The sequence below is a fragment of the Schistocerca piceifrons genome, chromosome X (genome assembly GCF_021461385.2).
Source record: "Schistocerca piceifrons isolate TAMUIC-IGC-003096 chromosome X, iqSchPice1.1, whole genome shotgun sequence".
Classification (NCBI taxonomy): Eukaryota; Metazoa; Arthropoda; class Insecta; order Orthoptera; family Acrididae; genus Schistocerca; species Schistocerca piceifrons.
Genome location: NC_060149.1, coordinates 945,569,553 through 945,641,641, shown reverse-complemented (window position 1 = coordinate 945,641,641; position 72,089 = coordinate 945,569,553).

Genomic DNA, 72,089 nt, shown 5'->3' with positions numbered 1-72,089 from the left:
GGACTGACACTCTCACTTCCTTTGAATTGAACCTCTCCTGAAAGTCCAGTTTTAGATTCCGATGCTTCACTTCAGGTATACTGTATCCCTTGGACCTTCTTATTGACGATGAAACACAGAAATTGCTTCCGAATTTAATACAAAAGGCACAATGCCGACTTAAGTACAAGAGGACTGACACTCTCATTTTCTATGATTTGAACCTCTCCTGTGGGTCCAGTTTTAGATTCCGATGCTTCACTTCAGGTTTACTGTATCCCTTGGACCTTCTTATTGACGGTGAAACATGGAGTTTGCGTCGGAATTTAAAACAAAAGGCACAATGCCGACTTAGGTACAAGAGGACTCACACTCTCACTTTCCATTATTTGAACCTCTCCTGTGAGTCCAGTTTGAGATTCCGATGCTTCACTTCAGGTTTACTGTATCCCTTGGACCTTCTTATTGACGATGAAAGACAGAGTTTGCATTCGAATTTAATACAAAAGGCACCATGCTGACTTAGGTACAAGAGGACTGACACCCGAACTTTCTATGATTTGAACCTCTCCTGTGAGTCGAGTTTTAGATTCCGATGCTTCACTTGAGTTTTACTGTACCCCTTGGACCTTCTTATTGACGATGAATCACAGAGTTTGCTTCCGAATTTTATACAAAAGGCACAATGCCGACTTAAGTACAAGATGACTGACACTCTAACATTCTATGATTTGAACCTCTCCTGTGAGTCCAGTTTTAGATTCCGATGCTTCACTTCAGGTTAACTGTATACCTTGCACTTTCTTATTGACGATGAAACACAGAAATTGCATCGGAATTTAATACAAAAGGCACAATGTCGACTTAAGTACAAGAGAACTGACACTCTCACTTTCTATGATTTGAACCTCTCCTGTGAGTCCAGATTTAGATTCCGATGCTTCATTTCAGGTTTACTGTATCCTTAGGAACTTCTTGTTGACGATGAACCACAGAGTTTGATTTGGAATTTAATACAAAAGGCACAATGCCGACTTAAATACAAGTGGACAGGCACTCTAACTTTCTACAGTTTGAACCTCTCCTGTGAGTCCAGTTTTAGATTCCGATGCTTCACTTCAGGTTTACTGTATACCTTGCACCTTCTTATAGACGATGAAACACAGAATTTGCATCTGTATTCAATGCAAAAGGCACCATGCCGACTTAAGTACAAGAGGACTGACACTCTAACTTTCTATGTTTTGAACCTCTCCTGTGAGTCCAGTTATAGATTCCGATGCTTAAATTAAGGTTTACTGTATCCCGTGGACCTTCTTATTGACGATGAAACACAGAAATTGCATCCGAATTTAATACAAAAGGCACAATGCCGACTTAAGTACAAGAGGACTGACACTCTATCTTTCTACGATTTGAACCGCTCCTGTGAGTCCAGTTTTAGATTCCGATGCTTCACTTCAGGTTTACTGTATCCCTTGGATCTTCGTATTGACGATGAAACACAGAAATTACATCCGAATTAATACAAAAGGCACAATGCCGACTTAAGTACAAGAGGACTGACACTCTCACTTTCTATGATTTGAATCTCTCCTGTGAGTCCAGTTTTAGACTCCGATGCTTCACTTCAGGTTTACTGTATACCTTGCACCTTCTTATTGACGATGTAACACAGCAATAGCATCGGAATTTAATACAAAAGGCACAAGGTCGACCTAAGTACGAAAGAACTGACTCTCTCATTTTCTATGATTTGCATCTCTCCTTTGAGTCCAGTTTTAGATTTCGATGCTTCACTTCAGGTTTACTGTATCCCATAGAACATCTTATTGACGATGAAACACAGAGTTTGCATTGGAATTTAATACAAAAGGCACAATGCCCAGTTAAGTACAAGAGGACTGACTCTCTCACTCTCTATGATTTGAACCTCTCCTGTCATTCCAGTTTTAGATTCCGATGCTTCACTTCAGGTTTACTGTATACCTTGGACCTTCTCATTGACGATGAAACACAGAAATTGCGTCGGAATTAAACTCATATAGCATAATGCCGAGTTAAGTACTAGAGGACTGACACTCTAACTTTCTATGATTTGAAACTCTCCTGTGAGTCCAGTTTTAGATTCCGATGCTTCACTTCAGGTTTACTGTATACCTTGGACCTTCTTAATGACGATGAAACACATAAATTGCATCCGAATTTAATAAAAATGGCACAATGCCGACTTAAGTACAAGAGGACTGACACTCTCACTTTCTGTGAATTGAACCTCTCCTGTGAGTCCAGTTTTAGATTCCGATGCTTCACTTCAGGTTTACTGTATCCCTTGCACCTTCTTATTGACGATGAAACACAGAAATTGCATCGGAATTATATACAAAAGGCACAATGCCGACTTAAGTAAAAGAGGACTGACACTCTCACTTTCTGTGATTTGAACCTCTCCTGTGGGTCCAGTTTTAGATTCCGATGCCTCACTTCAGGTTTACTGTATCCCTTGGACCTTCTTATTGACGGTGAAACATGGAGTTTGCATCGGAATTTAAAACAAAAGGCACAATGCCGACTTAGGTACAAGAGGACTCACACTCTCACTTTCTATTATTTGAACCTCTCCTGTGAGTCCAGTTTTAGATTCCGATGCTTCACTTCAGGTTTACTGTATCCCTTGGACCTTCTTATTGACGATGGAAGACAGAGTTTGATTTGGAATTTAATACAAAAGGCACAATGCCGACATAAGTACAAGAGGACTGACACTCTCACTTTCTATGATTTGAACCTCTCCTGTGGGTCCAGTTTTAGATTCCGATGCCTCACTTCAGGTTTACTGTATCCCTTGGACCTTCTCATTGACGGTGAAACATGGAGTTTGCATCGGAATTTAAAACAAAAGGCACAATGCCGACTTAGGTACAAGAGGACTCACACTCTCACTTTCTATTATTTGAACCTCTCCTGTGACTCCAGTTTTAGATTCCGATGCTTCACTTCAGGTTTACTGTATCCCTTGGACCTTCTTATTGACGATGAAAGACAGAGTTTGATTTGGAATTTAATACAAAAGGCACAATGCCGACATAAGTACTAGTGGACAGACACTCTAACTTTGTACGATTTGAACCTCTCCTGTGAGTCTGGTTTTAGATTCCGATGCTTCACTTCAGGTTTACTGTATACCTTGCACCTTCTTATTGACGATGAAACACAGAAATTGCATCTGTATTTGATGCAAAAGGCACCATGCCGACTTAAGTACAAGAGGACTGACACTCTCACTTTCTATGATTTGAACCTCTCCTGTGAGTTTAATTTTAGATTCCGATGCTTCACTTCATGTTTACTGTACCCATTGGACCTTCGTATTGACGATGAAACACAGAAATAGCATCCGAATTTAAAACAAAAGGGAAAATGCCGACTTAAGTACGAGAGGACTGACACTCTCACTTTCTATGATTTGAACCTCTCCTGTGGGTCCAGTTTTAGATTCCGATGCTTCACTTCAGGTTTACTGTATCCCTTGGACCTTCTTATTGACGATGAAACACAGAAATTGCATCCGAATTAAATACAAAAGGCACAATGCCGACTTAAGTACAAGAGGACTGACACTCTCACTTTCTGTGATTTGAACCTCTCCTGTGGGTCCAGTTTTAGATTCCGATGCTTCACTTCAGGTTTACTGTATACCTTGCACCTTCTTATTGACGATGAAAGACAGAGTTTGCATACGAATTTAATACAAAAGGCACCATGCTGACTTAAGTGCAAGAGGACTGACACCCGAACTTTCTATGATTTGAACCTCTCCTGTGAGTCCAGGTTTAGATTCCGATGCTTCATTTCAGGTTTACTGTATCCCTCGGAACTTCTTATTGACGATGAAACACAGAGTTTGATTTGGAATTTAATACAAAAGGCACAATGCCGACATAAGTACAAGTGGACAGACACTCTAACTTTGTACGAGTTGAACCTCTCCTGTGAGTCTGGTTTTAGATTCCGATGCTTCACTTCAGGTTTACTGTATACCTTGCACCTTCTTATTGACGATGTAACACAGCAATAGCATCGGAATTTAATACAAAAGGCACAAGGTCGACTTAAGTACGAAAGAACTGACACTCTCACTTTCTATGATTTGAACCTCTCCTGTGAGTCCAGATTTAGATTCCGATGCTTCATTTCAGGTTTACTGTATCCTTAGGAACTTCTTGTTGACGATGAACCACAGAGTTTGATTTGGAAGTTAATACAAAAGGCACAATGCCGACTTAAATACAAGTGGACAGGCACTCTAACTTTCTACAATTTGAACCTCTCCTGTGAGTCCAGTTTTAGATTCCGATGCTTCACTTCAGGTTTACTGTATACCTTGCACCTTCTTATAGACGATGAAACACAGAATTTGCATCTGTATTTAATGCAAAAGGCACCATGCCGACTTAAGTACAAGAGGACTGACACTCTAACTTTCTATGTTTTGAACCTCTCCTGTGAGTCCAGTTATAGATTCCGATGCTTAAATTAAGGTTTACTGTATCCCGTGGACCTTCTTATTGACGATGAAACACAGAAATTGCATCCGAATTTAATACAAAAGGCACAATGCCGACTTAAGTACAAGAGGACTGACACTCTATCTTTCTACGATTTGAACCGCTCCTGTGAGTCCAGTTTTAGATTCCGATGCTTCACTTCAGGTTTACTGTATCCCTTGGATCTTCGTATTGACGATGAAACACAGAAATTACATCCGAATTTAATACAAAAGGCACAATGCCGACTTAAGTACAAGAGGACTGACACTCTCACTTTCTATGATTTGAATCTCTCCTGTGAGTCCAGTTTTAGACTCCGATGCTTCACTTCAGGTTTACTGTATACCTTGCACCTTCTTATTGACGATGTAACACAGCAATAGCATCGGAATTTAATACAAAAGGCACAAGGTCGACTTAAGTACGAAAGAACTGACTCTCTCACTTTCTATGATTTGCATCTCTCCTTTGGGTCCAGTTTTAGATTTCGATGCTTCACTTCAGGTTTACTGTATCCCATAGAACATCTTATTGACGATGAAACACAGAGTTTGCATTGGAATTTAATACAAAAGGCACAATGCCCAGTTAAGTACAAGAGGACTGACTCTCTCACTCTCTATGATTTGAACCTCTCCTGTCATTCCAGTTTTAGATTCCGATGCTTCACTTCAGGTTTACTGTATACCTTGGACCTTCTCATTGACGATGAAACACAGAAATTGCGTCCGAATTAAACTCATATAGCATAATGCCGAGTTAAGTACTAGAGGACTGACACTCTCACTTTCTATGATTTGAATCTCTCCTGTGAGTCCAGTTTTAGATTCCGATGCTTCACTTCAGGTTTACTGTATACCTTGGACCTTCTTAATGACGATGAAACACATAAATTGCATCCGAATTTAATAAAAATGGCACAATGCCGACTTAAGTACAAGAGGACTGACACTCTCACTTTCTGTGAATTGAACCTCTCCTGTGAGTCCAGTTTTAGATTCCGATGCTTCACTTCAGGTTTACTGTATCCCTTGCACCTTCTTATTGACGATGAAACACAGAAATTGCATCGGAATTATATACAAAAGGCACAATGCCGACTTAAGTAAAAGAGGACTGACACTCTCACTTTCTGTGATTTGAACCTCTCCTGTGGGTCCAGTTTTAGATTCCGATGCCTCACTTCAGGTTTACTGTATCCCTTGGACCTTCTTATTGACGGTGAAACATGGAGTTTGCATCGGAATTTAAAACAAAAGGCACAATGCCGACTTAGGTACAAGAGGACTCACACTCTCACTTTCTATTATTTGAACCTCTCCTGTGAGTCCAGTTTTAGATTCCGATGCTTCACTTCAGGTTTACTGTATCCCTTGGACCTTCTTATTGACGATGAAAGACAGAGTTTGATTTGGAATTTAATACAAAAGGCACAATGCCGACATAAGTACAAGAGGACTGACACTCTCACTTTCTATGATTTGAACCTCTCCTGTGGGTCCAGTTTTAGATTCCGATGCCTCACTTCAGGTTTACTGTATCCCTTGGACCTTCTCATTGACGGTGAAACATGGAGTTTGCATCGGAATTTAAAACAAAAGGCACAATGCCGACTTAGGTACAAGAGGACTCACACTCTCACTTTCTATTATTTGAACCTCTCCTGTGAGTCCAGTTTTAGATTCCGATGCTTCACTTCAGGTTTACTGTATCCCTTGGACCTTCTTATTGACGATGAAACACAGAAATAGCATCCGAATTTAAAACAAAAGGGACAATGCCGACTTAAGTACGAGAGGACTGACACTCTCACTTTCTATGATTTGAACCTCTCCTGTGGGTCCAGTTTTAGATTCCGATGCTTCACTTCAGGTTTACTGTATCCCTTGGACCTTCTTATTGACGATGAAACACAGAAATTGCATCCGAATTAAATACAAAAGGCACAATGCCGACTTAAGTACAAGAGGACTGACACTCTCACTTTCTATGATTTGAACCTCTCCTGTGGGTCCAGTTTTAGATTCCGATGCTTCACTTCAGGTTTACTGTATACCTTGCACCTTCTTATTGACGATGAAGGACAGAGTTTGCATACGAATTTAATACAAAAGGCACCATGCTGACTTAAGTGCAAGAGGACTGACACCCGAACTTTCTATGATTTGAACCTCTCCTGTGAGTCCAGGTTTAGATTCCGATGCTTCATTTCAGGTTTACTGTATCCCTCGGAACTTCTTATTGACGATGAAACACAGAGTTTGATTTGGAATTTAATACAAAAGGCACAATGCCGACATAAGTACAAGTGGACAGACACTCTAACTTTGTACGAGTTGAACCTCTCCTGTGAGTCTGGTTTTAGATTCCGATGCTTCACTTCAGGTTTACTGTATACCTTGCACCTTCTTATTGACGATGAAACACAGAAATTGCATCTGTATTTGATGCAAAAGGCACCATGCCGACTTAAGTACGAGAGGACTGACACTCTCACTTTCTATGATTTGAACCTCTCCTGTGAGTTTAATTTTAGATTCCGATGCTTCACTTCATGTTTACTGTACCCCTTGGACCTTCGTGTCGACGATGAAACACAGAAATAGCATCCGAATTTAAAACAAAAGGCACAATGCCGACTTAAGTACGAGAGGACTGACACTCTCACTTTCTATGATTTGAACCTCTCCTGTGGGTCCAGTTTTAGATTCCGATGCTTCACTTCAGGTTTACTGTATCCCTTGGACCTTCTTATTGACGATGAAACACAGAAATTGCATCCGAATTAAATACAAAAGGCACAATGCCGACTTAAGTACAAGAGGACTGACACTCTCACTTTCTATGATTTGAACCTCTCCTGTGGGTCCAGTTTTAGATTCCGATGCTTCACTTCAGGTTTACTGTATACCTTGCACCTTCTTATTGACGATGAAAGACAGAGTTTGCATACGAATTTAATACAAAAGGCACCATGCTGACTTAAGTGCAAGAGGACTGACACCCGAACTTTCTATGATTTGAACCTCTCCTGTGAGTCCAGGTTTAGATTCCGATGCTTCATTTCAGGTTTACTGTATCCCTCGGAACTTCTTATTGACGATGAAACACAGAGTTTGATTTGGAATTTAATACAAAAGGCACAATGCCGACATAAGTACAAGTGGACAGACACTCTAACTTTGTACGAGTTGAACCTCTCCTGTGAGTCTGGTTTTAGATTCCGATGCTTCACTTCAGGTTTACTGTATACCTTGCACCTTCTTATTGACGATGAAACACAGAAATTGCATCTGTATTTGATGCAAAAGGCACCATGCCGACTTAAGTACGAGAGGACTGACACTCTCACTTTCTATGATTTGAACCTCTCCTGTGAGTTTAATTTTAGATTCCGATGCTTCACTTCATGTTTACTGTACCCCTTGGACCTTCGTGTCGACGATGAAACACAGAAATAGCATCCGAATTTAAAACAAAAGGCACAATGCCGACTTAAGTACGAGAGGACTGACACTCTCACTTTCTATGATTTGAACCTCTCCTGTGGGTCCAGTTTTAGATTCCGATGCTTCACTTCAGGTTTACTGTATCCCTTGGACCTTCTTATTGACGGTGAAACATGGAGTTTGCATCGGAATTTAAAACAAAAGGCACAATGCCGACTTAAGTACAAGAGCACTGACACTCTCACTTTCTATGATTTGAATCTCTCCTGTGAGTCCAGTTTTAGATTCCGATGCTTCACTTCAGGTTTACTGTATACCTTGCACCTTCTTATTGACGATGTAACACAGAAATAGCAACGGAATTTAATAGAAAAGGCACAAGGTCGACTTAAGTACGAAAGAAATGACACTCTCACTTTCTATGATTTGAACCTCTCCTGTGAGTCCAGTTTTAGATTTCGATGCTTCACTTCAGGTTTACTGTATCCCTTAGAAAATCTTATTGACGATGAAACACAGAGTTTGCATTGGAATTTAATACAAAAGGCACAATGCCGAGTTAAGTACAAGAGGACTGACTCTCTCACTTTCTATGATTTGAACCTCTCCTGTGAATCTAGTTTTAGATTCCGATGCTTCACTTCAGGTTTACTGTATACCTTGGACCTTCTTATTGACGATGAAACACAGAAATTGCGTCGGAATTAAATTCATATAGCACAATGCCGCGTTAAGTACTAGAGGACTGACACTCTAACTTTCTATGATTTGAACCTCTCCTGTGAGTCTAGTTTTAGATTCCGATGCTTCACTTCAGGTTTACTGTATACCTTGGACCTTCTTAATGACGATGAAACACAGAAATTGCATCCGAATTTAATAAAAAAGGCACAATGCCGACTTAAGTACAAGAGGACTGACACTCTCACTTTCTATGAATTGAACCTCTCCTGTGAGTCCAGTTTTAGATTCCGATGCTTCACTTCAGGCTTACTGTATCCCTTGCACCTTCTTATTGACGATGAAACACAGAAATTGCATCGGAATTTAATACAAAAGGCACAATGCCGACTTAAGTACAAGAGGACTGACACTCTCACATTCTATGGCTTGAACCTCTCCTGTGGGTCCAGTTTTAGATTCCGATGCTTCACTTCGGGTTTAATGTATCCCTTGGACCTTCTTATTGACGGTGAAACATGGAGTTTGCATCGGAATTTAAAACAAAAGGCACAATGCCGACTTAGGTACAAGAGGACTCAAACTCTCACTTTCTATTATTTGAACCTCTCCTGTGAGTCCAGTTTTAGATTCCGATGCTTCACTTCAGGTTTACTGTATCCCTTGGACCTTCTTATTGACGATGAAAGACAGAGTTTGCATACGAATTTAATACAAAAGGCACCATGCTGACTTAAGTGCAAGAGGACTGACACCCGAATTTTCTATGATTTGAACCTCTCCTGTGAGTCCAGTTTTAGATTCCGATGCTTCACTTCAGGTTTACTGTATCCCTTGCACCTTCTTATTGACGATGAAACACAGAAATTGCATCGGAATTTAATACAAAAGGCACAATGCCGACATAAGTACAAGAGGACTGACACTCTCACTTTCTATGATTTGAACCTCTCCTGTGGGTCCAGTTTTAGATTCCGATGCTTCACTTCAGGTTTACTGTATCCCTTGGACCTTCTTATTGACGGTGAAACATGGAGTTTGCATCGGAATTTAAAACAAAAGGCACAATGCCGACTTAAGTACAAGAGCACTGACACTCTCACTTTCTATGATTTGAATCTCTCCTGTGAGTCCAGTTTTAGATTCCGATGCTTCACTTCAGGTTTACTGTATACCTTGCACCTTCTTATTGACGATGTAACACGGAAATAGCAACGGAATTTAATAGAAAAGGCACAAGGTCGACTTAAGTACGAAAGAAATGACACTCTCACTTTCTATGATTTGAAGCTCTCCTGTGAGTCCAGTTTTAGATTTCGATGCTTCACTTCAGGTTTACTGTATCCCTTAGAAAATCTTATTGACGATGAAACACAGAGTTTGCATTGGAATTTAATACAAAAGGCACAATGCCGAGTTAAGTACAAGAGGACTGACTCTCTCACTTTCTATGATTTGAACCTCTCCTGTGAATCCAGTTTTAGATTCCGATGCTTCACTTCAGGTTTACTGTATACCTTGGACCTTCTTATTGACGATGAAACACAGAAATTGCGTCGGAATTAAATTCATATAGCACAATGCCGCGTTAAGTACTAGAGGACTGACACTCTAACTTTCTATGATTTGAACCTCTCCTGTGAGTCCAGTTTTAGATTCCGATGCTTCACTTCAGGTTTACTGTATACCTTGGACCTTCTTAATGACGATGAAACACAGAAATTGCATCCGAATTTAATAAAAAAGGCACAATGCCGACTTAAGTACAAGAGGACTGACACTCTCACTTTCTATGAATTGAACCTCTCCTGTGAGTCCAGTTTTAGATTCCGATGCTTCACTTCAGGCTTACTGTATCCCTTGCACCTTCTTATTGACGATGAAACACAGAAATTGCATCGGAATTTAATACAAAAGGCACAATGCCGACTTAAGTACAAGAGGACTGACACTCTCACAATCTATGGCTTGAACCTCTCCTGTGGGTCCAGTTTTAGATTCCGATGCTTCACTTCGGGTTTAATGTATCCCTTGGACCTTCTTATTGACGGTGAAACATGGAGTTTGCATCGGAATTTAAAACAAAAGGCTCAATGCCGACTTAGGTACAAGAGGACTCAAACTCTCACTTTCTATTATTTGAACCTCTCCTGTGAGTCCAGTTTTAGATTCCGATGCTTCACTTCAGGTTTACTGTATCCCTTGGACCTTCTTATTGACGATGAAAGACAGAGTTTGCATACGAATTTAATACAAAAGGCACCATGCTGACTTAAGTGCAAGAGGACTGACACCCGAACTTTCTATGATTTGAACCTCTCCTGTGAGTCCAGTTTTAGATTCCGATGCTTCACTTCAGGTTTACTGTATCCCTTGCACCTTCTTATTGACGATGAAACACAGAAATTGCATCGGAATTTAATACAAAACGCACAATGTCGATTTAAGTACAAGAGAACTGACACTCTTACTTTCTATGATTTGAACCTCTCCTGTGAGTCCAGATTTAGATTCCGATGCTTCTTTTCAGGTTTACTGTATCCCTCGGAACTTCTTATTGACGATGAAACACAGAGTTTGATTTTGAATTTAATACAAAAGGCACAATGCCGACATAAGTACAAGAGGACTGACACTCTCACTTTCTATGATTTGAATCTCTCCTGTGGGTCCAGTTTTAGATTCCGATGCCTCACTTCAGGTTTACTGTATCCCTTGGACCTTCTTATTGACGGTGAAACATGGAGTTTGCATCGGAATTTAAAACAAAAGGCACAATGCCGACTTAGGTACAAGAGGACACACACTCTCACTTTCTATTATTTGAACCTCTCCTGTGAGTCCAGTTTTAGATTCCGATGCTTCCCTTCAGGTTTACTGTATCCCTTGGACCTTCTTATTGACGATGAAAGACAGAGTTCGCATACGAATTTAATACAAAAGTCACCATGCTGACTTAAGTACAAGAGGACTGACACCCGAACTTTCTTTTATTTGAACCTCTCATGTGAGTCCAGGTTTAGATTCCGATGCTTCATTTCAGGTTTACTGTATCCCTCGGAACTTCTTATTGACGTTGAAACACAGAGTATGATTTGGAATTTAATACAAAAGGCACAATTCCGACATAAGTACAAGTGGACAGACACTCTAACTTTGTACGATTTGAACCTCTCCTGTGAGTCTGGTTTTAGATTCCGATGCTTCACTTCAGGTTTACTGTATACCTTGCACCTTCTTACTGACGATGAAACACAGAAATTGCATCTGTATTTGATGCCAAAGGCACAATGCCGACTTAAGTACAAGAGGACTGACACTCTCACTTTCTATGATTTGAACCTCTCCTGTGAGTTTAATTTTAGATTCCGATGCTTCACTTCATGTTTACTGTACCCCTTGGACCTTCGTATTGACGATGAAACACAGAAATAGCATCCGAATTTAAAACAAAAGGCACAATGCCGACTTAAGTACGAGAGGACTGAGACTCTCACTTTCTATGATTTGAACCTCTCCTGTGGGTCCAGTTTTAGATTCCGATGCTTCACTTCAGGTTTACTGTATCCCTTGGACCTTCTTATTGACGATGAAACACAGAAATTGCATCCGAATTTAATACAAAAGGCACAATGCCGACTTAAGTACAAGAGGACTGACACTCTAAATTTCTATGATTTGAACGTCTCCTTTGAGTCCAGTTTTAGATTCCGATTCTTCACTTCAGGTTTACTGTATCCTTTGGACCTTCTTAATGACGATGAAACACAGAAATTGCATCCGAATTTAATACTAAAGGCACAATGCCGACTTAAGTACAAGAGGACTGACACTCTCACTTTCTATGAATTGAACCTCTCCTGTGAGTCTACTTTTAGATTCCGATGCTTCACTTCAGGTTTACTGTATCCCTTGAACTTTCTTATTGACGATGAAACACAGAAATTGCATCGGAATTTGATACAAAATGCACAATGCCGACTTAAGTACAAGAGGACTGACGCTCTCACTTTCTATGATTTGAACCTCTCCTGTGGGTCCAGTTTTAGATTCCGATGCTTCACTTCAGGTTTACTGTATACCTTGCACCTTCTTATTGACGATGAAACACAGAAATTGCATCGGAATTTAATACAAAACGCACAATGTCGACTTAAGTACAAGAGAACTGACACTCTCACTTTCTATGATTTGAACCTCTCCTGTGAGTCCAGATTTAGATTCCGATGCTTCATTTTAGGTTTACTGTATCCCTAGGAACTTCTTATTGACGATGAACCACAGAGTTTGATATGGAACTTAATACAAAACGCACAATGCCGACTTAAGTACAAGTGGACAGACACTCTAACTTTCTACAATTTGAACCTCTCCTGTGAGTCCAGTTTTAGATTCCGATGCTTCACTTCAGGTTTACTGTATACCTTTCACCTTCTTATTGACGATGAAACACAGAATTTGCATCTGTATTTAATGCAAAAGGCACCATGCCGACTTAAGTACAAGAGGACTGACACTCTAAGTTTCTATGATTTGAACCTCTCCTGTGAGTCCAGTTATAGATTCCGATGCTTCAATTAAGGTTTACTGTATCCCGTGGACCTTCTTATTGACGATGAAACACAGAGTTTGCATCCGAATTTAATACAAAAGGCACAATGCCGACTTAAGTACAAGAGGACTGACACTCTAACTTTCTATGATTTGAACCGCTCCCGAGAGTCCAGTTTTAGATTCCGATGCTTCACTTCAGGTTTTCTGTATCCCTTGGATCTTCGTATTGACGATGAAACACAGAAATTACATCCGAATTTAATACAAAAGGCACAATGCCGACTTAAGTACAAGAGGACTGACACTCTCACTTTCTATGATTTGAATCTCTCCTGTGAGTCCAGTTTTAGATTCTGATGCTTCACTTCAGGTTTACTGTATACCTTGCACCTTCTTATTGACGATGTAACACAGAAATAGCATCGGAATTTAATACAAAAGGCACAAGGTCGACTTAAGTACGAAAGAACTGACACTCTCACTTTCTATAATTTGAACCTCTCCTGTGAGTCCAATTTTAGATTTCGATGCTTCACTTCAGGTTTACTGTATCCCTTAGAACATTTTATTGACGATGAAACACAGAGTTAGCATTGGAATTTAATACAAAAGGCACAATGCCGAGTTAAGTACAAGAGGACTGACTCTCTCACTTTCTATGATTTGAACCTCTCCTGTGATTCCAGTTTTAGATTCCGATGCTTCACTTCAGGTTTACTGTATACCTTGGTTCTTCTTATTGACGATGAAACACAGAAATTGCGTCTTAATTAAATTCATGTAGCACAATGCCGAGTTAAGTACTAGAGGACTGACACTCTAACTTTCTATGATTTGAACCTCTCCTGTGAGTCCAGTTTTAGATTCCGATGCTTCACTTCAGGTTTACTGTATACCTTGGACCTTCTTAATGACGATGAAACACAGAAATTGCATCCGAATTTAATAAAAAAGGCACAATGCCGACTTAAGTACAAGAGGACTGACACTCTCACTTTCTATGAATTGAACCTCTCCTGTGAGTCCAGTTTTAGATTCCGATGCTTCACTTCAGGTTTACTGTATCCCTTGCACCTTCTTATTGACGATAAAACACAGAAATAGTATCGGAATTTAATACAAAAGGCACAATGCCGACTTAAGTACAAGAGGACTGACACTCTCACTTTCTATGATTTGAACCTCTCCTGTGGCTCCAGTTTTAGATTCCGATGCTTCACTTCAGGTTTACTGTATCCCTTGGACCTTCTTATTGACGGTGAAACATGGAGTTTGCATCGGAATTTAAAACAAAAGGCACAATGCCGACTTAGGTACAAGAGGACTCACACTCTCAGTTTCTATTATTTGAACCTCTCCTGTGAGTCCTGTTTCAGATTCCGATGCTTCACATCAGGTTTACTGTATCCCTTGGACCTTCTTATTGACGATGAAAGACAGAGTTTGCATACGAATTTAATACAAGAGGCACCATGCTGACTTAAGTACAAGAGGACTGACACCCGTACATTCTATGATTTGAACCTCGCCTGTGAGTCCAGTTTTAGATTCCGATGCTTCACTTCAGGTTTACTGTATACCTTGCACCTTCTTATTGACGATGAAACACAGAAATTGCATCGGAATTTAATACAAAACGCACAATGTCGACTTAAGTACAAGAGAACTGACACTCTCACTTTCTATGATTTGAACCTCTCCTGTGAGTCCAGATTTAGATTCCGATGCTTTATTTCAGGTTTACTGTATCCCTCGGAACTTCTTATTGACGATGAAACACAGAGTTTGATTTGGAATTTAATACAAAAGGCACAGTGCCGACATAAGTACAAGTGGACAGACACTCTAACTTTGTACGATTTGAACCTCTCCTGTGAGTCCGGTTTTAGATTCCGATGCTTCACTTCAGGTATACTGTATACCTTGCGCCTTCTTATTGACGATGAAACACAGAAATTGCATCTGTATTTGATGCAAAAGGCACCATGCCGACTTAAGTACAAGAGGACTGACACTCTCACTTTCTATGATTTGAACCTCTCCTGTGAGTTTAATTTTAGATTCCGATGCTTCACTTCATGTTTACTGTACCCCTTGGACCTTCGTATTGACGATGAAACACAGAAATTGCATTCGAATTTAAAACAAAAGGCACAATGCCGACTTAAGTACGAGAGGACTGACACTCTCACTTTATATGATTTGAACCTCTCCTGTGAGTCCAGTTTTAGATTCCGATGCTTCACTTCAGGTTTACTGTATCCCTTGGACCTTCTTATTGACGATGAAACACAGAAATTGCATCCGAATTTAATACAAAAGGCACAATGCCGACTTAAGTACAAGAGGACTGACACTCTAACTTTCTATGATTTGAACCTCTCCTGTGAGTCCAGTTTTAGATTCCGATTTTTCACTTCAGGTTTACTGTATCCCTTGGACCTTCTTAATGACGATGAAACACAGAAATTGCATCCGAATTTAATACAAAAGGCACAATGCCGACTTAAGTACAAGAGGACTGACACTCTCACTTTCTATGAATTGAACCTCTCCTGTGAGTCCACTTTTAGATTCCGATGCTTCACTTCAGGTTTACTGTATCCCTTGCACTTTCTTATTGACGATGAAACACATAAATTGCATCGGAATTTAATACAAAAGTCACAATGCCGACTTAAGTACAAGAGGACTGACACTCTCACTTTCTATGATTTGAACCTCTCCTGTGGGTCCAGTTTTAGATTCCGATGCTTCACTTCAGGTTTACTGTATCCCTTGGACCTTCTTATTGACGGTGAAACATGGAGTTTGCATCGGAATTTAAAACAAAAGGCACAATGCCGACTTAGGTACAAGAGGACTCACACTCTCACTTTCTATTATTTGAAACTCTCCTGTGAATCCAGTCTTAGATTCCGATGCTTCGCTTCAGGTTTACTGTATCCCTTGGACCTTCTTATTGACGATGAAAGACAGAGTTTGCATACGAATTTAATGCAAAAGGCACCATGCTGACTTAAGTACAAGAGGACTGACACCCGAACTTTCTTTGATTTGAACCTCTCCTGTGAGTCCAGTTTTAGATTCCGATGCTTCACTTCAGGTTTACTGTATACCTTGCACCTTCTTATTGACGATGAAACACAGAAATTGCATCGGAATTTAATACAAAACGCACAATGTCGACTTAAGTACAAGAGAACTGACACTCTCACTTTCTATGATTTGAACCTCTCCTGTGAGTCCAGATTTAGATTCCGATGCTTCATTTCAGGTTTACTGCATCCCTCGGAACTTATTATTGACGATAAAACACAGAGTTTGATTTGGAATTTAATACAAAAGGCACAATGCCGACATAAGTACAAGTGGACAGACACTCTAACTTTGTACGATTTGAAACTCTCCTGTGAGTCCGGTTTTAGATTCCGATGCTTCACTTCAGGTTTACTGTATACCTTGCACCTTCTTATTGACGATGAAACACATAAATTGCATCTGTATTTGATGCAAAAGGCACCATGCCGACTTAAGTACAAGAGGACTGACACTCTCACTTTCTATGATTTGAACCTCTCTTGTGAGTTTAATTTTAGATTCTGATGCTTCACTTCATGTTTACTGTACCCCTTGGACCTTCGTATTGACGATGAAACACAGAAATTGCATTCGAATTTAAAACAAAAGGCACAATGCCGACTTAAGTACGAGAGGACTGACACTCTCACTTTCTATGATTTGAACCTCTCCTGTGAGTCCTGTTTTAGATTCCGATGCTTCACTTCAGGTTTACTGTATCCCTTGGACCTTCTTATTGACGATGAAACACAGAAATTGCATCCGAATTTAATACAAAAGGCACAATGCCGACTTAAGTACAAGAGGACTGACACTCTAACTTTCTATGATTTGAACCTCTCCTGTGAGTCCAGCTTTAGATTCCGATTCTTCACTTCAGGTTTACTGTATCCCTTGGACCTTCTTAATGACGATGTAACACAGAAATTGCATCCGAATTTAATACAAAAGGCACAATGCCGACTTAAGTACAAGAGGACTGACACTCTCACTTTCTATGAATTGAACCTCATCTGTGAGTCCACTTTTAGATTCCGATGCTTCACTTCAGGTTAACTGTATCCCTTGCACTTTCTTATTGACGATGAAACACAGAAATTGCATCGGAATTTAATACAAAAGGCACAATGCCGAATTAAGTACAAGAGGACTGACACTCTCACTTTCTATGATTTGAACCTCTCCTGTGAGTTTAATTTTAGATTCCGATGCTTCACTTCATGTTTACTGTACCCCTTGGACCTTCGTATTGACGATGAAACACAGAAATTGGATTCGAATTTAAAACAAAAGGCACAATGCCGACTTAAGTACGAGAGGACTGACACTCTCACTTTATATGATTTGAACCTCTCCTGTGAGTCCAGTTTTAGATTCCGATGCTTCACTTCAGGTTTACTGTATCCCTTGGACCTTCTTATTGACGATGAAACACAGAAATTGCATCCGAATTTAATACAAAAGGCACAATGCCGACTTAAGTACAAGAGGACTGACACTCAAACTTTCTATGATTTGAACCTCTCCTGTGAGTCCAGTTTTAGATTCCGATTTTTCACTTCAGGTTTACTGTATCCCTTGGACCTTCTTAATGACGATGAAACACAGAAATTGCATCCGAATTTAATACAAAAGGCACAATGCCGACTTAAGTACAAGAGGACTGACACTCTCACTTTCTATGAATTGAACCTCTCCTGTGAGTCCACTTTTAGATTCCGATGCTTCACTTCAGGTTTACTGTATCCCTTGCACTTTCTTATTGACGATGAAACACATAAATTGCATCGGAATTTAATACAAAAGTCAAAATGCCGACTTAAGTACAAGAGGACTGACACTCTCACTTTCTATGATTTGAACCTCTCCTGTGGGTCCAGTTTTAGATTCCGATGCTTCACTTCAGGTTTACTGTATCCCTTGGACCTTCTTATTGACGGTGAAACATGGAGTTTGCATCGGAATTTAAAACAAAAGGCACAATGCCGACTTAGGTACAAGAGGACTCACACTCTCACTTTCTATTATTTGAACCTCTCCTGTGAGTCCAGTCTTAGATTCCGATGCTTCACTTCAGGTTTACTGTATCCCTTGGACCTTCTTATTGACGATGAAAGACAGAGTTTGCATACGAATTTAATGCAAAAGGCACCATGCTGACTTAAGTACAAGAGGACTGACACCCGAACTTTCTATGATTTGAACCTCTCCTGTGAGTCCAGTTTTAGATTCCGATGCTTCACTTCAGGTTTACTGTATACCTTGCACCTTCTTATTGACGATGAAACACAGAAATTGCATCGGAATTTAATACAAAACGCACAATGTCGACTTAAGTACAAGAGAACTGACACTCTCACTTTCTATGATTTGAACCTCTCCTGTGAGTCCAGATTTAGATTCCGATGCTTCATTTCAGGTTTACTGCATCCCTCGGAACTTATTATTGACGATAAAACACAGAGTTTGATTTGGAATTTAATACAAAAGGCACAATGCCGACATAAGTACAAGTGGACAGACACTCTAACTTTGTACGATTTGAACCTCTCCTGTGAGTCCGGTTTTAGATTCCGATGCTTCACTTCAGGTTTACTGTATACCTTGCACCTTCTTATTGACGATGAAACACAGAAATTGCATCTGTATTTGATGCAAAAGGCACCATGCCGACTTAAGTACAAGAGGACTGACACTCTCACTTTCTATGATTTGAACCTCTCCTGTGAGTTTAATTTTAGATTCCGATGCTTCACTTCATGTTTACTGTACCCCTTGGACCTTCGTATTGACGATGAAACACAGAAATTGCATTCGAATTTAAAACAAAAGGCACAATGCCGACTTAAGTACGAGAGGACTGACACTCTCACTTTCTATGATTTCAACCTCTCCTGTGAGTCCAGTTTTAGATTCCGATGCTTCACTTCAGGTTTACTGTATCCCTTGGAACTTCTTATTGACGATGAAACACAGAAATTGCATCCGAATTTAATACAAAAGGCACAATGCCGACTTAAGTACAAGAGGACTGACACTCTAACTTTCTATGATTTGAAACTCTCCTGTGAGTCCAGTTTTAGATTCCGATTCTTCACTTCAGGTTTACTGTATCCCTTGGACCTTCTTAATGACGATGTAACACAGAAATTGCATCCGAATTTAATACAAAAGGCACAATGCCGACTTAAGTACAAGAGGACTGACACTCTCACTTTCTATGAATTGAACCTCATCTGTGAGTCCACTTTTAGATTCCGATGCTTCACTTCAGGTTTACTGTATCCCTTGCACTTTCTTATTGACGATGAAACACAGAAATTGCATCGGAATTTAATACAAAAGGCACAATGCCGAATTAAGTACAAGAGGACTGACACTCTCACTTTCTATGATTTGAACCTCTCCTGTGAGTCCCGTTTCAGATTCCGATGCTTCACTTCAGGTTTACTGTATCCCTTGGACCTTCTTATTGACGGTGAAACATGGAGTTTGCATCGGAATTTAAAACGAAAGGCACAATGCCGACTTAGGTACAAGAGGACTCACACTCTCACTTTCTATTATTTGAACCTCTCCTGTGAGTCCAGTTTTAGATTCCGATGCTTCACTTCAGGTTTACTGTATCCCTTGGACCTTCTTATTGACGATGAAAGACAGAGTTTCCATACGAATTTAATGCAAAAGGCACCATGCTGACTTAAGTACAAGAGGACTGACACCCGAACTTTCTATGATTTGAACCTCTCCTGTGAGTCCAGTTTTAGATTCCGATGCTTCACTTCAGGTTTACTGTATACCTTGCACCTTCTTATTGACGATGAAACACAGAAATTGCATCGGAATTTAATACAAAACGCACAATGTCGACTTAAGTACAAGAGGACTGACACTATCACTTTCTATGATTTGAACCTCTCCTGTGGGTCCAGTTCTAGATTCCGATGCTTCACTTCAGGTTTACTGTGTCCCTTGGACCTTCTTATTGACGGTGAAACATGGAGTTTGCGTCGGAATTTAAAACAAAAGGCACAATGCCGACTTAGGTACAAGAGGACTCACACTCTCACTTTCCATTATTTGAACCTCTCCTGTGAGTCCAATTTGAGATTCCGATGCTTCAATTAAGGTTTACTGTATCCCGTGGACCTCCTTATTGACGATGAAACACAGTTTTTGCATCCGAATTTAATACAAAAGGCACAATGCCGATTTAAGTACAAGAGGACTGACACCCTATCTTTCTATGATTTGAACCTCTCCTTGAGTCCAGTTTTAGATTCCGATTCTTCACTTCAGGTTTACTGTATGCTTTGGATCTTCGTAATGACGATGAAACACAGATATTACATCCCAATTTAATACAAAAGGCACAATGCCGACTTAAGTACAAGAGGACTGACACTCTCACTTTCTATGATTTGAATCTCTCCTGTGAGTCCAGTTTTAGATTCCGATGCTTCACTTCAGGTTTACTGTATACCTTGCACCTTCTTATTGACAATGTAACACAGAAATATCATCGGAATTTAATACAAAAGGCACAAGGTCGACTTAAGTACAAAAGAACTGACACTCTCACTTTCTATGATTTGAACCTCTCCTGTGAGTCCAGTTTAAATTTCGATGCTTCACTTCAGGTTTACTGTATCCCTTAGAACATCTTATTGACGATGAAACACAGAGTTTGCATTGGAATTTAATACAAAAGGCACAATGCCGAGTTAAGTACAAGAGGACTAACTCTCTCACTTTCTATGATTTGAACCTCTCCTGTGATTCCAGTTTTAGATTCCGATGCTTCACTTCAGGTTTACAGTATACTTTGGACCTTCTTATTGACGATGACACACAGAAATTGCGTCGGAATTAAATTCATATAGCACAATGCCGAGTTAAGTACTGGAGGACTGACACTCTAGCTTTCTATGATTTGAACCTCTCCTGTGAGTCCAGTTTTAGATTCCGATGCTTCACTTCAGGTTTACTGTATCCCTTGCACTTTCTTATTGACGATGAAACACAGAAATTGCATCGGAATTTAATACAAAAGGCACAATGCCGACTTAGGTACAAGAGGACTCACACTCTCACTTTCTATTATTTGAACCTCTCCTGTGAGTCCAGTATTAGATTCCGATGCTTCACTTCAGGTTTACTGTATCCCTTGGACCTTCTTATTGACGATGAAAGACAGAGTTTCCATACGAATTTAATGCAAAAGGCACCATGCTGACTTAAGTACAAGAGGACTGACACCCGAACTTTCTATGATTTGAACCTCTCCTGTGAGTCCAGTTTTAGATTCCGATGCTTCACTTCAGGTTTACTGTATACCTTGCACCTTCTTATTGACGATGAAACACAGAAATTCCATCGGAATTTAATACAAAACGCACAATGTCGACTTAAGTACAAGAGAACTGACACTCTCACTTTCTATGATTTGAACCTCTCCTGTGAGTTTAATTTTAGATTCCGATGCTTCACTTCATGTTTACTGTACCCCTTGGACCTTCGTATTGACGATGAAACAGAGAAATTGCATCGGAATTTAATACAACAGGCACAATGCCGACTTAAGTACAAGAGGACTGACACTCTAATTTTCTATGATTTGAACCTCTCCTGTGAGTCCAGTTATAGATTCCGATGCTTCAATTAAGGTTTACTGTATCCCTTGGACCTTCTTATTGACGATGAAACACAGAGTTTGCTTTAGAATTTAATACAAAAGGCACAATGCCGACTTAAGTACAAGAGGACTGACACTCTAACTTTCTATGATTTGAACCTCTCCTGTGAGTCCAGTTTTAGATTCCGATCCTTCACTTCAGGTTTACTGTATCATTTGGATCTTCTTATTGACGATGAAACACATAAATTACATCCGAATTTAACACAAAAGGCACAATGCCGACTTAAGTACAAGAGGACTGACACTCTCACTTCCTATGATTTGAATCTCTCCTGTGAGTCCAGTTTTAGATTCCGATGCTTCACTTCAGGTTTACTGTATACCTTGCACCTTCTTATTGACGATGAAACACAGAAATAGCATCGGAATTTAATACAAAAGGCACAAGGTCGACTTAAGTACAAGAGAACTGACACTCTCACTTTCTATGATTTTAACCTCTCCTGTGAGTCCAGTTTTAGATTTCAATGCTTCACTTCAGGTTTACTGTATCCCTTAGAACATCTTATTGACGATGAAACACAGAGTTTTCATTGGAAATTAATACAAAAGGCACAATGCCGAGTTAAGTACAAGAGGACTGACTCTTTCACTTTCTATGATTTGAACCTCTCCTGTGATTCCAGTTTTAGATTCCGATGCTTCACTTCAGGTTTACTGTATACCTTGGACCTTCTTATTGACGATGGAACACAGATATTGCTTCGGAATTAAATTCAAAAGGCACAATGCCGACTTAAGTACAAGAGGACTGACACTCTAACTTTCTATAATTGAACCTCTCCTGTGAGTCCAGTTTTAGATTCCGATGCTTCACTTCAGGTTTACTGTATCCCTTGCACCTTCTTATTGACGATGAAACACAGAAATAGCATCGGAAATTAATACAAAAGGCACAAGGTCGACTTACGTACAAGAGAACTGACACTCTCACTTTCTATGATTTGAACCTCTCCTGTGAGTCCAGTTTTAGATTCCGTTACTTTTCAGGTTAACTGTATCCCTTGGACCTTCTTATTGACGGTGAAACGCAGAAATTGCATAAGAATTTAATACATAAGGCACAATGAGGACTTAATTACAAGATGACTGACACTCTCACTTTCTATGATTTGAACCTCTCCTGTGAGTCCAGATTTAGATTCCGATGCTTCAATTCAGGTTTACTGTATCTCTCGGAACTTATTATTGACGATAAAACACAGAGTTTGATTTGGAATATAATACAAAAGGCACAATGCCGACATAAGTACAAGTGGACAGACACTCTGACTTTGTACGATTTGAACCTCTCCTGTGAGTCCGGTTTTAGATTCCGATGCTTCACTTCAGGTTTACTGAATACCTTGCACCTTCTTATTGACGATGAAACACAGAAATTGCATCTGTATTTGATGCAAAAGGCACCATGCCGACTTAAGTACAAGAGGACTGACACTCTCACTTTCTATGATTTGAACCTCTCCTGTGAGTTTAATTTTAGATTCCGATGCTTCACTTCATGTTTACTGTACCCCTTGGACCTTCGTATTGACGATGAAACACAGAAATTGCATTCGAATTTAAAACAAAAGGCACAATGCCGACTTAAGTACGAGAGGACTGACACTCTCATTTTCTATGATTTGAACCTCTCCTGTGAGTCCAGTTTTAGATTCCGATGCTTCACTTCAGGTTTACTGTATCCCTTGGACCTTCTTATTGACGATGACACACAGAAATTGCATCCGAATTTAATACAAAAGGCACAATGCCGACTTAAGTACAAGAGGACTTACACTCTAACTTTCTATGATTTGAACCTCTCCTGTGAGTCCAGTTTTAGATTCCGATTCTTCACTTCAGGTTTACTGTATCCCTTGGACCTTCTTAATGACGATGTAACACAGAAATTGCATCCGAATTTAATACAAAAGGCACAATGCCGACTTAAGTACAAGAGGACTGACACTCTCACTTTCTATGAATTGAACCTCTCCTGTGAGTCCACTTTTAGATTCCGATGCTTCACTTCAGGTTTACTGTATCCCTTGCACTTTCTTATTCACGATGAAACACAGAAATTGCATCGGAATTTAATACAAAAGGCACAATGCCGACTTAAGTACAAGAGGACTGACACTCTCACTTTCTATGATTTGAACCTCTCCTGTGAGTCCCGTTTTAGATTCCGATGCTTCACTTCAGGTTTACTGTATCCCTTGGACCTTCTTATTGACAGTGAAACATGGAGTTTGCATCGGAATTTAAAACAAAAAGCACAATGCCGACTTAGGTACAAGAGGACTCACACTCCCACTTTCTATTATTTGAACCTCTCCTGTGAGTCCAGTTTTAGATTCCGATGCTTCACTTCAGGTTTACTGTATCCCTTGGACCTTCTTATTGACGATGAAAGACAGAGTTTCCATACGAATTTAATGCAAAAGGCACCATGCTGACTTAAGTACAAGAGGACTGACACCCGAACTTTCTATGATTTGAACCTCTCCTGTGAGTCCAGTTTTAGATTCCGATGCTTCACTTCAGGTTTACTGTATACCTTGCACCTTCTTATTGACGATGAAACACAGAAATTGCATCGGAATTTAATACAAAACGCACAATGTCGACTTAAGTACAAGAGAACTGACACTCTCACTTTCTATGATTTGAACCTCTCCTGTGAGTCCAGATTTAGATTCCGATGCTTCATTTCAGGTTTACTGTATCCCTCGGAACTTCTTATTGACGATGAAACACAGAGTTTGATTTGGAATTTAATACAAAAGGCACAATACCGACATAAGTACAAGTGGACAGACACTCTAACTTTGTACGATTTGAACCTCTCCTGTGAGTCCGGTTTTAGATTCCGACGCTTCACTTCAGGTTTACTGTATACCTTGCACCTTCTTATTGACGATGAAACACAGAAATTGCATCTGTATTTGATGCAAAAGGCACCATGCCGACTTAAGTACAAGAGGACTGACACTCTCACTTTCTATGATTTGAACCTCTCCTGTGAGTCCAGTTTTAGATTCCGATGCTTCACTTCAGGTTTACTGTATCCCTTGGACCTTCTTATTGACGATGAAACACAGAAATTGCATCCGAATTTAATACAAAAGGCACAATGCCGACTTAAGTACAAGAGGACTGACACTCTCACTTTCTATGATTTGAACCTCTCCTGTGAGTCCAGTTTTAGATTCCGATGCTTCACTTCAGGTTTACTGTATCCCTTGCACTTTCTTATGGACGATGAAACACAGAAATTGCATCGGAATTTAATACAAAAGGCACAATGCCGACTTAAGTACAAGAGGACTGACACTCTCACTTTCCATGATTTGAACCTCTCCTGTGGGTCCAGTTTTAGATTCCGATGCTTCACTTCAGGTTTACTGTATCCCTTGGACCTTCTTATTGACGGTGAAACATGGAGTTTGCGTCGGAATTTAAAACAAAAGGCACAATGCCGACTTAGGTACAAGAGGACTCACACTCTCACTTGCCATTATTTGAACCTCTCCTGTGAGTCCAGTTTGAGATTCCGATGCTTCACTTCAGGTTTACTGTATACCTTGCACCTTCTTATTGACGATGAAACACAGAAATTGCATCTGTATTTAATGCAAAAGGCACCATGCCGACATAAGTACAAGAGGGCTGACACTCTAACTTTCTATGATTTGAACCTCTCCTGTGAGTCCACTTTTAGATTCCGATGCTTCAATTAAGGTTTACTGTATCCCATGGACCTTCTTATTGACGATGAAACACAGAGTTTGCATCCGAATTTAATACAAAAGGCACAATGCCGATTTAAGTACAAGAGGACTGACACCCTATCTTTCTATGATTTCAACCTCTCCTTGAGTCCAGTTTTAGATTCCGATTCTTCACTTCAGGTTTACTGTATCCCTTGGATCTTCGTATTGACGATGAAACACAGATATTACATCCCAATTTAATACAAAAGGCACAATGCCGACTTAAGTACAAGAGGACTGACACTCTCACCTTCTATGATTTGAATCTCTCCTGTGAGTCCAGTTTTAGATTCCGATGCTTCACTTCAGGTTTACTGTATACCTTGCACCTTCTTATTGACGATGTAACACAGAAATAGCATCGGAATTTAATACAAAAGGCACAAGGTCGACTTAAGTACAAAAGAACTGACACTCTCATTTTCTATGATTTGAACCTCTCGTGTGAGTCCAGTTTAAATTTCGATGCTTCACTTCAGGTTTACTGTATCCCTTAGAACATCTTATTGACGATGAAACACAGAGTTTGCATTGGAATTTAATACAAAAGGCACAATGCCGAGTTAAGTACAAGAGGACTAACTCTCTCACTTTCTATGACTTGAACCTCTCCTGTGATTCCAGTTTTAGATTCCGATGCTTCACTTCAGGTTTACAGTATACCTTGGACCTTCTTATTGACGATGAAACACAGAAATTGCGTCGGAATTAAATTCATATAGCAGAATGCCGAGTTAAGTACTGTGAGGACTGACACTCTAGCTTTCTATGATTTGAACCTCTCCTGTGAGTCCAGTTTTAGATTCCGATGCTTCACTTCAGGTTTACTGTATACCTTGGACCTTCTTAATGACGATGAAACACAGAAATTGCATCCGAATTTAATACAAAATGCACAATGCCGACTTAAGTACAAGAGGACTGACACTTTCACTTTCTATGAATTGAACCTCTCCTGTGAGTCCAGTTTTAGATTATGATGCTTCTCTTCAGGTTTACTGTATCCCTTGCACCTTCTTATTGACGATGAAACACAGAAATTGCATCGGAATTTAATACAAAAGGCACAATGCCGACTTAAGTACAAGGGGACTGACACTCTTACTTTCTATGATTTGAACCTCCCCTGTGAGTCCAGATTTAGATTCCGATGCTTCATTTCAGGTTTACTCTATCCCTCCGATCTTCTTATTGACGATGAAACACAGAGTTTGATTTGGAAATTAATACAAAAGGCACAATGCCGACATAAGTACAAGTGGACAGACACTCTAACTTTGTACGATTTGAACCTCTCCTGTGAGTCCAGTTTTAGATTCCGATGCTTCACTTCAGGTTTACTGTATTCCTTGCACCTTCTTATTGACGATGAAACACAGAAATTGCATCTGTATTTGATGCAAAAGGCACCATGCCGACTTATGTACAAGAGGACTGACACTCTCACTTTCTATGATTTGAACCTCTTCTGTGAGTTTAATTTTAGATTCCGATGCTTCACTTCATGTTTACTGTACCCCTTGGACCTTCGTATTGACGATGAAACACAGAAATTGCATCGGAATTTAATACAACAGGCACAATGCAGACTTAAGTACAAGAGGACTGACACTCTACTTTTCTATGATTTGAACCTCTCCTGTGAGTCCAGTTATAGATTCCGATGCTTCAATTAAGGTTTACTGTATCTCTTGGAGCTTCTTATTGACGATGAAACACAGAGTTTGCATCCGAATTTAATACAAAAGGCACAATGCCGACTTAAGTACAAGAGGACTGACACTCTAACTTTCTATGATTTGAACCTCTCCTGTGAGTCCAGTTTTAGATTCCGATGCTTCACTTCAGGATTACTGTATCCCTTGGATCTTCTTATTGACGATGAAACACAGAAATTACATCCGAATTTAATACAAAAGGCACAATGCCGACTTAAGTACAAGAGGACTGACACTCTCACTTCCTATGATTTGAATCTCTCCTGTGAGTCCAGTTTTAGATTCCGATGCTTCACTTCAGGTTTACTGTATACCTTGCACCTTCTTATTGACGATGAAGCACAGAAATAGCATCGGAATTTAATACAAAAGGCACAAGGTCGACTTAAGTACAAGAGAACTGACACTCTCACTTTCTATGATTTCAACCTCTCCTGTGAGTCCAGTTTTAGATTTCGATGCTTCACTTCAGGTTTACTGTATCCCTTAGAACATCTTATTGACGATGAAACACAGAGTTTTCATTGGAAATTAATACAAAAGGCACAATGCCGAGTTAAGTACAAGAGGACTGACTCTCTCACTTTCTATGATTTGAACCTCTCCTGTGATTCCAGTTTTAGATTCCGATGCTTCACTTCAGGTTTACTGTATACCTTGGACCTTCTTATTGACGATGGAACACAGATATTGCTTCGGAATTAAATTCAAAAGGCACAATGCCGACTTAAGTACAAGAGGACTGACACTCTAACTTTCTATAATTGAACCTCTCCTGTGAGTCCAGTTTTAGATTCCGATGCTTCACTTTAGGTTTACTGTATCCCTTGCACCTTCTTATTGACGATGAAACACAGAAATAGCATCGGAATTTAATACAAAAGGCACAAGGTCGACTTACGTACAAGAGAACTGACACTCTCACTTTCTATGATTTATACCTCTCCTGTGAGTCCAGTTTTAGATTCCGTTACTTTTCAGGTTTACTGTATCCCTTGGACCTTCTTATTGACGGTGAAACGCAGAAATTGCATAAGAATTTAATACATAAGGCACAATGAGGACTTAATTACAAGATGACTGACACTCTAACTTTCTATGATTTGAACCTCTCCCGTGAGTCCAGTTTTAGATTCCGATGCTTCACTTCGGGTGTACTGTACACCTTGGACCTTCTTGTAGACCACGAAACACAGAAATTGCATCCGAATTTAATACAAAAGGCACCATGCTGACTTAAGTACAAGAGGACTGACACCCGAACTTTCTATGATTTGAACCTCTCCTGTGAGTCCAGTTTTAGATTCCGATGCTTCACTTCAGGTTTACTGTATACCTTGCACCTTCTTATTGACGATGAAACACAGAAATTGCATCGGAATTTAATACAAAACGCACAATGTCGACTTAAGTACAAGAGAACTGACACTCTCACTTTCTATGATTTGAACCTCTCCTGTGAGTCCAGATTTAAATTCCGATGCTTCATTTCAGGTTTACTGTATCCCTCGGAACTTCTTATTGACGATGAAACACAGAGTTTGATTTGGAATTTAATACAAAAGGCACAATGCCGACATAAGTACAAGTGGACAGACACTCTAACTTTGTACGATTTGAACCTCTCCTGTGAGTCCGGTTTTAGATTCCGATGCTTCACTTCAGGTTAACTGTATACCTTGCACCTTCTTATTGACGATGAAACACAGAAATTGCATCTGTATTTCATGCAAAAGGCACCATGCCAACTTAAGTACAAGAGGACTGACACTCTCACTTTCTATGATTTGAACCTCCCCTGTGAGTTTAATTTTAGATTCCGATGCTTCACTTCATGTTTACTGTACCCCTTGGACCTTCGTATTGACGATGAAACACAGAAATTGCATCCGAATTTAAAACAAAAGGCACAATGCCAACTTAAGTACGAGAGGACTGACACTCTCACTTTCTATGATTTGAACTTCTCCTGTGAGTCCAGTTTTAGATTCCGATGCTTCACTTCAGGTTTACTGTATCCCTTGGACCTTCTTATTGACGATGAAACACAGATATTGCATCCGAATTTAATACAAAAGGCACAATGACGACTTAAGTACAAGAGGACTGACACTCTCACTTTCTATGAATTGAACCTCACCTGTGAGTCCACTTTTAGATTCCGATGCTTCACTTCAGGTTTACTGTATCCCTTGCACTTTCTTATTGACGATGGAACACAGATATTGCTTCGGAATTAAATTCAAAAGGCACAATGCCGACTTAAGTACAAGAGGACTGACACTCTCACTTTCTATGATTTGAACCTCTCATGTGAGTCCAGTTTTAGATTCCGTTACTTTTCAGGTTTACTGTATCCCTTGGACCTTCTTATTGACGGTGAAACGCAGAAATTGCATAAGAATTTAATACATAAGGCACAATGAGGACTTAATTACAAGATGACTGACACTCTCACTTTCTATGATTTGAACCTCTCCTGTGAGTCCAGTTTTAGATTCCGATGCTTCACTTCGGGTGTACTGTATACCTTGGACCTTCTTGTAGACCACGAAACACAGAATTTGCATCCGAATTTAATACAAAAGGCACAATGCCGACATAAGTAAAAGGGGAATGACACTCTCACTTTCTATGATATGAACCTCTCCTGTGAGTCCAGTTTTAGATTCCGATGCATGACTTCAGGTTTTCAGTATGCTATGGACCTTCTTATTGACGATGAAACACAGAAATTGCATCCGAATTTAATACAAAAAGCACAATGCCGACTTAAGTACAAGAGGACTGACACTCTCGCTTTCTATGATTTGAACCTCTCCTGTGAGTCCAGTTTTAGATTCCGATGCTTCACTTCAGGTTTACTGTATCCCTTGGACCTTCTTATTGACGATGAAACACAGAAATTGCATCCGAATTTAATACAAAAGGCACAATGCCGACTTAAGTACAAGAGGACTGACACTCTAACTTTCTATGATTTGAACCTCTCCTGTGAGTCCATTTTTAGATTCCGATTCTTCACTTCAGGTTTACTGTATCCCTTGGACCTTATTAATGACGATGTAACACAGAAATTGCATCCGAATTTAATACAAAAGGCACAATGCCGACTTAAGTACAAGAGGACTGACACTCTCACTTTCTATGTATTGAACCTCTCCTGTGAGTCCACTTTTAGATTCCGATGCTTCACTTCAGGTTTACTGTATCCCTTGCACTTTCTTATTGACGATGAAACACAGAAATTGCATCGGAATTTAATACAAAAGGCACAATGCCGACTTAAGTACAAGAGGACTGACACTCTCACTTTCTATGATTTGAACCTCTCCTGTGAGTCCAGTTTTAGATTCCGATGCTTCACTTCAGGTTTACTGTATCCCTTGGACCTTCTTATTGACGGTGAAACATGGAGTTTGCATCGGAATTTAAAACAAAAAGCACAATGCCGACTTAGGTACAAGAGGACTCACACTCTCACTTTCTATTATTTGAACCTCTCCTGTGAGTCCAGTTTTAGATTCCGATGCTTCACTTCAGGTTTACTGTATCCCTTGGACCTTCTTATTGACGATGAAAGACAGAGTTTGCATACGAATTTAATGCAAAAGGCACCATGCTGACTTAAGTACAAGAGGACTGACACCCGAACTTTCTATGATTTGAACCTCTCCTGTGAGTCCAGATTTAGATTTCGATGCTTCATTTCGGGTTTACTGTATCCCTCGAAACTTCTTATTGACGATGAAACACAGAGTTTGATTTGGAATTTAATACAAAAGGCACAATGCCGACATAAGTACAAGTGTACAGACACTCTAACTTTGTACGATTTGAACCTCTCCTGTGAGTCCGGTTTTAGATTCCGATGCTTCACTTCAGGTTTACTGTATACCTTGCACCTTCTTATTGACGATGAAACACAGAAATTGCATCTGTATTTCATGCAAAAGGCACCATGCCGACTTAAGTGCAAGAGGACTGACACTCTCACTTTCTATGATTTGAACCTCCCCTGTGAGTTTAATTTTAGATTCCGATGCTTCACTTCATGTTTACTGTACCCCTTGGACCTTCGTATTGACGATGAAACACAGAAATTGCATCCGAATTTAAAACAAAAGGCACAATGCCGACTTAAGTACGAGAGGACTGACACTCTCACTTTCTATGATTTGAACCTCTCCTGTGAGTCCAGTTTTAGATTCCGATGCTTCACTTCAGGTTTACTGTATCCCTTGGACCTTCTTATTGACGATGAAACACAGAAATTGCATCCGAATTTAATACAAAAGGCACAATGCCGACTTAAGTACAAGAGGACTGACACTCTCACTTTCTATGAATTGAACCTCACCTGTGAGTCCACTTTTAGATTCCGATGCTTCACTTCAGGTTTACTGTATCCCTTGCACTTTCTTATTGACGATGAAACACAGAAATTGCATCGGAATTTAATACAAAAGGCACAATGCCGACTTAAGTACAAGAGGACTGACACTCTCACTTTCTATGATTTGAACCTCTCCTGTGGGTCCAGTTTTAGATTCCGATGCTTCACTTCAGGTTTACTGTATCCCTTGGACCTTCTTATTGACGGTGAAACATGGAGTTTGCGTCGGAATTTAAAACAAAAGGCACAATGCCGACGTAGGTACAAGAGGACTCACACTCTCACTTTCCATTATTTGAACCTCTCCTGTGAGTCCAGTTTGAGATTCCGATGCTTCACTTCAGGTTTACTGTATACCTTGGACCTTCTTGTTGACGATGAAACACAGAAATTGCGTCGGAATTAAATTCATATAGCACAATGCCGAGTTAAGTACTGGAGGACTGACACTCTAGCTTTCTATGATTTGAACCTCTCCTGTGAGTCCAGTTTTAGATTCCGATGCTTCACTTCAGGTTTACTGTATACCTTGGACCTTCTTAATGACGATGAAACAAAGAAATTGCATCCGAATTTAATACAAAATGCACAATGCCGACTTACGTACAAGAGGACTGACACTCTCACTTTCTATGAATTGAACCTCTCCTGTGAGTCCAGTTTTAGATTCCGATGCTTCTCTTCAGGTTTACTGTATCCCTTGCACCTTCTTATTGACGATGAAACACAGAAATAGCATCGGAATTTAATACAAAAGGCACAAGGTCGACTTAAGTACAAAAGAACTGACACTCTCACTTTCTATGATTTGAACCTCTCCTGTGAGTCCAGTTTAAATTTCGATGCTTCACTTCAGGTTTACTGTATCCCTTAGAACATCTTATTGACGATGAAACACAGAGTTTGCATTGGAATTTAATACAAAAGGCACAATGCCGAGTTAAGTACAATAGGACTAACTCTCTCACTTTCTATGATTTGAACCTCTCCTGTGATTCCAGTTTTAGATTCCGATGCTTCACTTCAGGTTTACTGTATACCTTGGACCTTCTTATTGACGATGAAACACAGAAATTGCGTCGGAATTAAATTCATATAGCACAATGCCGAGTTAAGTACTGGAGGACTGACACTGTAGCTTTCTATGATTTGAACCTCTCCTGTGAGTCCAGTTTTAGATTCCGATGCTTCACTTCAGGTTTACTGTATACCTTGGACCTTCTTAATGACGATGAAACAAAGAAATTGCATCCGAATTTAATACAAAATGCACAATGCCGACTTAAGTACAAGAGGACTGACACTCTCACTTTCTATGAATTGAACCTCTCCTGTGAGTCCAGTTTTAGATTCCGATGCTTCTCTTCAGGTTTACTGTATCCCTTGCACCTTCTTATTGACGATGAAACACAGAAATTGCATCGGAATTTAATACAAAAGGCACAATGCCGACTTAAGTACAAGAGGACTGACACTCTCACTTTCTATGATTTGAACCTCCCCTGTGAGTCCAGATTTAGATTCCGATGCTTCATTTCAGGTTTACTCTATCCCTCCGATCTTCTTATTGACGATGAAACACAGAGTTTGATTTGGAAATTAATACAAAAGGCACAATGCCGACATAAGTACAAGTGGACAGACACACTAACTTTGTACGATTTGAACCTCTCCTGTGAGTCCAGTTTAAATTCCGATGCTTCACTTCAGGTTTACTGTATACCTTGCACCTTCTTATTGACGATGAAACACAGAAATTGCATCTGTATTTGATGCAAAAGGCACCATGCCGACTTATGTACAAGAGGACTGACACTCTCACTTTCTATTATTTGAACCTCTCCTGTGAGTTTAATTTTAGATTCCGATGCTTCACTTCATATTTACTGAACCCCTTGGACCTTCGTATTGACGATGAAACACAGAAATTGCATCGGAATTTAATACAACAGGCACAATGCCGACTTAAGTACAAGAGGACTGACACTCTAATTTTCTATGATTTGAACCTCTCCTGTGAGTCCAGTTATGGATTCCGATGCTTCAATTAAGGTTTACTGTATCCCTTGGACCTTCTTATTGACGATGAAACACAGAGTTTGCATCCGAATTTAATACAAAAGGCACAATGCCGACTTAAGTACAAGAGGACTGACACTCTAACTTTCTATGATTTGAACCTCTCCTGTGAGTCCAGTTTTAGATTCCGATGCTTCACTTCAGGTTTACTTTATCCCTTGGATCTTCTTATTGACGATGAAACACAGAAATTACATCCGAATTTAATACAAAAGGCACAATGCCGACTTAAGTACAAGAGGACTGACACTCTCACTTCCTATGATTTGAATCTCTCCTGTGAGTCCAGTTTTAGATTCCGATGCTTCACTTCAGGTTTACTGTATACCTTGCACCTTCTTATTGACGATGAAACACAGAAATAGCATCGGAATTTAATACAAAAGGCACAAGGTCGACTTAAGTACAAGAGAACTGACACTCTCACTTTCTATGATTTTAACCTCTCCTGTGAGTCCAGTTTTAGATTTCGATGCTTCACTTCAGGTTTACTGTATCCCTTAGAACATCTTATTAACGATGAAACACAGAGTTTTCATTGGAATTTAATACAAAAGGCACAATGCCGAGTTAAGTACAAGAGGACAGACTCTCTCACTTTCTATGATTTGAACCTCTCCTGTGATTCCAGTTTTAGATTCCGATGCTTCACTTCAGGTTTACTGTATACCTTGCACTTTCTTATTGACGATGAAACACAGAAATTGCATCGGAATTTAATACAAAAGGCACAATGCCGACTTAAGTACAAGAGGACTGACACTCTCACTTTCTATGATTTGAACCTCTCCTGTGAGTCCAGTTTTAGATTCCAATGCTTCACTTCAGGTTTACTGTATCCCTTGGACCTTCTTATTGACGGTGAAACATGGAGTTTGCATCGGAATTTAAAACAAAAAGCACAATGCCGACTTAGGTACAAGAGGACTCACACTCTCACTTTCTATTATTTGAACCTCTCCTGTGAGTCCAGTTTTAGATTCCGATGCTTGACTTCAGGTTTACTGTATCCCTTGGACCTTCTTATTGACGATGAAAGACAGAGTTTGCATACGAATTTAATGCAAAAGGCACCATGCTGACTTAAGTACAAGAGGACTGACACCCGAACTTTCTATGATTTGAACCTCTCCTGTGAGTCCAGTTTTAGATTCCGATGCTTCACTTCAGGTTTACTGTATACCTTGCACCTTCTTATTGACGATGAAACACAGAAATTGCATCGGAATTTAATACAAAACGCACAATGTCGACTTAAGTACAAGAGAACTGACACTCTCACTTTCTATGATTTGAACCTCTCCTGTGAGTCCAGATTTAGATTTCGATGCTTCATTTCGGGTTTACTGTATCCCTCGAAACTTCTTATTGGCGATGAAACACAGAGTTTGATTTGGAATTTAATACAAAAGGCACAATGCCGACATAAGTACAAGTGTACAGACACTCTAACTTTGTACGATTTGAACCTCTCCTGTGAGTCCGGTTTTAGATTCCGATGCTTCACTTCAGGTTTACTGTATACCTTGCACCTTCTTATTGACGATGAAACACAGAAATTGCATCTGTATTTCATGCAAAAGGCACCATGCCGACTTAAGTACAAGAGGACTGACACTCTCACTTTCTATGATTTGAACCTCTCCTGTGAGTCCAGTTTTAGATTCCGATGCTTCACTTCAGGTTTACTGTATCCCTTGGACCTTCTTATTGACGATGAAACACAGAAATTGCATCCGAATTTAATACAAAAGGCACAATGCCGACTTAAGTACAAGAGGACTGACACTCTCACTTTCTATGAATTGAACCTCACCTGTGAGTCCACTTTTAGATTCCGATGCTTCACTTCAGGTTTACTGTATCCCTTGCACTTTCTTATTGACGATGAAACACAGAAATTGCATCGGAATTTAATACAAAAGGCACAATGCCGACTTAAGTACAAGAGGACTGACACTCTCACTTTCTATGATTTGAACCTCTCCTGTGGGTCCAGTTTTAGATTCCGATGCTTCACTTCAGGTTTACTGTATCCCTTGGACCTTCTTATTGACGGTGAAACATGGAGTTTGCGTCGGAATTTAAAACAAAAGGCACAATGCCGACGTAGGTACAAGAGGACTCACACTCTCACTTTCCATTATTTGAACCTCTCCTGTGAGTCCAGTTTGAGATTCCGATGCTTCACTTCAGGTTTACTGTATACCTTGGACCTTCTTGTTGACGATGAAACACAGAAATTGCGTCGGAATTAAATTCATATAGCACAATGCCGAGTTAAGTACTGGAGGACTGACACTCTAGCTTTCTATGATTTGAACCTCTCCTGTGAGTCCAGTTTTAGATTCCGATGCTTCACTTCAGGTTTACTGTATACCTTAGACCTTCTTAATGACGATGAAACAAAGAAATTGCATCCGAATTTAATACAAAATGCACAATGCCGACTTAAGTACAAGAGGACTGACACTCTCACTTTCTATGAATTGAACCTCTCCTGTGAGTCCAGTTTTAGATTCCGATGCTTCTCATCAGGTTTACTGTATCCCTTGCACCTTCTTATTGACGATGAAACACAGAAATAGCATCGGAATTTAATACAAAAGGCACAAGGTCGACTTAAGTACAAAAGAACTGACACTCTCACTTTCTATGATTTGAACCTCTCCTGTGAGTCCAGTTTAAATTTCGATGCTTCACTTCAGGTTTACTGTATCCCTTAGAACATCTTATTGACGATGAAACACAGAGTTTGCATTGGAATTTAATACAGAAGGCACAATGCCGAGTTAAGTACAATAGGACTAACTCTCTCACTTTCTATGATTTGAACCTCTCCTGTGATTCCAGTTTTAGATTCCGATGCTTCACTTCAGGTTTACTGTATACCTTGGACCTTCTTATTGACGATGAAACACAGAAATTGCGTCGGAATGAAATTCATATAGCACAATGCCGAGTTAAGTACTGGAGGACTGACACTGTAGCTTTCTATGATTTGAACCTCTCCTGTGAGTCCAGTTTCAGATTCCGATGCTTCACTTCAGGTTTACTGTATACCTTGGACCTTCTTAATGACGATGAAACAAAGAAATTGCATCCGAATTTAATACAAAATGCACAATGCCGACTTAAGTACAAGAGGACTGACACTCTCACTTTCTATGAATTGAACCTCTCCTGTGAGTCCAGTTTTAGATTCCGATGCTTCTCTTCAGGTTTACTGTATCCCTTGCACCTTCTTATTGACGATGAAACACAGAAATTGCATCGGATTTTTAATACAAAAGGCACAATGCCGACTTAAGTACAAGAGGACTGACACTCTCACTTTCTATGATTTGAACCTCCCCTGTGAGTCCAGATTTAGATTCCGATGCTTCATTTCAGGTTTACTCTATCCCTCCGATCTTCTTATTGACGATGAAACACAGAGTTTGATTTGGAAATTAATACAAAAGGCACAATGCCGACATAAGTACAAGTGGACAGACACACTAACTTTGTACGATTTGAACCTCTCCTGTGAGTCCAGTTTAAATTCCGATGCTTCACTTCAGGTTTACTGTATACCTTGCACCTTCTTATTGACGATGAAACACAGAAATTGCATCTGTATTTGATGCAAAAGGCACCATGCCGACTTATGTACAAGAGGACTGACACTCTCACTTTCTATGATTTGAACCTCTCCTGTGAGTTTAATTTTAGATTCCGATGCTTCACTTCATATTTACTGTACCCCTTGGACCTTCGTATTGACGATGAAACACAGAAATTGCATCGGAATTTAATACAACAGGCACAATGCCGACTTAAGTACAAGAGGACTGACACTCTAATTTTCTATGATTTGAACCTCTCCTGTGAGTCCAGTTATAGATTCCGATGCTTCAATTAAGGTTTACTGTATCCCTTGGACCTTCTTATTGACGATGAAACACAGAGTTTGCATCCGAATTTAATACAAAAGGCACAATGCCGACTTAAGTACAAGAGGACTGACACTCTAACTTTCTATGATTTGAACCTCTCCTGTGAGTCCAGTTTTAGATTCCGATGCTTCACTTCAGGTTTACTGTATCCCTTGGATCTTCTTATTGACGATGAAACACAGAAATTACATCCGAATTTAATACAAAAGGCACAATGCCGACTTAAGTACAAGAGGACTGACACTCTCACTTCCTATGATTTGAATCTCTCCTGTGAGTCCAGTTTTAGATTCCGATGCTTCACTTCAGGTTTACTGTATACCTTGCACCTTCTTATTGACGATGAAACACAGAAATAGCATCGGAATTTAATACAAAAGGCACAAGGTCGACTTAAGTACAAGAGAACTGACACTCTCACTTTCTATGATTTTGACCTCTCCTGTGAGTCCAGTTTTAGATTTCGATGCTTCACTTCAGGTTTACTGTATGCCTTAGAACATCTTATTGACGATGAAACACAGAGTTTTCATTGGAATTTAATACAAAAGGCACAATGCCGAGTTAAGTACAAGAGGACAGACTCTCTCACTTTCTATGATTTGAACCTCTCCTGTGATTCCAGTTTTAGATTCCGATGCTTCACTTCAGGTTTACTGTATACCTTGGACCTTCTTATTGACGATGGAACACAGATATTGCTTCGGAATTAAATTCAAAAGGCACAATGCCGACTTAAGTACAAGAGGACTGACACTCTAACTTTCTACACTCCTGGAAATGGAAAAAAGAACACATTGACACCGGTGTGTCAGACCCACCATACTTGCTCCGGACACTGCGAGAGGGCTGTACAAGCAATGATCACACGCACGGCACAGCGGACACACCAGGAACCGCGGTGTTGGCCGTCGAATGGCGCTAGCTGCGCAGCATTTGTGCACCGCCGCCGTCAGTGTCAGCCAGTTTGCCGTGGCATACGGAGCTCCATCGCAGTCTTTAACACTGGTAGCATGCCGCGACAGCGTGGACGTGAACCGTATGTGCAGTTGACGGACTCTGAGCGAGGGCGTATAGTGGGCATGCGGGAGGCCGGGTGGACGTACCGCCGAATTGCTCAACACGTGGGGCGTGAGGTCTCCACAGTACATCGATGTTGTCGCCAGTGGTCGGCGGAAGGTGCACGTGCCCGTCGACCTGGGACCGGACCGCAGCGACGCACGGATGCACGCCAAGACCGTAGGATCCTACGCAGTGCCGTAGGGGACCGCACCGCCACTTCCCAGCAAATTAGGGACACTGTTGCTCCTGGGGTATCGGCGAGGACCATTCGCAACCGTCTCCATGAAGCTGGGCTACGGTCCCGCACACCGTTAGGCCGTCTTCCGTTCACGCCCCAACATCGTGCAGCCCGCCTCCAGTGGTGTCGCGACAGGCGTGAATGGAGGGACGAATAGAGACGTGTCGTCTTCAGCGATGAGAGTCGCTTCTGCCTTGGCGCCAATGATGGTCGTATGCGTGTTTGGCGCCGTGCAGGTGAGCGCCACAATCAGGACTGCATACGACCGAGGCACACAGGGCCAACACCCGGCATCATGGTGTGGGGAGCGATCTCCTACACTGGCCGTACACCACTGGTGATCGTCGAGGGGACACTGAATAGTGCACGGTACATCCAAACCATCATCGAACCCATCGTTCTACCATTCCTAGACCGGCAAGGGAACTTGCTGTTCCAACAGGACAATGCACGTCCGCATGTATCCCGTGCCACCCAACGTGCTCTAGAAGGTGTAAGTCAACTACCCTGGCCAGCAAGATCTCCGGATCTGTCCCCCATTGAGCATGTTTGGGACTGGATGAAGCGTCGTCTCACGCGGTCTGCACGTCCAGCACGAACGCTGGTCCAACTGAGGCGCCAGGTGGAAATGGCATGGCAAGCCGTTCCACAGGACTACATCCAGCATCTCTACGATCGTCTCCATGGGAGAATAGCAGCCTGCATTGCTGCGAAAGGTGGATATACACTGTACTAGTGCCGACATTGTGCATGCTCTGTTGCCTGTGTCTATGTGCCTGTGGTTCTGTCAGTGTGATCATGTGATGTATCTGACCCCAGGAATGTGTCAATAAAGTTTCCCCTTCCTGGGACAATGAATTCACGGTGTTCTTATTTCAATTTCCAGGAGTGTATAATTGAACCTCTCCTGTGAGTCCAGTTTTAGATTCCGATGCTTCACTTCAGGTTTACTGTATCCCTTGCACTTTCTTATTGACGATGAAACACAGAAATAGCATCGGAATTTAATACAAAAGGCACAATGCCGACTTAAGTACAAGAGGACTGACACTCTCACTTTCTATGATTTGAACCTCTCCTGTGAGTCCAGTTTTAGATTCCGTTACTTTTCAGGTTTACTGTACCCCTTGGACCTTCTTATTGACGGTGAAACGCAGAAATTGCATAAGAATTTAATACATAAGGCACAATTAGGACTTAATTACAAGATGACTGACACTCTCACTCTCTATGATTTGAACCTCTCCTGTGAGTCCAGTTTTAGATTCCGATGCTTCACTTCGGGTGTACTGTATACCTTGGACCTTCTTGTAGACCACGAAACACAGAAATTGCATCCGAATTTAATACAAAAGGCACAATGCCGACATAAGTAAAAGGGGAATGACACTCTCACTTTCTATGATATGAACCTCTCCTGTGAGTCCAGTTTTAGATTCCGATGCATCACTTCAGGTTTTCTGTATGCTATGGACCTTCTTATTGACGATGAAACACAGAAATTGCATCCGAATTTAATACAAAAGGCACAATGCCGACTTAAGTACAAGAGGACTGACACTCTCACTTTCTATGATTTGAACCTCTCCTGTGAGTCCAGATTTAGATTCCGATGCTTCATTTCAGTGTTACTGTATCCCTCGGAACTTCTTATTGACGATGAAACACAGAAATTGCATCCGAATTTAATACAAAAGGCACAATGCCGACTTAAGTACAAGAGGACTGACACTCTCACTTTCTATGAGTTGAACCTCACCTGTGAGTCCACTTTTAGATTCCGATGCTTCACTTCAGGTTTACTGTATCCCTTGCACTTTCTTATTGACGATGAAACACAGAAGTTGCATCGGAATTTAATACAAAAGGCACAATGCCGACTTAAGTACAAGAGGACTGACACTCTCACTTTCTATGATTTGAACCTCTCCTGTGGGTCCAGTTTTAGATTCCGATGCTTCACTTCAGGTTTACTGTATACCTTGCACCTTCTTATTGACGATGAAACACAGAAATTGCATCGGAATATAATACAAAACGCACAATGTCGACTTAAGTACAAGAGAACTGACACTCTCACTTTCTATGATTTGAACCTCTCCTGTGAGTCCAGATTTAGATTCCGATGCTTCATTTCAGGTTTACTGTATCCCTCGGAACTTCTTATTGACGATGAAACACAGAGTTTGATTTGGAATTTAATACAAAAGGCACAATGCCGACATAAGTACAAGTGGACAGACACTCTAACTTTGTACGATTTGAACCACTCCTGTGAGTCCGGTTTTAGATTCCGATGCTTCACTTCAGGTTTACTGTATACCTTGCACCTTCTTATTGACGATGAAACACAGAAATTGCATCTGTATTACATGCAAAAGGCACCATGCCGACTTAAGTACAAGAGGACTGACACTCTCACTTTCTTTGATTTGAACCTCCCCTGTGAGTTTAATTTTAGATTCCGATGCTTCACTTCATGTTTACTGTACCCCTTGGACCTTCGTATTGACGATGAAACACAGAAATTGCATCCGAATTTAAAACAAAAGGCACAATGCCGACTTAAGTACGAGAGGACTGACACTCTCACTTTCTATGATTTGAACCTCTCCTGTGAGTCCAGTTTTAGATTCCGATGCTTCACTTCAGGTTTACTGTATCCCTTGGACCTTCTTGTTGACGATGAAACACAGAAATTGCATCCGAATTTAATACAAAAGGCACAATGCCGACTTAAGTACAAGAGGACTGACACTCTCACTTTCTATGAATTGAACCTCACCTGTGAGTCCACTTTTAGATTCCGATGCTTCACTTCAGGTTTACTGTATCCCTTGCACTTTCTTATTGACGATGAAACACAGAAATTGCATCGGAATTTAATACAAAAGGCACAATGCCGACTTAAGTACAAGAGGACTGACACTCTCACTTTCTATGATTTGAACCTCTCCTGTGGGTCCAGTTTTAGATTCCGATGCTTCACTTCAGGTTTACTGTATCCCTTGGACCTTCTTATTGACGGTGAAACATGGAGTTTGCGTCGGAATTTAAAACAAAAGGCACAATGCCGACTTAGGTACAAGAGGACTCACACTCTCACTTTCCATTATTTGAACCTCTCCTGTGAGTCCAGTTTGAGATTCCGATGCTTCACTTCAGGTTTACTGTATACCTTGGACCTTCTTGTTGACGATGAAACACAGAAATTGCGTCGGAATTAAATTCATATAGCACAATGCCGAGTTAAGTACTGGAGGACTGACACTCTAGCTTTCTATGATTTGAACCTCTCCTGTGAGTCCAGTTTTAGATTCCGATGCTTCACTTCAGGTTTACTGTATACCTTGGACCTTCTTAATGACGATGAAACAAAGAAATAGCATCCGAATTTAATACAAAATGCACAATGCCGACTTAAGTACAAGAGGACTGACACTCTCACTTTCTATGAATTGAACCTCTCCTGTGAGTCCAGTTTTAGATTCCGATGCTTCTCTTCAGGTTTACTGTATCCCTTGCACCTTCTTATTGACGATGAAACACAGAAATAGCATCGGAATTTAATACAAAAGGCACAAGGTCGACTTAAGTACAAAAGAACTGACACTCTCACTTTCTATGATTTGAACCTCTCCTGTGAGTCCAGTTTAAATTTCGATGCTTCACTTCAGGTTGACTGTATCCCTTAGAACATCTTATTGACGATGAAACACAGAGTTTGCATTGGAATTTAATACAAAAGGCACAATGCCGAGTTAAGTACAATAGGACTAACTCTCTCACTTTCTATGATTTGAACCTCTCCTGTGATTCCAGTTTTAGATTCCGATGCTTCACTTCAGGTTTACTGTATACCTTGGACCTTCTTATTGACGATGAAACACAGAAATTGCGTCGGAATTAAATTCATATAGCACAATGCCGAGTTAAGTACTGGAGGACTGACACTCTAGCTTTCTACGATTTGAAGCTCTCCTGTGAGTCCAGTTTTAGATTCCAATGCTTCACTTCAGGTTTACTGTGTACCTTGGACCTTCTTAATGACGATGAAACAAAGAAATTGCATCCGAATTTAATACAAAATGCACAATGCCGACTTAAGTACAAGAGGACTGACACTCTCACTTTCTATGAATTGAACCTCTCCTGTGAGTCCAGTTTTAGATTCCGATGCTTCTCTTCAGGTTTACTGTATCCCTTGCACCTTCTTATTGACGATGAAACACAGAAATTGCATCGGAATTTAATACAAAAGGCACAATGCCGACTTAAGTACAAGAGGACTGACACTCTCACTTTCTATGATTTGAACCTCTCCTGTGAGTCCAGATTTAGATTCCGATGCTTCATTTCAGGTTTACTGTATCCCTTGGACCTTCTTGTTGACGATGAAACACAGAAATTGCATCCGAATTTAATACAAAAGGCACAATGCCGACTTAAGTACAAGAGGACTGACACTCTCACTTTCTATGAATTGAACCTCACCTGTGAGTCCACTTTTAGATTCCGATGCTTCACTTCAGGTTTACTGTATCCCTTGCACTTTCTTATTGACGATGAAACACAGAAATTGCATCGGAATTTAATACAAAAGGCACAATGCCGACTTAAGTACAAGAGGACTGACACTCTCACTTTCTATGATTTGAACCTCTCCTGTGGGTCCAGTTTTAGATTCCGATGCTTCACTTCAGGTTTACTGTATCCCTTGGACCTTCTTGTTGACGATGAAACACAGAAATTGCATCGGAATATAATACAAAACGCACAATGTCGACTTAAGTACAAGAGAACTGACACTCTCACTTTCTATGATTTGAACCTCTCCTGTGAGTCCAGATTTAGATTCCGATGCTTCATTTCAGGTTTACTGTATCCCTCGGAACTTCTTATTGACGATGAAACACAGAGTTTGATTTGGAATTTAATACAAAAGGCACAATGCCGACATAAGTACAAGTGGACAGACACTCTAACTTTGTACGATTTGAACCACTCCTGTGAGTCCGGTTTTAGATTCCGATGCTTCACTTCAGGTTTACTGTATACCTTGCACCTTCTTATTGACGATGAAACACAGAAATTGCATCTGTATTACATGCAAAAGGCACCATGCCGACTTAAGTACAAGAGGACTGACACTCTCACTTTCTTTGATTTGAACCTCCCCTGTGAGTTTAATTTTAGATTCCGATGCTTCACTCCATGTTTACTGTACCCCTTGGACCTTCGTATTGACGATGAAACACAGAAATTGCATCCGAATTTAAAACAAAAGGCACAATGCCGACTTATGTATGAGAGGACTGACACTCTCACTTTCTATGATTTGAACCTCTCCTGTGAGTCCAGTTTTAGATTCCGATGCTTCACTTCAGGTTTACTGTATCCCTTGGACCTTCTTGTTGACGATGAAACACAGAAATTGCATCCGAATTTAATACAAAAGGCACAATGCCGACTTAAGTACAAGAGGACTGACACTCTCACTTTCTATGAATTGAACCTCACCTGTGAGTCCACTTTTAGATTCCGATGCTTCACTTCAGGTTTACTGTATCCCTTGCACTTTCTTATTGACGATGAAACACAGAAATTGCATCGGAATTTAATACAAAAGGCACAATGCCGACTTAAGAACAAGAGGACTGACACTCTCACTTTCTATGATTTGAACCTCTCCTGTGGGTCCAGTTTTAGATTCCGATGCTTCACTTCAGGTTTACTGTATCCCTTGGACCTTCTTATTGACGGTGAAACATGGAGTTTGCGTCGGAATTTAAAACAAAAGGCACAATGCCGACTTAGGTACAAGAGGACTCACACTCTCACTTTCCATTATTTGAACCTCTCCTGTGAGTCCAGTTTGAGATTCCGATGCTTCACTTCAGGTTTACTGTATACCTTGGACCTTCTTGTTGACGATGAAACACAGAAATTGCGTCGGAATTAAATTCATATAGCACAATGCCGAGTTAAGTACTGGAGGACTGACACTCTAGCTTTCTATGATTTGAACCTCTCCTGTGAGTCCAGTTTTAGATTCCGATGCTTCACTTCAGGTTTACTGTATACCTTGGACCTTCTTAATGACGATGAAACAAAGAAATAGCATCCGAATTTAATACAAAATGCACAATGCCGACTTAAGTACAAGAGGACTGACACTCTCACTTTCTATGATTAGAACCTCTCCTGTGAGTCCAGTTTAAATTTCGATGCTTCACTTCAGGTTGACTGTATCCCTTAGAACATCTTATTGACGATGAAACACAGAGTTTGCATTGGAATTTAATACAAAAGGCACAATGCCGAGTTAAGTACAATAGGACTAACTCTCTCACTTTCTATGATTTGAACCTCTCCTGTGATTCCAGTTTTAGATTCCGATGCTTCACTTCAGGTTTACTGTATACCTTGGACCTTCTTATTGACGATGAAACACAGAAATTGCGTCGGAATTAAATTCATATAGCACAATGCCGAGTTAAGTACTGGAGGACTGACACTCTAGCTTTCTACGATTTGAACCTCTCCTGTGAGTCCAGTTTTAGATTCCGATGCTTCACTTCAGGTTTACTGTGTACCTTGGACCTTCTTAATGACGATGAAACAAAGAAATTGCATCCGAATTTAATACAAAATGCACAATGCCGACTTAAGTACAAGAGGACTGACACTCTCACTTTCTATGAATTGAACCTCTCCTGTGAGTCCAGTTTTAGATTCCGATGCTTCTCTTCAGGTTTACTGTATCCCTTGCACCTTCTTATTGACGATGAAACACAGAAATTGCATCGGAATTTAATACAAAAGGCACAATGCCGACTTAAGTACAAGAGGACTGACACTCTCACTTTCTATGATTTGAACCTCCCCTGTGAGTCCAGATTTAGATTCCGATGCTTCATTTCAGGTTTACTCTATCCCTCCGATCTTCTTATTGACGATGAAACACAGAGTTTGATTTGGAAATTAATACAAAAGGCACAATGCCGACATAAGTACAAGTGGACAGACACTCTAACTTTGTACGATTTGAACCTCTCCAGTGAGTCCAGTTTAAATTCCGATGCTTCACTTCAGGTTTACTGTATACCTTGCACCGTCTTATTGACGATGAAACACAGAAATTGCATCTGTATTTGATGCAAAAGGCACCATGCCGACTTATGTACAAGAGGACTGACACTCTCACTTTCTATGATTTGAACCTCTCCTGTGAGTTTAATTTTAGATTCCGATGCTTCACTTCATGTTTACTGTACCCCTTGGACCTTCGTATTGACGATGAAACACAGAAATTGCATCGGAATTTAATACAACAGGCACAATGCCGACTTAAGTACAATAGGACTGACACTCTAATTTTCTATGATTTGAACCTCTCCTGTGAGTCCAGTTATAGATTCCGATGCTTCAATTAAGGTTTACTGTATCCCTTGGACCTTCTTATTGACGATGAAACACAGAGTTTGCATCCGAATTTAATACAAAAGCACAATGCCGACTTAAGTACAAGAGGACTGACACTCTAACTTTCTATGATTTGAACCTCTCCTGTGAGTCCAGTTTTAGATTCCGATGCTTCACTTCAGGTTTACTGTATCCCTTGGCTCTTCTTATTGACGATGAAACACAGAAATTACATCCGAATTTAATACAAAAGGCACAATGCCGACTTAAGTACAAGAGGACTGACACTCTCACTTCCTATGATTTGAATCTCTCCTGTGAGTCCAGTTTTAGATTCCGATGCTTCACTTCAGGTTAACTGTATACCTTGCACCTTCTTATTGACGATGAAACACAGAAATAGCATCGGAATTTAATACAAAAGGCACAAGGTCGACTTAAGTACAAGAGAACTGACACTCTCACTTTCTATGTTTTTAACCTCTCCTGTGAGTCCAGTTTTAGATTTCGATGCTTCACTTCAGGTTTACTGTATCCCTTAGAACATCTTATTGACGATGAAACACAGAGTTTTCATTGGAATTTAATACAAAAGGCACAATGCCGAGTTAAGTACAAGAGGACAGACTCTCTCACTTTCTATGATTTGAACCTCTCCTGTGATTCCAGTTTTAGATTCCGATGCTTCACTTCAGGTTTACTGTATACCTTGGACCTTCTTATTGACGATGGAACACAGATATTGCTTCGGAATTAAATTCAAAAGGCACAATGCCGACTTAAGTACAAGAGGACTGACACTCTAACTTTCTATAATTGAACCTCTCCTGTGAGTCCAGTTTTAGATTCCGTTACTTTTCAGGTTTACTGTATCCCTTGGACCTTCTTATTGACGGTGAAACGCAGAAATTGCATAAGAATTTAATACATAAGGCACAATTAGGACTTAATTACAAGATGACTGACACTCTCACTCTCTATGATTTGAACCTCTCCTGTGAGTCCAGTTTTAGATTCCGATGCTTCACTTCGGGTGTACTGTATACCTTGGACCTTCTTGTAGACCACGAAACACAGAAATTGCATCCGAATGTAATACAAAAGGCACAATGCCGACATAAGTAAAAGGGGAATGACACTCTCACTTTCTATGATATGAACCTCTCCTGTGAGTCCAGTTTTAGATTCCGATGCATCACTTCAGGTTTTCTGTATGCTATGGACCTTCTTATTGACGATGAAACACAGAAATTGCATCCGAATTTAATACAAAAGGCACAATGCCGACTTAAGTACAAGAGGACTGACACTCTCACTTTCTATGATTTGAACCTCTCCTGTGAGTCCAGATTTAGATTCCGATGCTTCATTTCAGTGTTACTGTATCCCTCGGAACTTCTTATTGACGATGAAACACAGAAATTGCATCCGAATTTAATACAAAAGGCACAATGCCGACATAAGTACAAGAGGACTGACACTCTCACTTTCTATGAATTGAACCTCACCTGTGAGTCCACTTTTAGATTCCGATGCTTCACTTCAGGTTTACTGTATCCCTTGCACTTTCTTATTGACGATGAAACACAGAAGATGCATCGGAATTTAATACAAAAGGCACAATGCCGACTTAAGTACAAGAGGACTGACACTCTCACTTTCTATGATTTGAACCTCTCCTGTGGGTCCAGTTTTAGATTCCGATGCTTCACTTCAGGTTTACTGTATACCTTGCACCTTCTTATTGACGATGAAACACAGAAATTGCATCGGAATTTAATACAAAACGCACAATGTCGACTTAAGTACAAGAGAACTGACACTCTCACTTTCTATGATTTGTACCTCTCCTGTGAGTCCAGATTTAGATTCCGATGCTTCATTTGAGGATTACTGTATCCCTCGGAACTTCTTATTGACGATGAAACACAGAGTTTGATTTGGAATTTAATACAAAAGGCACAATGCCGACATAAGTACAAGTGGACAGACACTCTAACTTTGTACGATTTGAACCTCTCCTGTGAGTCCGGTTTTAGATTCCGATGCTTCACTTCAGGTTTACTGTATACCTTGCACCTTCTTATTGACGATGAAACACAGAAATTGCATCTGTATTACATGCAAAAGGCACCATGCCGACTTAAGTACAAGAGGACTGACACTCTCACTTTCTTTGATTTGAACCTCCCCTGTGAGTTTAATTTTAGATTCCGATGCTTCACTTCATGTTTACTGTACCCCTTGGACCTTCGTATTGACGATGAAACACAGAAATTGCATCCGAATTTAAAACAAAAGGCACAATGCCGACTTAAGTACGAGAGGACTGACACTCTCACTTTCTGTGATTTGAACCTCTCCTGTGAGTCCAGTTTTAGATTCCGATGCTTCACTTCAGGTTTACTGTATCCCTTGGACCTTCTTGTTGACGATGAAACACAGAAATTGCATCCGAATTTAATACAAAAGGCACAATGCCGACTTAAGTACAAGAGGACTGACACTCTCACTTTCTATGAATTGAACCTCACCTGTGAGTCCACTTTTAGATTCCGATGCTTCACTTCAGGTTTACTGTATCCCTTGCACTTTCTTATTGACGATGAAACACAGAAATTGCATCGGAATTTAATACAAAAGGCACAATGCCGACTTAAGTACAAGAGGACTGACACTCTCACTTTCTATGATTTGAACCTCTCCTGTGGGTCCAGTTTTAGATTCCGATGCTTCACTTCAGGTTTACTGTATCCCTTGGACCTTCTTATTGACGGTGAAACATGGAGTTTGCGTCGGAATTTAAAACAAAAGGCACAATGCCGACTTAGGTACAAGAGGACTCACACTCTCACTTTCCATTATTTGAACCTCTCCTGTGAGTCCAGTTTGAGATTCCGATGCTTCACTTCAGGTTTACTGTATACCTTGGACCTTCTTGTTGACGATGAAACACAGAAATTGCGTCGGAATTAAATTCATATAGCACAATGCCGAGTTAAGTACTGGAGGACTGACACTCTAGCTTTCTATGATTTGAACCTCTCCTGTGAGTCCAGTTTTAGATTCCGATGCTTCACTTCAGGTTTACTGTATACCTTGGACCTTCTTAATGACGATGAAACAAAGAAATAGCATCCGAATTTAATACAAAATGCACAATGCCGACTTAAGTACAAGAGGACTGACACTCTCACTTTCTATGAATTGAACCTCTCCTGTGAGTCCAGTTTTAGATTCCGATGCTGCTCTTCAGGTTTACTGTATCCCTTGCACCTTCTTATTGACGATGAAACACAGAAATAGCATCGGAATTTAATACAAAAGGCACAAGGTCGACTTAAGTACAAAAGAACTGACACTCTCACTTTCTATGATTTGAACCTCTCCTGTGAGTCCAGTTTAAATTTCGATGCTTCACTTCAGGTTGATTGTATCCCTTAGAACATCTTATTGACGATGAAACACAGAGTTTGCATTGGAATTTAATACAAAAGGCACAATGCCGAGTTAAGTACAATAGGACTAACTCTCTCACTTTCTATGATTTGAACCTCTCCTGTGATTCCAGTTTTAGATTCCGATGCTTCACTTCAGGTTTACTGTATACCTTGGACCTCCTTATTGACGATGAAACACAGAAATTGCGTCGGAATTAAATTCATATAGCACAATGCCGAGTTAAGTACTGGAGGACTGACACTCTAGCTTTCTACGATTTGAACCTCTCCTGTGAGTCCAGTTTTAGATTCCGATGCTTCACTTCAGGTTTACTGTATACCTTGGACCTTCTTAATGACGATGAAACAAAGAAATTGCATCCGAATTTAATACAAAATGCACAATGCCGACTTAAGTACAAGAGGACTGACACTCTCACTTTCTATGAATTTAACCTCTCCTGTGAGTCCAGTTTTAGATTCCGATGCTTCTCTTCAGGTTTACTGTATCCCTTGCACCTTCTTATTGACGATGAAACACAGAAATTGCATCGGAATTTAATACAAAAGGCACAATGCCGACTTAAGTACAAGAGGACTGACACTCTCACTTTCTATGATTTGAACCTCCCCTGTGAGTCCAGATTTAGATTCCGATGCTTCATTTCAGGTTTACTCTATCCCTCCGATCTTCTTATTGACGATGAAACACAGAGTTTGATTTGGAAATTAATACAAAAGGCACAATGAAGACATAAGTACAAGTGGACAGACACTCTAACTTTGTACGATTTGAACCTCTCCAGTGAGTCCAGTTTAAATTCCGATGCTTCACTTCAGGTTTACTGTATACCTTGCACCGTCTTATTGACGATGAAACACAGAAATTGCATCTGTATTTGATGCAAAAGGCACCATGCCGACTTATGTACAAGAGGACTGACACTCTCACTTTCTATGATTTTAACCTCTCCTGTGAGTTTAATTTTAGATTCCGATGCTTCACTTCATGTTTACTGTACCCCTTGGACCTTCGTATTGACGATGAAACACAGAAATTGCATCGGAATTTAATACAACAGGCACAATGCCGACTTAAGTACAAGAGGACTGACACTCTAATTTTCTATGATTTGAACCTCTCCTGTGAGTCCAGTTATAGATTCCGATGCTTCAATTAAGGTTTACTGTATCCCTTGGACCTTCTTATTGACGATGAAACACAGAGTTTGCATCTGAATTTAATACAAAAGGCACAATGCCGACTTAAGTACAAGAGGACTGACACTCTAACTTTCTATGATTTGAACCTCTCCTGTGAGTCCAGTTTTAGATTCCGATGCTTCACTTCAGGTTTACTGTATCCCTTGGATCTTCTTATTGACGATGAAACACAGAAATTACATCCGAATTTAATACAAAAGGCACAATGCCGACTTAAGTACAAGAGGACTGACACTCTCACTTCCTATGATTTGAATCTCTCCTGTGAGTCCAGTTTTAGATTCCGATGCTTCCCTTCAGGTTTACTGTATACCTTGCACCTTCTTATTGACGATGAAACACAGAAATAGCATCGGAATTTAATACAAAAGGCACAAGGTCGACTTAAGTACAAGAGAACTGACACTCTCACTTTCTATGATTGTAACCTCTCCTGTGAGTCCAGTTTTAGATTTCGATGCTTCACTTCAGGTTTACTCTATCCCTTAGAACATCTTATTGACGATGAAACACAGAGTTTTCATTGGAATTTAATACAAAAGGCACAATGCCGAGTTAAGTACAAGAGGACTGACTCTCTCACTTTCTATGATTTGAACCTCTCCTGTGATTCCAGTTTTAGATTCCGATGCTTCACTTCAGGTTTACTGTATACCTTGGACCTTCTTATTGACGATGGAACACAGATATTGCTTCGGAATTAAATTCAAAAGGCACAATGCCGACTTAAGTACAAGAGGACTGACACTCTAACTTTCTATAATTGAACCTCTCATGTGAGTCCAGTTTTAGATTCCGATGCTTCACTTCAGGTTTACTGTATCCCTTGCACCTTCTTATTGACGATGAAACACAGAAATAGCATCGGAATTTAATACAAAAGGCACAAGGTCGACTTAAGTACAAGAGAACTGACACTCTCACTTTCTATGATTTGAACCTCTCCTGTGAGTCCAGTTTTAGATTCCGTTACTTTTCAGGTTTACTGTATCCCTTGGCCCTTCTTATTGACGGTGAAACGCAGAAATTGCATAAGAATTTAATACATAAGGCACAATTAGGACTTAATTACAAGATGACTGACACTCTCACTTTCTATGATTTGAACCTCTCCTGTGAGTCCAGTTTTAGATTCCGATGCTTCACTTCGGGTGTACTGTATACCTTGGACCTTCTTGTAGACCACGAAACACAGAAATTGCATCCGAATTTAATACAAAAGGCACAATGCCGACATAAGTAAAAGGGGAATGACACTCTCACTTTCTATGATATGAACCTCTCCTGTGAATCCAGGTTTAGATTCCGATGCATCACTTCAGGTTTTCTGTATGCTATGGACCTTCTTATTGACGATGAAACACAGAAATTGCATCCGAATTTAATACAAAAGGCACAATGCCGACTTAAGTACAAGAGGACTGACACTCTCACTTTCTATGATTTGAACCTCTCCTGTGGGTCCACTTTTACATTCCGATGCTTCACTTCAGGTTTACTGTATCCCTTGGACCTTCTTATTGACGATGAATCACAGAGTTTGCTTCCGAATTCTATACAAAAGGCACAATGCCGACTTAAGTACATGAGGACTGACACTGTCACATTCTATGATTTGAACCTCTCCTGTGAGTCCAGTTTTAGATTCCGATGCTTCACTTCAGGTTTACTGTATACCTTGCACCTTCGTATTGACGATGAAACACAGAAATTGCATCGGAATTTAATACAAAAGGCACAATGTCGACATAAGTACAAGAGAACTGACACTCTCACTTTCTATGATTTGAACCTCTCCTGTGAGTCCAGATTTAGATTCCGATGCTTCATTTCAGTGTTACTGTATCCCTCGGAACTTCTTATTGACGATGAACCACAGAGTTTAATTTGGAATTTAATACAAAAGGCACAATGCCGACTTAAGTACAAGTGGACAGACACTCTAACTTTCTACAATTTGAACCTCTCCTGTGAGTCCAGTTTTAGATTCCGATGCTTCACTTCAGGTTTACTGTATACCTTGCACCTTCTTATTGACGATGAAACACAGAATTTGCTTCTGTATTTAATGTAAAAGGCACCATGCCGACTTAAGTACAAGAGGACTGACACTCTAATTTTCTATGATTTGAACCTCTCCTGTGAGTCCAGTTATAGATTCCGATGCTTCAATTACGGTTTACTGTATCCCTTGGACCTTCTTATTGACGATGAAACACAGAGTTTGCATCCGAATTTAATACAAAAGGCACAATGCCGACTTAAGTACAAGAGGACTGACACTCTAACTTTCTATGATTTGAACCTCTCCTGTGAGTCCAGTTTTAGATTCCGATGCTTCACTTCAGGTTTACTGTATCCCTTGGATCTTCTTATTGACGATGAAACACAGAAATTACATCCTAATTTAATACAATAGGCACAATGCCGACTTAAGTACAAGAGGACTGACACTCTCACTTTCTATGATTTGAATCTCTCCTGTGAGTCCAGTTTTAGATTCCGATGCTTCACTTCAGGTTTACTGTATACCTTGCACCTTCTTATTGACGATGAAACACAGAAATAGCATCGGAATTTAATACAAAAGGCACAAGGTCGACTTTAGTACAAGAGAACTGACACTCTCACTTTCTATGATTTGAACCTCTCCTGTGAGTCCAGCTTTAGATTTCGATGTTTCACTTCAGGTTTACTGTATCCCTTACAGCATCTTATTGACGATGAAACACAGAGTTTGCATTGGAATTTAATACAAAATGCACAATGCCGAGTTAAGTACAAGAGGACTGACTCTCTCACTTTCTATGATTTGAACCTCTCCTGTGATTCCAGTTTTAGATTCCGATGCTTCACTTCAGGTTTACTGTATACCTTGGACCTTCTTATTGACGATGGAACACAGATATTGCTTCGGAATTAAATTCAAAAGGCACAATGCCGACTTAAGTACAAGAGGACTGACACTCTCACTTTCTATGATTTGAACCTCTCCTGTGAGTCCAGATTTAGATTCCGATGCTTCATTTCAGTGTTACTGTATCCCTCGGAACTTCTTATTGACGATGAACCACAGAGTTTAATTTGGAATTTAATACAAAAGGCACAATGCCGACTTAAGTACAAGTGGACAGACACTCTAACTTTCTACAATTTGAACCTCTCCTGTGAGTCCAGTTTTAGATTCCGATGCTTCACTTCAGGTTTACTGTATACCTTGCACCTTCTTATTGACGATGAAACACAGAATTTGCTTCTGTATTTAATGTAAAAGGCACCATGCCGACTTAAGTACAAGAGGACTGACACTCTAATTTTCTATGATTTGAACCTCTCCTGTGAGTCCAGTTATAGATTCCGATGCTTCAATTAAGGTTTACTGTATTCCGTGGACCTTCTTATTGACGATGAAACACAGAGTTTGCATCCGAATTTAATACAAAAGGCACAATGCCGACTTAAGTACAAAAGAACTGACACTCTCACTTTCTATGATTTGAACCTCTCCTGTGAGTCCAGTTTTAGATTTCGATGCTTCACTTCAGGTTTACTGTATCCCTTAGAACATCTTATTGACGATGAAACACAGAGTTTGCATTGGAATTTAATACAAAAGGCACAATGCCGAGTTAAGTACAAGAGGACTGACTCTCTCACTTCCTATGATTTGAACCTCTCCTGTGATTTCAGTTTTAGATTCCGATGCTTCACTTCAGGTTCACTGATTACCTTGGACCTTCCCATTGACGATGAAACACAGAAATTGCGTCGGAATTAAATTCATATAGCACAATGCCGAGTTAAGTACTAGAGGACTGACACTCTCACTTTCTATGATTTGAACCTCTCCTGTGGGTCCAGTTTTAAATTCCGATGCTTCACTTCAGGTTTACTGTATCCCTTGGTCCTTCTTATTGACGGTGAAACATGGAGTTTGAATCGGAATTTAAAACAAAAGGCACAACGCCGACATAGGTACAAGAGGACTCACACTCTCACTTTCTATTATTTGAACCTCTCCTGTGAGTCCAGTTATAGATTCCGATGCTTCAATTACGGTTTACTGTATCCCTTGGACCTTCTTATTGACGATGAAACACAGAGTTTGCATCCGAATTTAATACAAAAGGCACAATGCCGACTTAAGTACAAGAGGACTGACACTCTAACTTTCTATGATTTGAACCTCTCCTGTGAGTCCAGTTTTAGATTCCGATGCTTCACTTCAGGTTTACTGTATCCCTTGGATCTTCTTATTGACGATGAAACACAGAAATTACATCCTAATTTAATACAATAGGCACAATGCCGACTTAAGTACAAGAGTACTGACACTCTAACTTTCTATGATTTGAACCTCTCCTGTGAGTCCAGTTTTAGATTCCGATACTTTTCAGGTTTACTGTATCCCTTGGACCTTCTTATTGACGGTGAAACGCAGATATTCCATAAAAATTTAATACATAAGGCACAATGAGGACTTAATTACTAGAGGACTGACACTCTAACTTTCTATGATTTGAACCTCTCCTGTGAGTCCAGATTTTAGATTCCGATGCTTCACTTCAGGTTTACTGTATACCTTGGACCTTCTTACTGACGATGAAACACAGAAATTTCGTCGGAATTAAATTCAAATAGCACAATGCCGAGTTAAGTACTAGAGGGCTGACACTCTAACTTTCCATGATTTGAACCTCTCCTGTGAGTCCAGTTTTATATTCCGATGCTTCACTTCAGGTTTACTGTATCCCTTGGACCTCCTTATTGACGATAAAACACAGAAATTGCATCCGAATTTAATACAAAAGTCACAATACCGACTGAAGTACAAGAGGACAGAAACTCTCACTTTCTGTGATTTGAACCTCTCCTGTGCGTCCAGTTATAGATTCCGATGCTTCAATTAAGGTTTACTGTATCCCTTGGACCATCTTATTGACGATGAAACACAGAGTTTGCATCCGAATTTAATACAAAAGGCACAATGCCGACATAAGTAAAAGGGGACTGACACTCTCACTTTCTATGATATGATCTGCTCATGTGAGTCCAGTTTTGGATTCCGATGCATCACTTCAGGTTTTCTGTATGCTATGGACCTTCTTATTGACGATGAAACACAGAAATTGCATCCGAATTTAATACAAAAGGCACAATGCCGACTTAAGTACAAGAGGACTGACACTCTCACTTTCTATGATTTGAACCTCTCCTGTGAGACCAGTTTTAGATTCCGATGCTTCACTTCAGGTTTACTGTATCCCTTGGACCTTCTTAATGACGATGAAACACAGAAATTGCATCCGAATTAAATACAAAAGGCACAATGACGACTTAAGTACAAGAGGACTGACACTCTCACTTTCTTTGAATTGAACCGCTCCTGTGAGTGTAGTTTTAGATTCCGATGATTCACTTCGGGTTTACTGTATCCCTTGAATCTTCTTATTGACGATGAAACACAGAAATTACATCCGAATTTAATACAAAAGGCACAATGCCGACTTCAGAACAAGAGGACTGACACTCTCACTTTCTGTGATTTGAACCTCTCCTGTGAGTCCAGTTTTAGATTCCGATGATTCACTTCAGGTTTACTGTATACCTTGCACCTTCTTATTGACGATGAAACACAGAAATAGCATCGGAATTTAATACAAAAGTCACAATTTCGACTTAAGTACAAGAGAAGTGACACTCTCACTTTCTATGATTTGAACCTCTCCTGTGAGTCCAGTTTTAGATTCCGATGCTTCACTTCAGGTTTACTGTATCCCTTAGAACATGTTATTGACGATGAAACACAGAGTTTGCATTGGAATTTAATACAAAAGGCACAATGCCGAGTTAAGTACAAGAGGACTAACTCTTTCACTTTCTATGATTAGAACCTCTCCTGTGAGTCCAGTTTTAGGTTCCGATGCTTCACTTCAGGTTTACTGTATCCCTTGGAACTTCTTATTGACGATGAAACACAGAAATTGCATCCGAATTTAATACAAAAGGCACAATCCGACTTAAGTACAAGAGGAGTGACACTCTCACTTTCTATGATTTGAACCTCTCCTGTGAGTCCAGTCTTAGATTCCGATGCTTCACTTCATGTTTACTGTATCCCTTGGCCCTTCGTATTGACGATGACACACAGAAATTGCATCCGAATTTAATACAAAAGGCACAATGCCGACTTAAGTACAAGAGGACTGACTCTCTCACTTTCTGAGATTTGAACCGCTGCTGTAAGTCCAGTTTTAGATTCCGATGCTTCACTTCAGGTTTACTGTATCCCTTGGACCTTCTTATTGACGATGAAACACAGAGTTTGCATCGGAATTTAGTACAAAATGCACAATGCCGACTTAAGTACAAGAGGACTGACACTCTAACATTCTATGATTTGAACCTCTCCTGTAAGTCCAGTTTTAGATTCCGATGCTTCACTTCAGATATACTGTATCCCTTGGACCTTCTTATTGACGATGAAACACACAGTTTGCATCTGAATTTAATACAAAATGCACAATGCCGACTGAAGTACAAGAGGACTTACACTCTAACTTTCTATGATTTGAACCTCTCCTGTGAGTCCAGTTTTAGATTCCGATGCTTCACTTCAGGTTTACTGTACACCTTGAACCTTCTTATTGACGATGAAACACAGAAATTGCATGCGAATTTAATACAAAAGGCACAATGCCGACTTAAGTACAAGAGGACTGACACTCTAAATTTCTATGATTTGAACCTCACCTGTGAGTCCAGTTTTAGATTCCGATGCTTCCCATCACGTTTACTGTATCCCTTGGACCTTCTTATTGACGATGAAACACAGAAATTGCATCCGACGTAAATACAAGAGGCACAATGCCGACTTAAGTACAAGAGAACTGACACTCTCACTTTCTATGATTTGAACCGCTCCTGTGGGTCCAGTTTTAGATTCCGATGATTTACCTCAGGTTTTCTGTATCCCTTGGACCTTCTTATTGACGATGAATCACTGAGTTGCCTTCCGAATTTCATACAAAAGTCAGAATGCCGACTTAAGGACAAGAGGACTGACACACTAACATTCTATGATTTGAACCTCTCCTGTGAGTCCAGTTTTAGATACCGATACTTCACTTCAGGTTTACTGTATACCTTGGGCCTTCTTATTGACCATGAAACACAGAAATTGCATCCGAATTTAATACAAGAAGCATAATGCCGACATAAGTAAAAAAGGACTGACAATCTCACTTTCGATGATTTGAACCTCTCCTGTAGGTCCAGTTTTAGATTCCGATGCATCACTTCAAGTTTACTGTAACCTTTGGACCTTCTTATTGACGATGAAAGAAGGAAATTGCATCCGAATTTAATATAAAAGGCACAATGCCGACTTAAGTACAAGAGGACTGACATTCTCACTTTCTATGATTTGAACCTCCACTGTGTGTCCAGTTTTAGATTCCGATGCTTCCCATCAGGTTTACTGTATCCCTTGGACCTTCTTATTGACGATGAAACACAGAAATTGCATCCGACGTAAATACAAAAGGCACAATGCAGACGTAAGTACAAGAAGACTGACTTTCTCAATTTCTATGAATTGAAACTCTCCTGTGAGTCCAGTATTAGATTCCGATGCTTCACTTAAGGTTTACTGTATCCCTTGCACCTTCTTATTGACGATGAAACACAGAAATTGCATCGGAATTTAATACAAAAGCCACAATGCCGACTTAAGTAGAAGAGAACTGACACTCTCACTTTCTACGATTTGAACCTCTCCTGTGAGTAAAGATTTAGATTCCGATGCTTCATTTCAGGTTAACTGTATCCCTTGGAACTTCTAATTGACGATGAAACACAGAGTTTGATTTGGAATTTAATACAAAAGGCACAATGCCGACTTAAGTACAAGTGGACTGACAATCTAACTTTCTACGATTTGAACCTCTCCTGTGAGTCCAGTTTTAGATTCCGATGCTTCACTTCAGGTTTACTGTATACCTTGCACCGTCTTATTGACGACGAAACACAGAAATTGCATCGGAATTTAATACTAAAGGCACAATGCCGACTTAAGTACAAAAGGACTGACACTCTCACTTTCTATGATTTGAACATCTCCTGTGAGTCCAGTTTTAGATTCCGATGCATCACTTCAGGTTTACTGTAATCCTTAGAACATCTTATTGACGATGAAACACAGAGTTTGCATTGGAATTTAATACAAGAGGCACAATGCCGAGTTAAGTACAAGAGGAATGACTCTCTCACCTTCTATGATTCGAACCTCGCCTGTGAGTCCAGTTTTAGATTCCGATGCTTCACTTCAGGTTTACTGTATCCCTTGGAACTTCTTACTCACGATGAAACACAGAAATTGCATCCGAATGTAATACAAAACGCACAATGCCGACCTAAGTAAAAGAGGACTGACACTCTAACTTTCTATGATTTGAACCTCCCCTGTGAGTCCAGTTTTAGATTCCGATGCTTACCTTCAGGTTTACTGTATCCCTTGGACCTTCGTATTGACGATGAAACACAGAAATTGCATCCGAATTTAATAGAAAATGCACATTGCCGACTTGAGTACAAGAGGACTGACACTCTCACTTTCTATGATTTGAACCTCTCCTGTGAGTCCAGTTTTAGATTCCGATACTTCACTTCAGGTTTACTGTATACCTTGCACCTTCTTATTGACGATGAATCACAGAGTTTGCTTCCGAATTTTATACAAAAGGCACAATGCCGGCTTAAGTACAAGAAGACTGACACTCTCACTTTCTATGAATTGAAACTCTCCTGTGAGTCCAGTTTTAGAATCCGATGCTTCACTTCAGGTTTACTGTATCCTTTGCACCTTCTTATTGACGATGAAACACAGAAATTGCATCGGAATTTAATACAAAAGCCACAATGCCGACTTAAGTACAAGAGGACTGACACTCTAACTTTCTATGATTTGAACCTTTCCTGTGGGTCCAGTTTTAGATTCCGCTGCTTCACTTCAGGATTACTGTATCCCTTGGACCTTCTTATTGACGATGAAACACAGAGTTTGCATTGGAATTTAAAACAAAATGCACAATGACGACTTAAGTACAAGAGGACTCACACTCTCACTTTCTATGATTTGAACCTCTCCTGTGAGTCCAGTTTTAGATTCCGATGCTTCACTTCAGGTTTACTGTACCCCTTGGACCTTCTTATTGACGATGAAACACAGAGTTTGCATCCGAATTTAATACAAAAGGCACCATGCTGACTTAAGTACAAGAGGACTGACACTCTAACATTCTATGATTTGCACCTCTCCTGTGCGTCCAGTTTTAGATTCTGATGCTTCACTTCAGGTTAACTGTATCCTTTGGACCTTCTTATTGACGATGAAACACAGAGTTTGCATCCGAATTTAATACAAGAGGCAAATCGCCGACTTAAGTACAAGAGGACTGACACTCTAACATTCTATGTTTGAACCTCTCGTGTGAGTCCAGTTTTAGATTCCGACGCTTCACTTCAGGTTTACTGTATCACTTGGACCTTCTTATTGACGATGAAACACAGAAATTGCATCCGAATTTAATACAAAAGGCACAATGCCGACTTAAGTACAAGAGGACTGACACTCTAACTTTCTATGATTGGAACCTCTCCTGTGAGTCCAGTTTTAGATTCCGATGCTTCACTTCAGGTTTACTGTATCCCTTGGATCTTCTTATTGACGATGAAACACAGAAATTGCAACGGAATTTAATACAAAAAGGCACATTGTCGACTTAAGTACAAGAGAACTGACACTCTCAGTTTCTATGATTTGAACCTCTCCTGTGAGTCCAGATTTAGATTCCGATGCTTCATTTCAGGTTTACTGTATCCCTTGGAACTTCTTATTGACGATGAAACACGGAGTTTGATTTGGAATTTAATACAAAAGGCACAATGCCGACTTAAGTACAAGTGGACTGACACTCTAACCTTCTACGATTTGAACCTCTCCTGTGAGTCCAGTTATAGATTCCGATGCTTCAATTTAGGTTTACTGTATCCCCTGGACCTTCTTATTTACGAAGAAACACAGAGTTTGCAACCGAATTTAATAAAAAAGGCACAATGCCGACTTAAGTACAAGAGGACTGACACTCTAACTTTCTATGATTTGAACCTCTCCTGTGAGTCCAGTTTTAGATTCCGATGCTTCACTTCAGGTTTACTGTATCCCTTGGATCTTCTTATTGACGATGAAACACAGAAATTACATCCGAATTTAATACAAAAGGCACAATGCCGACTTCAGTACAAGAGGACTGACACTCTCACTTTCTGTGATTTGAACCTCTCATGTGAGTCCAGTTTTAGATTCCGATGCTTCACTTCAGGTTTACTGTATACCTTGCACCTTCTTATTGACGATGAAACACAGAAATAGCATCGGAATTTAATACAAAAGTCACAATGTCGACTTAAGTACAAGAGAATTGACACTCTCACTTTCTATGATTTGAACCTCTCCTGTGAGTCCAGTTTTAGATTCCGATGCTTCACTTCAGGTTTACTGTATCCCTTAGAGCATGTTATTGACGATGAAACACAGAGTTTGCATTGGAATTTAATACAAAAGGCACAATGCCGAGTTAAGTACAAGAGGACTGACTCTCTCACTTTCTATGATTAGAACCTCTCCTGTGAGTCCAGTTTTAGATTCCGATGCTTCACTTCAGGTTTACTGTATCCCTTGGAACTTCTTATTGACGATGAGACACAGAAATTGCATCCGAATTTAATACAAAAGGCACAATGCCGAATTAAGTACAAGAGGAGTGACACTCTCACTTTCTTTGATTTGAACCTCTCCTGTGAGTCCAGTCTTAGATTCCGATGCTCCACTTCAGGTTTACTGTATCCCTTGGACCTTCGTATTGACGATGAAACACAGAAATTGCATCCGAATTTAATACAAAAGGCACAATGCCGACTTAAGTACAAGAGGACTGACTCTCTCACTTTCTGTGATTTGAACCTCTAATGTAAGTCCAGTTTTAGATTCCGATGCTTCACTTCAGGTTTACTGTATCCCTTGCACCTTCTTATTGACGATGAAACACAGAAATTGCATCGGAATTTAATACAAAATCCACAATGCCGACTTAAGTACAAGAGAACTGACACTCTCACTTTCTATGATTTGAACCTCTCCTGTGAGTCCAGGTTTAGATTCCGATGCTTCATTTCAGGTTTACTGTATCCCTTGCAACTTCTTATTGGCGATGAAACACAGAGTTTGATTTGGAATTTAATACAAAAGGCACAATGCCGACTTAGGTACAAGAGGACTCACACTCTCACTTTCCATTATTTGAACCTCTCCTGTGAGTCCAGTTTGAGATTTCGATGCTTCACTTCAGGTTTACTGTATCCCTTGGACCTTCTTATTGACGATGAATCACAGAGTTTGCTTCCGAATTTTATACAAAAGGCACAATGCCGACTTAAGTACATGAGGACTGACACTCTAACATTCTATGATTTGAACCTCTCCTGTGAGTCCAGATTCAGATTCCTATGCTTCACTTCAGGTTTACTGTATACCTTGCACCTTCGTATTGACGATGAAACACAGAAATTGCATCGGAATTTAATACAAAAGGCACAATGTCGACTTAAGTACAAGAGAACTGACACTCTCACTTTCTATGATTTGAACCTCTCCTGTGAGTCCAGATTTAGATTCCGATGCTTCATTTCAGGTTTACTTTATCCCTCGGAACTTCTTATTGACGATGAACCACAGAGTTTGATTTGGAATTTAATACAAAAGGCACAATGCCGACTTAAGTACAAGTGGACAGACACTCTAACATTCTACAATTTGAACCTCTCCTGTGAGTCCAGTTTTAGATTCCGATGCTTCACTTCAGGTTTACTGTATACCTTGCACCTTCTTATTGACGATGAAACACAGAAATTGCATCGGAATTTAATACAAAACGCACAATGTCGACATAAGTACAAGAGAACTGACACTCTCACTTTCTATGATTTGAACCTCTCCTGTGAGTCCAGATTTAGATTCCGATGCTTCATTTCAGGTTTACTGTATCCCTCGGAACTTCTTATTGACGATGAAACACAGAGTTTGATTTGGAATTTAATACAAAAGGCACAATGCCGACATAAGTACAAGAGGACTGACACTCTCACTTTCTATGATTTGAACCTCTCCTGTGAGTTTAATTTTAGAATCCGATGCTTCACTTCATGTTTACTGTACCCCTTGGACCTTCGTATTGACGATGAAACACAGAAATTGCATCGGAATTTCATACAACAGGCACAATGCCGACTTAAGTGCAAGAGGAGTGACACTCTCACTTTCTATGATTTGAATCTCTCCTGTGAGTCCAGTTTTAGATTCCGATGCTTCACTTCAGGTTTAGTGTATACCTTGCACCTTCTTATTGACGATGAAACACAGAAAGAGCATCGGAATTTAATACAAAAGGCACAAGGTCGACTTTAGTACAAGAGAACTGACACTCTCACTTTCTATGATTTGAACCTCTCCTGTGAGTCCAGTTTTAGATTCCGATGCTTCACTTCAGGTTTACTGTATACCTTGCACCTTCTTATTGACGATGAAACACAGAAATAGCATCGGAATTTAATACAAAAGTCACAATGTCGACTTAAGTACAAGAGAATTGACACTCTCACTTTCTATGATTTGAACCTCTCCTGTGAGTCCAGTTTTAGATTCCGATGCTTCACTTCAGGTTTACTGTATCCCTTAGAGCATGTTATTGACGATGAAACACAGAGTTTGCATTGGAATTTAATACAAAAGGCACAATGCCGAGTTAAGTACAAGAGGACTGACTCTCTCACTTTCTATGATTAGAACCTCTCCTGTGAGTCCAGTTTTAGATTCCGATGCTTCACTTCAGGTTTACTGTATCCCTTGGAACTTCTTATTGACGATGAGACACAGAAATTGCATCCGAATTTAATACAAAAGGCACAATGCCGAATTAAGTACAAGAGGAGTGACACTCTCACTTTCTTTGATTTGAACCTCTCCTGTGAGTCCAGTCTTAGATTCCGATGCTCCACTTCAGGTTTACTGTATCCCTTGGACCTTCGTATTGACGATGAAACACAGAAATTGCATCCGAATTTAATACAAAAGGCACAATGCCGACTTAAGTACAAGAGGACTGACTCTCTCACTTTCTGTGATTTGAACCTCTAATGTAAGTCCAGTTTTAGATTCCGATGCTTCACTTCAGGTTTACTGTATCCCTTGCACCTTCTTATTGACGATGAAACACAGAAATTGCATCGGAATTTAATACAAAATCCACAATGCCGACTTAAGTACAAGAGAACTGACACTCTCACTTTCTATGATTTGAACCTCTCCTGTGAGTCCAGGTTTAGATTCCGATGCTTCATTTCAGGTTTACTGTATCCCTTGCAACTTCTTATTGGCGATGAAACACAGAGTTTGATTTGGAATTTAATACAAAAGGCACAATGCCGACTTAGGTACAAGAGGACTCACACTCTCACTTTCCATTATTTGAACCTCTCCTGTGAGTCCAGTTTGAGATTTCGATGCTTCACTTCAGGTTTACTGTATCCCTTGGACCTTCTTATTGACGATGAATCACAGAGTTTGCTTCCGAATTTTATACAAAAGGCACAATGCCGACTTAAGTACATGAGGACTGACACTCTAACATTCTATGATTTGAACCTCTCCTGTGAGTCCAGATTCAGATTCCTATGCTTCACTTCAGGTTTACTGTATACCTTGCACCTTCGTATTGACGATGAAACACAGAAATTGCATCGGAATTTAATACAAAAGGCACAATGTCGACTTAAGTACAAGAGAACTGACACTCTCACTTTCTATGATTTGAACCTCTCCTGTGAGTCCAGATTTAGATTCCGATGCTTCATTTCAGGTTTACTTTATCCCTCGGAACTTCTTATTGACGATGAACCACAGAGTTTGATTTGGAATTTAATACAAAAGGCACAATGCCGACTTAAGTACAAGTGGACAGACACTCTAACATTCTACAATTTGAACCTCTCCTGTGAGTCCAGTTTTAGATTCCGATGCTTCACTTCAGGTTTACTGTATACCTTGCACCTTCTTATTGACGATGAAACACAGAAATTGCATCGGAATTTAATACAAAACGCACAATGTCGACATAAGTACAAGAGAACTGACACTCTCACTTTCTATGATTTGAACCTCTCCTGTGAGTCCAGATTTAGATTCCGATGCTTCATTTCAGGTTTACTGTATCCCTCGGAACTTCTTATTGACGATGAAACACAGAGTTTGATTTGGAATTTAATACAAAAGGCACAATGCCGACATAAGTACAAGAGGACTGACACTCTCACTTTCTATGATTTGAACCTCTCCTGTGAGTTTAATTTTAGAATCCGATGCTTCACTTCATGTTTACTGTACCCCTTGGACCTTCGTATTGACGATGAAACACAGAAATTGCATCGGAATTTCATACAACAGGCACAATGCCGACTTAAGTGCAAGAGGAGTGACACTCTCACTTTCTATGATTTGAACCTCTCCTGTGAGTCCAGTTTTAGATTTCGATGCCTCACTTCAGGTTTACTGTATCCCTTAGAACATCTTATTGACGATGAAACACAGAGTTTGCATTGGAATTTAATACAAAATGCACAATGCCGAGTTAAGTACAAGAGGACTGACTCTCTCACTTTCTGTGATTTGAACCTCTCCTGTGATTCCAGTTTTAGATTCCGATGCTTCACTTCAGGTTTATTGTATACCTTGGACCTTCTTATTGACGATGGAACACAGATATTGCTTCGGAATTAAATTCAAAAGGCACAATGCCGACTTAAGTACAAGCGGACTGACACTCTAACTTTCTATAATTGAACCTCTCCTGTGAGTCCAGTTTTAGATTCCGATGCTTCACTTCAGGTTTACTGTATCCCTTGTACCTTCTTATTGACGATGAAACACAGAAACAGCATCCGAATTTAATGCAAAATGCACATTGCCGACTTAAGTACAAGAGTACTGACACTCTAACTTTCTAAGATTTGAACCTCTCCTGTGAGTCCAGTTTTAGATTCCGATACTTTTCAGGTTTACTGTATCCCTTTGACCTTCTTATTGACGGTGAAACGCAGAAATTGCATAAAAATTTAATACATAAGGCACAATGAGGACTTAATTACAAGAGGACTGACACTCTAACTTTCTATGATTTGAACCTCTCCTGTGAGTCCAGATTTTAGATTCCGATGCTTCACTTCAGGTTTACTGTATACCTTGGACCTTCTTAGTGACGATGAAACACAGAAATTGTGTCGGAATTAAATTCAAATAGCACAATGCCGAGTTAAGTACTAGAGGACTGACACTCTAACTTTCCAATATTTGAACCTCTCCTGTGAGTCCAGTTTTATATTCCGATGCTTCACTTCAGGTTTACTGTATCCCTTGGACCTCCTTATTGACGGTAAAACACAGAAATTGCATCCGAATTTAATACAAAAGTTACAATGCCGACTGAAGTACAAGAGGACAGACACTCTCACTTTCTGTGATTTGAACCTCTCCTGTGAGTCCAGTTTTAGATTCCGATGCTACACTTTGGGTGTACTGTATACCTTGGACCTTCTTGTAGACCACGAAACACAGAAATTGCATCCGAATTTAATACAAAAGGCACAATGCCGACATAAGTAAAAGGGGACTGACACTCTCACTTTCTATGATATGATCCTCTCCTCTGAGTCCAGTTTTAGATTCCGATGCTTCATTTCAGGTTTACTGTATCCCTCGGAACTTCTTATTGACGATGAAACACAGAGTTTGATTTGGAATTTAATACAAAAGGCACAATGCCGACATAAGTACAAGAGGACTGACACTCTCACTTTCTATGATTTGAACCTCTCCTGTGAGTTTAATTTTAGAATCCGATGCTTCACTTCATGTTTACTGTACCCCTAGGACCTTCGTATTGACGATGAAACACAGAGTTTGCATCCGAAATTAATACAAAAGGCACAATGCCGACTTAAGTACAAGAGGAGTGACACTCTAACTTTCTATGATTTGAACCTCTCCTGTGAGTCCAGTTTTAGATTCCGATGCTTCACTTCAGGTTTACTGAATCCCTTGGATCTTCTTATTGACGATGAAACACAGAAATTACATCCGAATGTAATACAAAAGGCACAATGCCGTCTTAAGTACAAAAGGACTGACACTCTCACTTTCTATGAATTGAATCTCTCCTGTGAGTCCAGTTTTAGATCCCGATGCTTCACTTCAGGTTTACTGTATACCTTGCACCTTCTTATTGACGATGAAACACAGAAATAGCATCGGAATTTAATACAAAAGGCACAAGGTCGACTTCAGTACAAGAGAACTGACACTCTCACTTTCTATGATTTGAACCTCTCCTGTGAGTCCAGTTTTAGATTTCGATGCTTCACTTCAAGTTTACTGTATCCCTTAGAACATCTTATTGACGATGAAACACAGAGTTTGATTTGGAATTTAATACAAAAGGCACAATGCCGACTTAAGTACAAGTGGACAGACACTCTAACATTCTACAATTTGAACCTCTCCTGTGAGTCCAGTTTTAGATTCCGATGCTTCACTTCAGGTTTACTGTATACCTTGCACCTTCTTATTGACGATGAAACACAGAAATTGCATCGGAATTTAATACAAAACGCACAATGTCGACATAAGTACAAGAGAACTGACACTCTCACTTTCTATGATTTGAACCTCTCCTGTGAGTCCAGATTTAGATTCCGATGCTTCATTTCAGGTTTACTGTATCCCTCGGAACTTCTTATTGACGATGAAACACAGAGTTTGATTTGGAATTTAATACAAAAGGCACAATGCCGACATAAGTACAAGAGGACTGACACTCTCACTTTCTATGATTTGAACCTCTCCTGTGAGTTTAATTTTAGAATCCGATGCTTCACTTCATGTTTACTGTACCCCTTGGACCTTCGTATTGACGATGAAACACAGAAATTGCATCGGAATTTCATACAACAGGCACAATGCCGACTTAAGTGCAAGAGGAGTGACACTCTCACTTTCTATGATTTGAATCTCTCCTGTGAGTCCAGTTTTAGATTCCGATGCTTCACTTCAGGTTTAGTGTATACCTTGCACCTTCTTATTGACGATGAAACACAGAAAGAGCATCGGAATTTAATACAAAAGGCACAAGGTCGACTTTAGTACAAGAGAACTGACACTCTCACTTTCTATGATTTGAACCTCTCCTGTGAGTCCAGTTTTAGATTCCGATGCTTCACTTCAGGTTTACTGTATACCTTGCACCTTCTTATTGACGATGAAACACAGAAATAGCATCGGAATTTAATACAAAAGTCACAATGTTGACTTAAGTACAAGAGAATTGACACTCTCACTTTCTATGATTTGAACCTCTCCTGTGAGTCCAGTTTTAGATTCCGATGCTTCACTTCAGGTTTACTGTATCCCTTAGAGCATGTTATTGACGATGAAACACAGAGTTTGCATTGGAATTTAATACAAAAGGCACAATGCCGAGTTAAGTACAAGAGGACTGACTCTCTCACTTTCTATGATTAGAACCTCTCCTGTGAGTCCAGTTTTAGATTCCGATGCTTCACTTCAGGTTTACTGTATCCCTTGGAACTTCTTATTGACGATGAGACACAGAAATTGCATCCGAATTTAATACAAAAGGCACAATGCCGAATTAAGTACAAGAGGAGTGACACTCTCACTTTCTTTGATTTGAACCTCTCCTGTGAGTCCAGTCTTAGATTCCGATGCTCCACTTCAGGTTTACTGTATCCCTTGGACCTTCGTATTGACGATGAAACACAGAAATTGCATCCGAATTTAATACAAAAGGCACAATGCCGACTTAAGTACAAGAGGACTGACTCTCTCACTTTCTGTGATTTGAACCTCTAATGTAAGTCCAGTTTTAGATTCCGATGCTTCACTTCAGGTTTACTGTATCCCTTGCACCTTCTTATTGACGATGAAACACAGAAATTGCATCGGAATTTAATACAAAATCCACAATGCCGACTTAAGTACAAGAGAACTGACACTCTCACTTTCTATGATTTGAACCTCTCCTGTGAGTCCAGGTTTAGATTCCGATGCTTCATTTCAGGTTTACTGTATCCCTTGCAACTTCTTATTGGCGATGAAACACAGAGTTTGATTTGGAATTTAATACAAAAGGCACAATGCCGACTTAGGTACAAGAGGTCTCACACTCTCACTTTCCATTATTTGAACCTCTCCTGTGAGTCCAGTTTGAGATTTCGATGCTTCACTTCAGGTTTACTGTATCCCTTGGACCATCTTATTGACGATGAATCACAGAGTTTGCTTCCGAATTTTATACAAAAGGCACAATGCCGACTTAAGTACATGAGGACTGACACTCTAACATTCTATGATTTGAACCTCTCCTGTGAGTCCAGATTCAGATTCCTATGCTTCACTTCAGGTTTACTGTATACCTTGCACCTTCGTATTGACGATGAAACACAGAAATTGCATCGGAATTTAATACAAAAGGCACAATGTCGACTTAAGTACAAGAGAACTGACACTCTCACTTTCTATGATTTGAACCTCTCCTGTGAGTCCAGATTTAGATTCCGATGCTTCATTTCAGGTTTACTTTATCCCTCGGAACTTCTTATTGACGATGAACCACAGAGTTTGATTTGGAATTTAATACAAAAGGCACAATGCCGACTTAAGTACAAGTGGACAGACACTCTAACATTCTACAATTTGAACCTCTCCTGTGAGTCCAGTTTTAGATTCCGATGCTTCACTTCAGGTTTACTGTATACCTTGCACCTTCTTATTGACGATGAAACACAGAAATTGCATCGGAATTTAATACAAAACGCACAATGTCGACATAAGTACAAGAGAACTGACACTCTCACTTTCTATGATTTGAACCTCTCCTGTGAGTCCAGATTTAGATTCCGATGCTTCATTTCAGGTTTACTGTATCCCTCGGAACTTCTTATTGACGATGAAACACAGAGTTAGATTTGGAATTTAATACAAAAGGCAAAATGCCGACATAAGTACAAGAGGACTGAGACTCTCACTTTCTATGATTTGAACCTCTCCTGTGAGTTTAATTTTAGAATCCGATGCTTCACTTCATGTTTACTGTACCCCTTGGACCTTCGTATTGACGATGAAACACAGAAATTGCATCGGAATTTCATACAACAGGCACAATGCCGACTTAAGTGCAAGAGGAGTGACACTCTCACTTTCTATGATTTGAACCTCTCCTGTGAGTCCAGTTTTAGATTTCGATGCCTCACTTCAGGTTTACTGTATCCCTTAGAACATCTTATTGACGATGAAACACAGAGTTTGCATTGGAATTTAATACAAAATGCACAATGCCGAGTTAAGTACAAGAGGACTGACTCTCTCACTTTCTGTGATTTGAACCTCTCCTGTGATTCCAGTTTTAGATTCCGATGCTTCACTTCAGGTTTATTGTATACCTTGGACCTTCTTATTGACGATGGAACACAGATATTGCTTCGGAATTAAATTCAAAAGGCACAATGCCGACTTAAGTACAAGCGGACTGACACTCTAACTTTCTATAATTGAACCTCTCCTGTGAGTCCAGTTTTAGATTCCGATGCTTCACTTCAGGTTTACTGTATCCCTTGTACCTTCTTATTGACGATGAAACACAGAAACAGCATCCGAATTTAATGCAAAATGCACATTGCCGACTTAAGTACAAGAGTACTGACACTCTAACTTTCTAAGATTTGAACCTCTCCTGTGAGTCCAGTTTTAGATTCCGATACTTTTCAGGTTTACTGTATCCCTTTGACCTTCTTATTGACGGTGAAACGCAGAAATTGCATAAAAATTTAATACATAAGGCACAATGAGGACTTAATTACAAGAGGACTGACACTCTAACTTTCTATGATTTGAACCTCTCCTGTGAGTCCAGATTTTAGATTCCGATGCTTCACTTCAGGTTTACTGTATACCTTGGACCTTCTTAGTGACGATGAAACACAGAAATTGTGTCGGAATTAAATTCAAATAGCACAATGCCGAGTTAAGTACTAGAGGACTGACACTCTAACTTTCCAATATTTGAACCTCTCCTGTGAGTCCAGTTTTATATTCCGATGCTTCACTTCAGGTTTACTGTATCCCTTGGACCTCCTTATTGACGGTAAAACACAGAAATTGCATCCGAATTTAATACAAAAGTTACAATGCCGACTGAAGTACAAGAGGACAGACACTCTCACTTTCTGTGATTTGAACCTCTCCTGTGAGTCCAGTTTTAGATTCCGATGCTACACTTTGGGTGTACTGTATACCTTGGACCTTCTTGTAGACCACGAAACACAGAAATTGCATCCGAATTTAATACAAAAGGCACAATGCCGACATAAGTAAAAGGGGACTGACACTCTCACTTTCTATGATATGATCCTCTCCTCTGAGTCCAGTTTTAGATTCCGATGCTTCATTTCAGGTTTACTGTATCCCTCGGAACTTCTTATTGACGATGAAACACAGAGTTTGATTTGGAATTTAATACAAAAGGCACAATGCCGACATAAGTACAAGAGGACTGACACTCTCACTTTCTATGATTTGAACCTCTCCTGTGAGTTTAATTTTAGAATCCGATGCTTCACTTCATGTTTACTGTACC